The following is a 72,089-nucleotide window of genomic DNA, read 5'->3' as shown; positions in this document are numbered from 1 at the left end:
CTGGCTCCTGTGCCAGTGGCACATAATAAGTACTATTTGAACATGATCGATGCCAGGCCCACCTGACTGGCTCCTGTGCTGTTGGCACATAAACAGCACCCACTACACTCTCAGAGTGGTTGGCATTAGGAAGGGCATCCAGCTGTAGGAACATTGCCAGATCAGATTGGAGTCTGGTGTAGCCACTGACTCTCTAGACCTCAGTCAAACCATCTGACCCATGCTAGCATGGAAAACAGATGTTAAATGATGATGATGATGATGATATATATATATACATACATATACATATATATATCACACACACAAGGCTTTGGTCAGCTCGAAGCTATAGTAGAAGACACTTGCACAAAGTGCAATGCAGTGGGACTGAACCTGGAACCATGTGGTTGGGAGACAAGCTTCTTACCACACAGCCACTACTGCACCTATACCTCAAGTTTTATATATATATATATATATATATATATATATATAAAATAAGGGTGGCTTGTTGGCATAAGAATTGTTTTGACACTTACTTCTAGCAATACTGGTGTTGAATAGCACCCTTGGTCGCTTCAGTAACTGACGTGTGTATGTATATACATACATTTATATATACATATATATATATATGTCAACCCTTGACAATACCAATCAACAATTCCTCTTAACAGATGGTGTCCTAATAAGCTTGTTGAGGCTTTTTATTCTTTCTCACGCCCACCCCCACCTACGTTTATTAATAAAGATTGGAAACAACAGAACTCTTGTCATGTGATTTTTACCACCCATCCACTCACCCAACATTGTTGTGCATAGGAAAGAGGGTGGGAGGAGTGATAGACACACGGACACACGGATACACACACACACACACGATGATACACTGACATGTGGACTACGATCGTCATGTATGTCGCTTCCAAGGTTAAAACCTTTCAACACTCACTATACAGCTTCAAATGTATTTGATGGATGTGTGTGTGTGTTGCATATATGCATACCGAGTGTGTATGTATATGCGTTTATGTATGTGTGTGTGTATGTATGTGTGTGTATGTATGTGCATGAACGTGTGTGTGTATGCATGAACGTGTGTGTGTGTATGCATTATGTGTGTGTGTATGTGCATGTGTGAATGTGTATGTATATGCTTGTGTGCAAGCACACGTGCATGTGTGTACATGTACATATGCATGTGAATGTATATGTGTGTATGTGCATGTGTGTGTGTTGCTGCCTCATTGCTTTGACGTTGCGTGATAGGTGCAAACGAGTGTAATTGTCTTGCAAACAGTGTCCTCCTCCTCCTAGAATGCTTCATGGAACCACTCTGGTCATGGGGAAATGCTACATTGCTTGGAAACACATAAGGATTAGTGACAGGAAAGGCATCTGGCCATAGAAAAATCCACCCCAACAAATTCCATCCAACTCATACCAGTATGGAAAAGTGGACATTAAAACGATGATAAAACGAAGATGTATAATATAAGAATATTTTATGTATAAGTGAAATAACTTTGTTGCTATCAAGTTGGTGATTGGAATATAAATCAGCATGACATTTTGATAGGTTTCAATTTTGATCACTTCAAAACTGGAAATTGTCATCATCATTGTTTGACCGTGGTCAAGACAATGGAATTTACTATGTTGCACCAGACTTCACGGTCCATCATAGCATTACGAAGGTCCTGTTGCTGGATGCCTGTATCCCTGAAGATTATGTCAGGGTACAAGAGTATCGCAAGCAGATGGCTTCCAGAGGAGAAGAGTAGAAATTACCTCGTTTTCAGCTCTACAACAATGTCCAGCAGACTGGACTCTTCTACCTTTCACAAGAGATGATACAGGTGGTAATTTCCCATATATTTGGGCCTAGGTAGGATGGTATCAAAAGGGATAAAGTACCATGCAAAAAACAAAAAGAAACAAAAAGATTGTTTTTGGAACTCATAAGAGTTTACAAAAGAACTACTATGGAGAGCAAGATGCATTTGGATGATGCAGAAGAATTTTCATCATAGCTTTTTTGATAATCTATGGATTATTACATTTGATGCCATGTACAATGCACCCTGGGCCTTATATGCAAAGTTGGGGTCTATATTACATTCTTTAGTGCACTAAAATCTTTTCTTTTTTCTGAATATGCACTGAAGTTAGGGTGCATCTAATATACCCTTGTGTATTTAATAACATCAAATATGGTAAATATGCTCATATCCATTTATCTGCCAGTAAGTTACTAGAATCAATTTAATCAACAATATATATATATATATATATATATTTCTTTACTGCCCACAAGGGGCTAAACATAGAGGGGACAAACAAGGACAGACAAAGGGATTAAGTCGATTACATCGACCCCAGTGCGAAACTGGTACTTTATCGACCCCGAAAAGATGAAAGTTGACCATGGCGGAATTTGAACTCAGAACGTAACGACAGATGAAATACCGCCAAAGATTTCGCATGGTGCACTAATGTGTCTATATATATAAAGGAGCACTATGTTGGTTACAACGATGAGGGTCCCAGCTGATACGATCAATCGAACAGCTTGCTCATAAAATAAACGTGCAAGTGGTTGAGCACTCCACAGGCACGTGTACCCTTAATGTAGTTCTGAGGGAAATTCAGCATGACACAAAGTGTAACAAGGCCGGCCCTTTGAAATACAGGTACAACTAATTTTTGCTAGCCGAGTGGACTGGAGCAATGTGAAATAAACTGTCTTGCTCAAAGACACAATGCGTCATCATGAATTGAACTCATGACCTTACAATCAAGTGCTGAATGTCTTATCCACTAAGCCACGTGCTTTCACATACATACATACATATATATATATATATATATGTAAAATTAATTCGATGACTGGCATCCATGCTAGCGGGGTGCAAAAAGGACCATACGAGAGTGATCGTTGACAGAGCGGCTAACCGGCTTCCATGCCAGTGGCACATAAAAGGGCACCATTCGAGTGTGATCGTTACCAGGGTTGCCTTACTGGCACTTGTGCCTATGTTAGTAGGGTGCCAAGAGCACCATCTGAGCATGATCGTTGCCAGAGCAGCCAACTGGCTTCCGTACCCGTGGCACGTAAAAGGGCACCATTCGAATGTGATCGTTACCAACATTGCTTCACTGACACCTGTGTTGGTGGCAAGTGTAAAAAGATTCGAGCGAGGTCGTTGCCAGTACCGCCTGACTGGCCCCCATGCCGGTGGCATGTAAAAAGCACCCACTACACTCTCTGAGTGGTTGGTGTTAGGAAGGGCATCCAGCTGTAGAAACTCTGCCAGATAAAGATTGGAGCCTGGTGCAGCCATCTGGTTCACCAGCCCTCAGTCAAAATCGTCCAACCCATGCTAGCATGGAAAGCGGACGTTAAACGATGATGATGATATATATATATATATATATATATATATAGTCTGTTATAATGAATCCATAAACATATATAAAACATCCAAGGGTATATCTTTTTTCCCTCTGAAGATATTATGCTCAGGTTATATACATTTAATATTTACTGAGTATTAATTGAAACAGCTGTAAGGGATGACAATTAATTTGATGTTAATAATAAACAATTATTGACTTCCCAGTCTCTATTTTCTTCTTTTATATATAATTCTAGATCCTCATGCTTCATTACTTCTTTGGAAAAAATTGTTCCCTCCCTGATGAAGAGTCATTCTTGGACCATCAGATCCCTCTCCCCATACATCATGACCAGGTACTTCATTGGTCACGATAAGTATTCCAGTCAATCCAATTAATGGAACAGCCTGCTTGTGAAATTAACATACAGGTGGCTGTGTACACCACAGACACACATATCCTTAATGTTGTTCTCAGAGAGATTAAGCATGAGAAAAGAATGACAAGGCTGGCCCTTTTGAATTACAACTCATTTTTGCCAGCTGAGTGGACTGGTGCAATGTGAAGTGAAGTTTCTTGCTCAAGGTCACAACATGCCACCAGGACTCAAACTCACAACCTTACGATCATGAGCCAAGCTCGCTAACCACTGAGCTACACTCCCTCCTCACTCAAACAGCACAGGAACTTATCTAAGCAAATGAACTTCATAGAATCAGCTTTGATGGTGCAGACCACTCCTACCAATTCCTCAGAATTGTTGTCGTTCAGAGTCACTACCTCTTTGCTCTTTTACTTATCTCAAATCTTACTTCAGTTGTTTGTCATCATTTCTGTTGTTTAACCCTTTCGTTACTGTATTTCTGTTGAGATGTTATGTGTTTCTTTCAGTTTATTTTAAATATAACAAAGAATTTAGTAAAATAACTTAGTTATCATTCAGTAAGTGTTAGCAACATAAATTGTGACTAAGGTTTAGTGGAAGATTTTAATTTAGAACTTATGAAAACAAGACATTTGTACTACAGAGCCAGAAGCAGTTTCAGCCAGGTTGGTATGGAAAGGGTTAAGTCAATATTTCTTCACTAAATTTTACAGCAATTTGTAAAAGATAAAAGACACATTTTTTCTGTTTTAAGCAGCAATCACTTAAAATTAACATCGACATTCATTCTGGTGGCCTTTCCCAAGAATTCCCACATAGGAATGCAATTGCCCCTGCTCCCCAACACACACACACACACACACACACACAAGCAGTCCTTCACTAGCAACAACAAGGGTCTGCAGATAAATCTGCCACTAATAGATGGAGATTTATATTTTTATTTTTTAACTCTTTCATATGCTTCAGTCACCAGACTGCGGCCATGCTGGGGCACTGCCTTGAAGAATTTCAGTTGAACAAATCAACCCCAGGATTTATTTTTTAAGCCTGGTACTTATTCTATCAGTTCCCTTTGCCAAACTGCTAAGTTACAGGGATGTAAACAAACCAACACAAGTTGTCGAGTGGTGGTGGGGGACAAACACAGATGTGTGTGTGTGTGTGTGTGTGTGTGTGCATACACACACAAATATACAATAGGCTTCTTTCAGTTTCCATCTACTAAGTCCACTCACAAGGCTTTGGTCAGCCTGAGACTATAGCAGAAAACATTTGCTCAAGGTACCACACAGTGGGACTGAACCCGGAACCATGTGGCCGGGAAGTAAATTTCTTACCACACTGCTACACCTACAATAATAATCCCCACCCCCTGCCCATGAACTAATGTGATTAGCAGTTGTTTGATGATTGCTAGCCATCGATGGGTAATTACCCTCCACTACTGACTTCAGAAAAGGGACCAATGTGAAGTGTAACATTCAGGTCTTCTGCAAGAACATTAGAATTTCTCTGAAATAGTTACAATTTGAAATTTTTGGATTGTAGAGTCAGTTCACACAGAGCCTATTAAACCTTTCAATACCAACCCAGCTGAATTAAAATCTACCACCAAACCTTAGTCACAATTTATGTTGCTAACACTAGCTTATTGATAACTAAGGTATTTTACTAAATTCTTTTTGTTATATTTAAAATTAATTGAAAGAAACACAGAGCATCTCAACAGAAATACGGTAACAAAAGGGTTAGAATATATAAAAGAGAAACAATTTTTAATCTTTTCAATATCAACCTGGCTGAAACTGTCTCTGGTTCTGTAATACAAATGTTTTGTTTTCAAAAGTTCTGAATAAATTCTTCCACCAAACCTTAGTCACAGTTTATGTTCCTAACACTAGCTGAATGATAAATAAGTTATTTTACTAAATTCTTTGTTATATTTAAAATTAATTGAAACACAGCATCTCAACAGGAAAGGGTTAAACATACTAGAAGCTCTCACAACATTATATCATTATCATTGCTTTGACCCTTTTGGCATTTAAACCAGCCGTATATAATGAACCAAAATATATGGCCCATCTATGGCCCAAAATATTCTTGCTTATTGTTTATACATCAAATATTCTTTTAATGGTTTCAGTCATAGGACCATGACCACACTGGAGCACTGCCTTAATTTATTTTCTATCAGTTTTGTTGTCACTTTAAAGCTGGAAGTTGGTCTATGATTGAATTTCAAGAAGCTGATCTTTCCTGGGGGTATCTTGGAATGGTTGGCTGGTCTGGCATCATTGTAAGTAGTTTACCCAATGTTTTTTTTTGTCTTTTATTTACTTTTTCAGTAAGAGTTCTTTTTATATTTCTGCTTTCTTTAGATTAACCTCTGAATATCAGACTAGTGATTTCAAAGATGGTATATTTGGAAGCTGATCGTGTCTACCAGTTGATGCATTAGAAGTCTCTCTAATACCAAAGTTTGGAACATAACCCTTCAGGATTTTCCATACATATATAACATATCTTAGCATTCAAGAGAGTACCAAAGCTTGAGTATCTCATACAAGATCACCAATTCTCAAATACTGACCAAATTTCCTAAAGTGAACCAGATGCAACCCAGAATAATGTATGAGCAAAGAAAGAAAAGAAAAAATCCTGGGGCCAAAGTCTCCTTGAACTAAGAGAGGAATGAGAAAAAGAAAAGAGATGAAAAAAAGACAAAGCTGAATAGGAATATTAGTGTGAAGTTTAGAAATATCAGTGTCACCTGTTACTTGGTTTTATTTTACCCCCTCAGTCCTTTAATTTCTCACTCCCTCTCTCATGCATACCAACATATATATATATATATATATATATATATATATATAGAGAGAGAGAGAGAGAGAGAGAGAGAGAGAAGACAGAAAGTCTATGAGGAATGTGGTCATTAAAGTTCCATACAGTGGTGGATTGATAGAATTATTAGAGAGTCGGACAAAATTCCTTGCCCTATTTCTTCTAGCTTTTTATCTCCTGAGTTCAAATCCTGCTGAGGTCAACTTTACCTTGTATCACTCTGAGGTCAATGAAATAAAGCACTTGTCAGGACTGGGGCCGATGTAACCAACTGACCTCCTCACCCTGCACCCAAAATAGCTGGCCACATGCTTTAATTAGAAACAATTCCACATTTAAGTCAAATCTTCAAAAACTTGATACATGATTTCAAATTACAGTGGAAAATAATTTATTGTTTCACCATTTTTTGTTTAAATTTGTCCAAATTTCTAAAATATTAAGGTTTTAAACTGTTAAGTAATTTTGAGGGGGATTTTTTTAATGCTTTTACCCTGAGAAGAATTTTATAGTTCAATAAAATTATATAAAAGCATTTTAATCTCATATTGTGAACTGCATGAGAGAAGAGAGAGTTGTGTGTGTGTGTGAAGGGGAGTGACAAGTGTGTCAGAGATGTGTGTATGTGACAGGGAGGTGTGTCTGTGTGTGACAAGGGTGTGTGTGTGTGATGTGTGTGTGCGTGTGTGACGGATGTGTGCATGTGCGACAGTGGGGGGGGTGACGGGTGTATGTGTGTGCACGTGATGGTCTGTGATGTTTACAGGCTGAAACACCAGCTTTTAGATTTAACATAAATATCATACACACACACAGTGGTAAAAAAAGGCTGAGACCACAGGAGCAGTTGATCCAGGTGGGATTTGAACTCTAAAATAAAAATGGATCCGTCAGAATTTCCAAGCATCAAGTTCAATTGATTTATCAGTTAAACTATCAGGTTCATTCAATAAACATGACTGAATATTCCACAGACAAGTGATGTACCATTGTTGTAATTCCCAGAAAGAACCAGCATGACTGGGTGCAGGGCAATTTGGTCAGCCCAAGGCTATAGAAGACCCTTGCCTAAGGTGCCACGCTGGGGGACTGAACCTGGAAACATGCTTAGGAAGGAAGCTTCTTACCACACGGCCACATCTGCACCTATGTATACACATACATATATACACACTTATGTACATACATACATAGATATTCTTTTACTGATTTCAGTCATTTGACTATGGCCATGCTGGAGCAATGCCTTTAGTCAAACAAATTGATCCCAGGACATATTCTTTGTAAGCCTAGTACTTATTATATTGGTCTCTTTTGCTGAACTGCTAAGTTACAGGAATGTAAACACACCAATATTACTAACACAATACACTGCACAAGATTCTACATAGCCTCATTCACAAGTTATGGGTCGACACACGGTTATACAAAATAAATATACATCCAGGACACCACACAACAGAATCGAAACCAGAGCCTTGTGGCTGCAAAGCAAAATTTTTTTTATTTAACCATTCAGCCATCGAGCGCCTATGAAGTAAAATGTTAAACACAGCGAAACATTTTGTCCTGCCAACCAACCAACCAACCAACCAGCCATCCTGTAAAGCAATTATGTAATTATAGAAAATTATATAAAAAGGAATAAGAAAGTAACATGATGAAGAGTAAGAGAAGAAAAAAGAATGATGCTGAGTGCAGAATAGAAGAGACAGAATGGTGGTGGTGGGGTTCGAATGGGGATAGAGGTGATGTAAGTGAATGACGAATTTACGATTAATATAGAGGGGGGGGGGTATATGGTAAATGAGTGATGTTAAGAGGAGTGTGTGTATATAATATACAAACGTGTATACACACACACACACACACACACACATATATAGATTCTTTTATTTGTGTCAGTCATTTGACTGCGGTCACGCTGTAACACCATCTTTAGTCAAACAAATCGACCCCAGGGCTTATTCTTTGTAAGCCTAGTACTTATTCTATCGGTCTCTTTTGCTGAACCGCTAAGTTACATAAACACACTAACATTAGTTGTCAAGCAAATTATATATACACATACACACGATGGGTTTCTTTAAGTTTCCATCTACCAAATTCACTCACAAGGCTTTGGTTGACCCGAGGCTGTAGTAGAAGACACCTACTCAAGGTGCCACGTAGTGGGACTGAACCGAGAACCATGTGGTTGGGAAGCAAGCTGGTTACCACACAGCCACTCATGTGCCTATATATATACATATACAACAGGCTTCTTTCAGTTTTCATCTATCAAATCCACTCACAAGGATTTGGTCGGCCCGAGGCTATAGTAGAAGACACTTGCCCAAGGTGCCACGGAGTTGGACTGAACCCAGAACCATGTGGTTGGGAAGCAGGCTGCTTACCACACAACCACTCCTGTGTTATATATATATATATAACACAAATAAGAGAGAGAGAGAGAGAGAGAGAGAGACAGGCTTCTTTCAGTTTTCGTTTACCAAATCCACTCACAAGGGTTTGGCTGGCTCAAGGCTATAGCAGAAGACACTTGCCCGAGGCGTCACCATGTGGTTGGTAAGCAAATTTATATGTATTTCGGGGTGAGGTTGAGTGGTAATAAGTTTGCTTTCCAACTACATGGTTCCTGGTTCAGTCCCACTGCGTGGCACCATGGGCAAGTGTCTGCTACTATAGCCTCAGGCCGACCAAATCCTTGTGAGTGGATTTGATACATGGAAACTGAAAGAAGCCTGTCAATATATATACACACACACACAGGTTGATTCAAAAGTCACCATACATAGGAAAAATAAATTTTTTTATAAGAAACGGTTAAATAAAAAAAACTGTTTCTTATAAAAAAAAAAATTATGTATGGTGACTTTTTAATCACCTTGTGTGTGTGTGTGTGTGTGTGTGTGTGTGTGTGTGTGTGTGTGCGTGCGTGCATATATATATATATATATATATATAAATATATATATAAAATCAATGGTCCACCACGAATCATAGGCGTATAATGCCGGTCTTTGCAGATTCGGTGGCGTATACCTCTTCATTAGGACTTAGCAGCTGAGTGGAATCAAGCAAACTAAGATAAAGTATTTTGCTCAAAAACACAACACATCGTCCAGCCCGAGAATCGAAACCACAACCTTACGATCATGAGAGCAACATCCTTACCATAAAATCACGTGCCTTCACACAAACTTTTATTTTTGTGATGTATCATTTTTCACACACAAAATTGTCGAAGCAAGGAATAAACTACCAGCTTCAGTTGTTAGAGGTCAGGACACTGCATCCTTCAAAAATTTTGGCTACTTAAAATCCTCCAACACTATTCCTGGCTTGTCAATGCATCCTTTCCTCTTTATCACCATTTTCTGTGCGTTTTTGTTTTAATCTGTGTCGCGTGCATGTACATGTAGCTTTCATTGCCGTGTTTCTTTACTTGGCTTATGGCTGCTTTTTTTTGCTCCCTCTTTTCCAGGGTGTTTTAGTGCCCCTGAACACTGTATACAATAAGCTCATTATTATTAAAAATTCTGGCCGTAGGTGCACAATAACGAAGTGTTTCAATATGGAGACTGAATCAGTAATGCCTGTCTCGTCTCCACAATTGTTTAAACGTTGGCTTCTCTGCGAGTTCTCTGGTCTTTTGACAGGTTTTATTTTAAATTCTCATTTATCCTCACACACCCTCCTCATCCAGTAAAGTAAGAGATGGGCAGCTTAATCACTGAACCCCTGACCACGAAACAGAATTTCTGGGTTCCAGGTACCATTAACAGGTGCAACATGACCTGGCCAAATTACTTTTTAATAAATATACTCATAACAAAAGAGGAAACTTTGATGAAAACACTTTTTGTTGGTTTCCAGCCTGGTTAGGTTTCAAATTGCAACCCTCGGCCAAGTAAATCTACTCCAGCATATAACCAGGCAAGAATTTCCAAGAATACCATATATGTTAAAACATTTAACTGAAAGATATTGTAATAAATTTGTCAGACAAGAGAAAACTTTCAAACAATCTCCAAACATGAACAAAATAAGCGCGAAGTACTAATACATGTATAAAACATAGGAATTTAGTTATAAACTTTCGCCATCAAAAACTTCTTCCAAAAGTGTCATGCAATTAATTAGAAAAGCAACTAAGTTCGATAAATATATTTTCATTAAGATACAAGTGAGTATTTGTAATGACATTGTAATTCATTTAGAAACATTCAGCTTTGGAACGGAATGTATTTGTGCAGGATATATATATTGCGTTTCAATTTCTTCGTAACATGCTGGCGGGGATAGAACTCACTCACCTGTTGCAACATCCAGCAAGTAAATGATGGCAGACAGAACAACAATTGCCACATCTTGGCTGTGAAAATCTCTTCCAGTTGACATATTCTGCGGTACATTATCCTGAATTCCCTTCCTGAGACCAGGTACACATTAAAACCATCGCCATCAAATAAATTCCATGAAAAATCCACAGAATTTTAATTTCTTTTATCTTATCTCATTCTCCCGTAAAAACAATAAAATTGTAACTCTTTCCTGGATCCACTCTGTCGTGTACACCTCTTACTTTTTCTTCGTTTCATTCATTCATTCATTCTATATAAGTAAGAATATCAGATTGCGTCCGCGCTTGGCTGTCGTCCGCTAAACAAACTGGTCGCATCTCTAATGAGGGTTTGTTTGAATTTGGCGGATAGATAAAATGTTATCATGTGACAATAGTTTTATCTAATTACAGGGATTTGCCTGTCTTCAAGCCTTACTGCTCACTTGTTGCATGTGTCAACTAATCATCGCCAGGACGGATTGCTTTTAAGCCGTGAACGGGGCTCATTGTTGCAGTAATTATATTAATACTTATGTTTATGGAAGAGCTTTGGGGACATAATAACACAGCAGGGTTTCTTTCTTTCTTTTCGATGAATGCTGTGAAGAAGAAGCAACTATAATATAATTGCTGCCAAAAACACATTCATTTACATAACGTAACACAACACGATGGAAGCATGTTGTGGAAAATATTCATGCTAGACATAGTCAACTCCCCCTCGAATTACATTACACGTTGGATAACGGAATATTGGGTTCTCTGCATGGAAGAAAATCATGGCATAGACAGGGCTGGAATATTTTAGATAATAGGTCTGCTATATAAACAACAACACCTTTAACCAGTTTATATAATTCTTTTACTCTCGCGATGAAATGAAAATCATAAAAAATACTTATACATTACGTTTGCTTCTTCTTGTCTCTACTCTTTTTGTCACATAGTTTGATCTAACGATGTTTCCTTTACTTCAAATAATAAAATCTGTTTGTTGTCATGTTATTTAACACGTATTATCCACAGGCAAAACCGAGTTACAGTGTTTTCAAACGTAAATTAATGGCAGATTTGCTGATGAAATTTAAATAAAGAATTTAGGACGACAAAGAATTAAAAAAAAACAAAAAAAACTCAATTTAAATCGAAGAAACACGGCAACTGACTATCAACAACTGAAATTCAAACTTGCCGGTACCTTGTTCACGTGATTGTTGATTCAATCAATATTTTCCCCTCACCGGCAATTAACCGTTTCTTCAGTGACTGCCTGCAGTTGCAGGTGAGTCATTCGTGAACAGGTAACGTTGATTATTAGAAAACTTTATACAACACCTGGCGCTTTAACTTTTATCAGCCAAGTGGGTAACGGCGAATTAGGACAGGGTAAGATATTGGTGAGATAAAAAGGAAAGAAAGGAGACGAAGATCAGATAAAAAAAAAAACACTTAATACTTTTAAAACATATTAAATTAAAGGAGAAACACAGAGAAAAGTGGGTGGCTTGTGTGAGTGTGAGGGGGTAATACCATGTGGGGAGGAAGAAAGACGTTAAGTACAATATTTGTTTCTAATTTAGGCATATGGCTAACAATTTCGAAGAGATGCGTCGGGGTCAGCCGATTACATCGACACCAGTACTTGACTGGTATTTTATATTTATCAACCCAGGAGGGATGAAAAGCAAAGTTAACTTCGAAAGGATTTAAATTCATAACTTAAAATAATCGGGACAAATAAATAGTGTGACGTAATTTTTTCTTCGTCGACCCTCAACCCATTTTGCAAGAATTGCGTGTTCATCTTTTTACCTTTCTGTCTTTTGGAGACAACGAGGAAAGAATTAAAAAAACTAAAGAGAAACAGAAAAGCGGATAGACATAAAGAGAGGAGTGCGATCAAATGTATAATGTGTTAATTCTTTTATTCTCTAGGCACAAGGCCCGAAAATTTGTGGGGAGTGGGGAAGTCGATTAGATCGATGCCAGTACGCAACTAGTGCTTAATATATCGACCCTGAAAAAATGAAAAGCAAATTCGAACTCGGCGGAATTTGAGCTCAGAACATAAAGGCAGACAAAGTACCTATTTCTTTACTACCCACAAGGGGCTAAACACAGAGAGGACAAACAAGGACAGACAAACGGATTAAGTCGATTACATCGACCCCAGTGCGTAACTGGTACTTAATTTATTGACCCCGAAAGGATGAAAGGCAAAGCCGACCTCGGCGGAATTTGAGCTCAGAAGGTAACGGCGGACGAAATACCTATTTCTTTTTACTACCCACAAGGGGCTAAACACAGAGGGGACAAACAAGGACAGATTAAGTCGATTACATCGACTCCAGTGCGTAACTGGTACTTAATTTATCGACCCCAAAAGGATGAATGGCAAAGTCGACCTCGGCGGAATTTGAACTCAGAACATAACGGCAGACAAAATACCACAAAGCATTTCGCCCGGCGTGCTAACGTTTCTGCCAGCTCGCAGCCTTAAAACAATGTTTTAATTCGACAGAGCGCAAAGCGAGCTTTTGTAGAGAGAAGTTTATAAGTTACGAATAATAAACATTTTACAAACTTGTAACGAACTTAGTGTGAATATATCTTCTCTTGTACTTTCGGGGTACAAGAGGCAATCACTAGCCGTTGCTTTAATAATCCAGAATTCTACCAGTCAGAAACAACAAGACGCAGACGTAAAAGATATATATACTACTTTATTCTCTAATGTGGTAACAGTAACAATAAGTGGTTATCTGGTATCCCTTTGGTATAAATGTGTCGTGCTGAACCTTATCTCTGTAAAATAAGAAAGTGTTCAAATGCAAAACGACACTGGTCAAAGATGGCGGCGAACAATGGAGACGATGTTGGTCTGCAACAATTTGGTTAAAGGCCTTTTGGTAAGGTGCTGCTAGAATCAAGTTCAGACGGAGAGAAAATATACGTGACCGTCGCCTTCAGTCGCTGCTGTCTCAAGTCGCTGCTTGCTGGACGCTGGTGGTCAACGTCTTACGATCCCCTTGCCTCGGCTAACTGCTACGTAGGCAAAAGGGTTCTTCTTCCGGTGGTGAAAGCACCAACCCCGCACGCGCGAAATACAAATGGACGGTGCGCGAGCGCGCGCCGTTGTATAGGATCACTACAAACTCTTTTCGGAAAGTATATTACTGGTACTTACTTTATGGACATTTGAGAGAAAAACATCAAAGAGACACTGTAAACACTACTTCAAATGAGGGACCTCACCTACTGACGATCTCTCCTGGTAAAAGCACGTCTTAACATAGCTAGAACCACATTCCAGAAACTAGCCTTTCTCTTTAAGACCCCAAGGTATTTGAACTGCCAACAGTTATTGACATTCTACTCCACAATGGAGTACTACTCTCTCACCTAAGATGGTGTTGCTGCTACTAAGTACAAAGACATCCTGAATTAGCCATTAAACAAAATAAGCACAGGTTTTTTTTGGGGGGGGGGCGCATCAGGGGAAGTGGGGCACCTAAAAAATGGTAAATAGTTTACGGCACAAAAGAAATCACCTTAAACTTACTAAAATAATATCCGGGACGCCGCATCTCTACTAAGTATAGAAACAAATGTATCACGTAAGATTAACTTTGAGGATCTGTTCAAAGACTTTGCAATTAAAAATAGTAGAAAATTTTTCAAACATAAATAAAGTGGAAATATACAAAAATAAACATTATTTTTCATGTTACCGTTAATTTTAATTTTGTTTATATATATTTAAGTGCTTAGGGCTTCTGCGGGTCTTAATCCTGCTCTGAGTACACAGATATCCTGAATCGCATTCAGAGAAGGACCACCCAGCTGATTGGCAATCCATCACTAAAAGGTATGCTCAAGCCCACGAGTAGCTTAGCTAGGATGGATGGGTGGAGATGGGAGGGAGAAGCAGGCCATCCCAGGGACGCTTTTATAAAGGTGACACTTTTGGGTCAACTATATAAGCTTGTATAGCGGCGGCCAATTCGCAGACTACCACGGGCGGCACACACTCTAGCCCAGTCACTGTGACCCACAAGCGTACTATCTCCTCACCCTGTCTTTTCTATTATTACTATCATGGCCTTTGCTCCTTGTAGCTAACTGGTCTCATAGAATCACTACTCAGGCAACTCTGATCTACTTGCGGAGATCATGCATCATGACCAAACTACAATAGTTTCACATGATCGGCCCATTAAGCAACCAATCAGCGTCAAGCTATCACGTGATTCAATTTTTTAGAATCTTCTGATCGTACCCTTTATAAGCCGCTTTTGGTACCTGAACTCTTTGCAGAGCTTTGAGAGAGGCTGACTCATTCACACGTCTCACCTCTTGCTAGGAAGAATGTTGATGCAGCTGGGCAACGTGTCTCCATTCTTGTCACCGCCAGACGATCCAGGAAGACGGTTAAAACAAAAAGCAAATAGATGACAGGAATGTCCGTCACCACGAATATAGCACAATTGTTTCCAGTTATGCTGGGCCAGCCACATATTACTATATCAAGAAACCCGTCCAAAACTCCAAGCGTCATGTCTCTCCCAGTATGTAATTATTGCTGTTGTTATCTGTAAAAGACCAACACAGTTAAAACTCTATGTGCAATAATAAAATCTTTTGTTAATTGTTCGCGGATGTTGTTGGGTTACTTCTTCGCGCAGCCCAAGAAACACATTTTCATTCCCCAACTCAGCCAGTGACCACATCAGATCAGCCGACAACACCCCTCACGACACACTCGTCACTCCACTTATTGTCACCCTTGCATCAAACACCCACCTTTCTTTCTCTCTCTCTTTCTCCTTCCCCCCTCCCCTCTCCATCTCTCTCTCCCTCTCTCCACTATACCAATCCTTCTTTATCCAGCCCTTTCTCCCCCTGGAATCTCTTCTTTGCTAATGTCTCTCCCAGATGTTGATCTGTAACAGTTTAAATAGAATATTAACAGCATCCATCTCCCCAGTCTCAGAGGACCTGTAAGGGTTATCAGCTCGGTTATTTCCTTCAAACCCCTAAAGAAAAAAGAAAAAAAAAATACAATTTGAGTCTCATCTAACTCTGCCAAACAAAGAAGAATTCATGTCAATAGATATTTCGGTAACATTTGTAAATGAATTAACCGAAATATCTTGGAATAAACAAAATGTCTTTTGCGTAGTTTTGAAAAGCTGGCGAGAAATAATTGTATGGGAAAGAGAGAAAAAAAATATCAGTCAATAATTGAGATTAGAGGAATTTGTGTGTGTGTGTGGGGGTGTTTTGATAACATGGGAGTCAACTTCAGACATATTTCGATATTATTCTGATCATATTAGCGAATAGATTTCACCGTAATTAATCAAGTAAGATACAGAAGAATCATTCTTATCTGAATGTACATGACGTAGGAACTGTGACGAGGCGTGAGGTTTGGCCGTTCTTTGAGGTTAACCAAACTGTCTGTCCTGCTTTCTTAAAGATAACATTCTTTCGATCCTCTTTTTTAACTTTACCCAATGAGTTAAATGCACCTGGGTACTGCATTGTTGTTGTCACTATTGACGGCCGAGTGATGGCAGAACCGTTAGCACACCGGGCAAAATGCTTAGCAGTATTTCGTCCGTCTTCATGCTCTGAGTTCAGATTCCGTCGAAGTCGACTTTACCGTTCATCCTTTCGAGGTCGATAAATTAAGTACAAGTTTAGTACTACTGGGGTCGATGTAATCGACTATCCACCTCCCCACAAATTTCAGGCCCATGTGCCTATAGTAGAAAGGATTATCATTATTATTTTTTTTTTCCTTCTTTCTTTAAATTTTCTTCCGTTTCTCGCCGAGTGTTTTCCATACATCTAGGGCAGAGAAGCTCATTGTATGCATTCCCAGATTATACGCGCAAAATTATAATTAGTATTATTAGTAGTAGTATTAGTATTATTATTATTGGTGCCACTTTGGCCTGTGATCTACAAGGGAGATTACTGTTGGGCATACTTAGCATTGTAAATGTATTTTGCAAACTTCATACTATTTTAATTATAAGAAAACCATGTTTCATCTATGTCTTAGTAAATAATAACAAGAAGAAACCAAAAATAAACAATATAATAATTAAAACAAGCTCATAGATCACCCACCAAAGAAAATTTGCTCACGTAGATCACACGGAAAGTAGCACTAACACAAACTAACCTAAAGTAATCTCCCTTTAAATTGTAGATCACACGCCAAAGTGGCCCCATTATTATCGTTATTAAGGCAGAGAGCTGGTAGAATCGTTAGCACGCTGGACGAAATGCTAAACTGTATTTCGTCTGCCGCTACGTTCTGAGTTCAAATTCCGCTGTGGACGACTTTGCTTTTCATCCTTTCGGATTCGATAAAATAAGTACCAGTTGAATATTGGGGAGTCGATGTAATCGACTCATCCCCTCCCCACAAATTGCTGCCCTTGTGGAAAAATTCGAAACCATTATTATTATTATTATTATTATTATTATTATTATTATTATTATTAGTAGTAGTAGTAGTAGTAGTAGTAGTAGTAGTAGTAGTATTGTGAGGATGCATGGCCTAGTGGCTAGAATGTTGCACTCACGATCGCGGTTTCAATTCCTAGACCGGGTGGTGCGTTGTTTTTGAGCGAAACGGTTCATCTCACGATGTTTTGTGATCACTCCAACACCTGGTGCGTAGTATACCGTTCACCTGTTCAGACAGCGTCGATTTGATGGAGAGAATGAGCTAATATTGTGCAAGATTTGATCACTAGAAACAAACCATTTGTGCAGGTCGTTCGGCAAAACGGCTGAACACTCATACGTCACGTTCGACAGGAAAGTCCTCCACCCCACCCACCACCGTCATTAAGTGGAGGTGCAATGGCCCAGTGGTTAGGGCAGCGGACTCGCGGTCGGAGGATCGCAGTTTCGATTCCCAGACCGGGCGTTGTGTGTGTTTATTGAGCGAAAACACCTAAAGTTCCACGATGCTCCGGCAGGGGCTGGTGGCGACCCCTGTTGTACTCTTTCACCACAACTTTCTCTCACTCTTTCTTCCTGTTTCTAGTCCCCGACTTCCTACGCAACCGCTGAGCCTGGATGCGCATTCATCCATCCGTCGATGCTCTCGGTGTCGGGGGTTTGACCTGCTTTCTCTTCTGCGGGTCTTACGAATAGCAAAGGACCACGTTTCGGACTTCTCCTATCTTGCGAGCTCTGGGACGAAGACCGTTCGCTCAACAGCAACAACATCATCCAAACTACATGTTACAACAGACAACCTCCTCTGTGTCCGTTTATTCTCATTGGCAAACTTAACACTGTAGTGGTCAACAGCAGAGTTTCTCATGAGAAAGGGCTGTATGGATTGCCAAAAACGGAGAGATAAATATAGCAATCACTGAGCATGGCTGGGGAGAAGTCTATGGCTTTAGCTCTTTGCTGCAAGAGGTTTGAAAATGTTACATCCAATTTTGGGTAAAACACCGGAACGAAAATCATTGATGAACGAATGCAACTTAAGGAGACAAACTAACAAAATAAAAGCAAGGGATTGAGCTGTCTTAAGCCCATCGGAGTTATGTCCCTTAGATTGGTCTCTTTCTAATTAGTGAGTTGCTTGCCAGAATTGAGATGGCAAACGTCGGTCCATTTTTGTGTGATAGATGACTGTAAGGTGAAGAGGAAGTAAGGGTGGAGAGGAAGTAAGGAGGAAGATGAAGTAAGGGTGAAGTGGGGCTAGAGAGACAGGGGTGCAGGCAGAGGTGGAGGAGCGTAAAGGAACAAAAGAGGGTATTTTAAAAAACGTCTGCTCGTGTATATGCATGTGTGTGCGTATAAGTATATAAGTGCCGTGTTGGTGCTTACTGGTTAAGGGCGTTGCACTCATGATCGTAAAAATGTGGTTTCGATTCCTGGACCGGGCAATACATTGTGTTCTTGAGCAAAACCCTTCATTTCAATTTGTTCCAGACCACTTAGTTGGCAAACATGAGTAATCCTGCGATGGACCAGTGTCCCGTCCAGGAAGTAGGAGGGTGAAGAATATATGTCACAGAATCTAGGAAACGACCTTATGAGCCTAAGGCTCAAGAAAGACTCCTTCTCTCTCTCTCTCATCTATCTATCTATCTATCTATCTATCTATCTATCTATCTATCTATCTATCTATCTATCTATCTATCTATCTATCTATCTATCTATCTATTTGATATAAAGGTTGGAGGAGGGAAAATATTAACTTCTCATTTATTGTGTAAGATGCAACAATGTGGAAGGAACCAACCATTATAAAGGGTGGCGCATGAAAAAGTAAGCCGGGTGCCGTAGCATAGTCCTTATCCCTGTAATAAATTTGCAAGTGCTGGAATGGTTGTAGCTCGCCATTAGCAACGCTATTCAGAAGCCCTGTATGGTTATTGCCTCTTTTGCTTTTGCCATCCATTCTTAATTGCTGTACATATGTGAAATGATATGAATTCAACTTTGGACTTTTCAACACCCACTGGCATGAATTCTTGCTTAAGTGAGACTGCAGCGCCAATTTACATGTTGACTTCTTTGGACTTCGAGTAATCCTTCGGCAAATGTCCTGAATAACATTCAGGGTTCGAACTGTAGAATCTCTGGATCTTTTCGGTTTGACCGGCAGTTTTTTAAAATAAGTTCCACGTAACTAAACACTTTTAAACTTCGTATACTGGTAGAATGTGCTTATAAAACATCTTTTTCTCTTGGCTTTATTGAGAAAATTCTATAGTTTGTAAGATATTTGTTATTTTTTTTCTTCAGCATATTAGTTGATTGCAAGATTGAATTAAGTGAACGTTTCTAACCTTTTTCTGCAAGATGGCGTTCTCATTGGCGGAAAGAGTGCAGGTTGTGGAAGTATGGGAGAAGGTGTTCTGCTAAGAAAATGCATAAAATTTTTGAAGCTGAGTTTCCAAGTAAAGGCTTAGCAGCAAAAGAATACTACAAATGTTGCTTAAGAAATGATACATATTCAAACGGCACAGAATGTTTTCACCTCAATAGACGTCATTGATTGGTTGAAATTGCAGAAATTGAAGAAGAAAAAACAACAACAAATATCTTACAAACTATAGAATTTTCTCAATAAAGCCAAGAGAAAAAGATGTTTTATAAATACATTCTACCAGTATACGAAGTTTAAAAGTGTTTAGTTACGTGGAACCTATTTTTAAAAACTGCCGGTCAAACCGAAAATATCCCCAAAACGAAGTCAAATTATATGTTCTATATAAAAGTACATCGAAAAATCTGTTGAGCTAAGTTTATTGTTCACTGCATACTTCTGCAACTTCTTTCTTTTGCTGCTGGTTCTGGAACCATGGCCATATCCATTGTTGTTCCTTTAACTTTGGGGAGTTTAATGCTGTTAATGTTCTGTTTGAATAGTTTCAGGTTTCTTCTAATTAGAACCTGACAACGCCTCTGCATTGACAACAGGGTGTCAGTCCTCCCTCCCCAGAACGTCATAATCTTCACCAACCCCTAAACATTACAGTCTCAAGTCCTACGACTCATAGGGCCAGTTATTCGGTTTCCATGGTGCGTAAGAGGATAAAGAATACGCACACCATCCGTTTTCGGCGTAACAAAAACCCTAACCCTAAACACCGGGTGTGCGTATTCTTTACTTTCGCCGCGTAAGTGACCGAGATCGCATCATCGTCCCTAAACAAGTCGCCAGTCTGTTGCAGAATTACTCATGTACAGCTGAGTGAAACCGACTAACGTGAAATGAAGTATTTTGCTCAAGAATACACCACACCGCCCGGTCCAGGAACCGAAATCGCGATCTTGAGATTGTAAGTACAACAGCCTAACCACTAGGCCACGCGCCTTCACTCTTAGAATCTCCCTGGAATTTACTCCCAGCTGATGTCTTTCGCATAGATGTTAACCTGAAACAGTGGAGGCGCAATGGCCCAGTGGTTAGGGCAGCGGACTCGCGGTTTCGATTCCCAGACCGGGCGTTGTGAGTGTTTATTGAGCGAAAACACCTAAAAAACTCCACGAGGCTCCGGCAGGGGGTGGGGGTAGTGATCCCTGCTGTACTCTTCTGCCGCAACTTTCTCTCACTCTTACTTCCTGTTTCTGTTGTACCTGTATTTTAAGGGGCCGGCCTTGTCACTCTCTGTGTCATGCTGAATATCCCCGAGAACTACGTTAAGGGTACACGTGTCTGTGGAGTGCTCAGCCACTTACACGTTAATTTCACGAGCAGGCTGTTCCGTTGATTCGGATCAACCGGAACCCTCATCGCCGTAACCGACGGAGTGCTTCCCCCAACCTGAAACTATTCAAACAGAACATTAACAGCATTAAACTCCCCAAAGTTAAAGGAACAACAATGGGCATGGCCATGGTTCCAGAACCAGCAGCAAAAGAAAGAAGTCGTCCATTCCTCCAGACCAATCCTATAGAATATCAACTGCAACGACAACGCAAGCAAATTAAGTCATCTAAAGATCAATAGTCGTCGGTTTTCTGATTTTCTAAGAAAGAAATTATTAAGCGGAGCCGAACTTCTTTTACTCAGAAAATGACCGACAGAAAATACTGGGTTGTCACATAAATTCATTCTATTTTTTTTTTTTTTTACCATTTTAATCCTTTCCAATACTACTTGAATTAACACGAAAATTACTTTTATGGGAATGTTTATGGCTTCTTGTAGTTCTATTCTTCCTCTACAACTTTTGTTTATCATTTTTGAAATTTGTATAAATTTAAGCCCCCCCCCCAACAAATAATAGTACTAAGCAAAAAGTCACGATAAAACAAGACAAAAACGAACGAATTTATCTGACAACCCAATGTCTGTATTGGATCCCACCGTTTCTTGATGCAAGGGAAGTAACCTTCTTACCTTAAGTACATCTTTCACTATTTCTTGAGCACTTACATTAAATGTTGGTCTAATCAGTAATAATTAGATAATTAATTATATTAATTACAATTAAATTTAAATATATCATGATATAATGATTATAGGTAGGTGAAGTAGCATAATGTTCTTTATAAATATTTCGAATTTTATTTCGTTAACAAGACACCGGTTTCCATTCCGAGTTTTATAGAAACTGTTTTTAAGATGGCGAACAAATCTGAATCAGATTGGAAACCGATCGAGATCGACCCACAATTTTTTTCTGACAAGGAATTTAGGAACCTTGTCTGCATAGAAGAAGTTACTGACTATAAAATTGTGAATGGACAGATTATTTTAGGCTCTGTAAGTATATATATGTTGCTTGTTATGTGTGAATGTCCTGTCTATATCCACCAACCCACGTGTGCGTCATGTCCACGTCCGTCCTGCTTGCTGTGTTTTCTTTAATTTCTCGCCTGTTTCAACTCTTTTCGGTATTATTTTAGGATAACACCAGCTCATGAGATGAGTGTAAGAGTAAATATTTACGCGGAAGGGGCATGAAATGGAGAGTCGGGGTACAAAATTTAAAAAAGAATTATATTTGTGTATGTAACCAGTGCTATATTCGATTGTAATCGTTCGTCCTAAAAACCTAACGCTGCAATGATAAATCCTGGGAGAAAATTCTCCACCTAGACTTGTGTCAAACACATTTTGTTTGGGGCCCTGATTAACGTCATTTGGACAAAACCTTTTCTTCCTTGTTTTTTTTCTTCACCATGAGGTAATGATTGCTATTCTGAAAGTTCGCTGTTCTTTCGTTGTCTGATCGCTTAGTAATTAACTAATTAATGATTAAGGTGCCACTGTACTCCATCACCATAAAAACAAATTGTCGCGTAATACAGAATTTATTTAAATATTGACGTGTGATTTACATGTGATACTTTATTTTCTCATATCTCGATCAAGTGACAGATCGAACTGCCATTGGAATTAATGGTTTCATATGGCACAAGGCCAGCAATTTGGTGGGGAGGGTAATTAGATTACATCAACCCCTATACTCAACTGATATTTATTTATCGAACCTGAAAGGCTGAAAAGCAAAGTCAACCCCGACGGAATTTGAACTCGTAAAGTCTAGCGAAATGCTGCTAAGCATTTTTGTCCGGCGTGCTCACAATTCTGCCACCTTTGCCAATGGAATTTACAACCATTTGAAATATATTTAATCAGGGGCAAACACTCAAAAAGCATGAACTGTTATTTACATATTAAAGACATATTCATCATCATCATCGTTTAACGTCCGGTTTCCATGCTAGCATGGGTTGGAAGATTTGACTGAGGTCTGGCGAACCAGATGGCGGCACCAGACTCCAATCTGATCTGGCAGAGTTTCTACAGCTGGATGCCTTTCCTAACGCCAACTGCTCCGAGAGTGTAGTGGGTGCTCTTAATTGCCATCGGCACGAGGGCCAGTCAGGTGGTACTGGCAACGGCCACACTCAAGTGGTGCTGTTTATGTGCCACCTGCACAAGAGCCAGTCCAGCGGCACTGGCAACGACCTCGCTCGAATTTTTTTTCATGTGCCAATAAGTGCCAGTAAGGCGATACAGGTAACAATCATGCTTGAATGGTGTTTTTTACGTGCCACCGGCACGGAGGCCAGCTTCTTGCTCTGGCAATGATCATGCTTGTATAGAACTCTTAGCACTCCACTAGCACGGATGCCAGTCATCGAATTTGATTTCAATTTCACTTGCCTCAACAGGTCTTTGCAAGCAGAGTTTAGTGTCAAATGAAAGAAAGGTACACATAAGTGGGCTGGTTACACCCCTGGCATAGGCCACAAGGTTATATAAAATATTCACAAAATACTAAACTCATAGTACAGTTTCACTTCTCACTGAAACACTCGACATTTCCACGTCTTGAAATATTATTAGGACTTCATAACTGAAGTCAGCCTAGTACTCGTCTTAAAGATTTCTTGTTTTCTTTGTTGAGCCATGTCATCATGACAAGTGCTTTTTATACCACTGCTCAAGCCAAAATCACATTCATTATAAAGGTAGCAGTGTTATTTCCTGCTTGCATCATTGTTTACCATTCTGGTGTTGAATCATTATTCTTTTTATGCAACACCTGTGAAAGTGGATATACTTGAAGTGCAACAGGAAAGGCAATTGGCCATAGAAAATTCTGATCCATGCAACCATGGAACAGTGACCATTAAAATGATTTGATGTGTGTATATTCTGCCTATATGTCTGTGCACACCTTTGAATGCAATGTATGCCAGGTTTGCAAATCCAACAGAGGCCTCAAAACACATTTTAAGATCCACAAAAATCAGAACTTATCTGCAGCTCTTGGTGGTCCAAATCGGATATGCAATCTATGTGGGGGTCTTTTGAAAACATTGCCTGGTTTAAAAAGCCACATCAGATGCCATAAGGTGTAGGTACAGGAGGTGGTCAAACTCTGCATAAGGTTGAAAACAACCACTATATATGTATATGTGTATGTGTGTGTATTTTTATGACAGGCTTCTTTCAGTTTCTGTCTAGCAGTTCCACTTACAAGGCTTTGGTCAGGCCAGGACTATAGTAGAAGACACTTGACAAGGTGCCAAGCTGGGGGACTGAATCCAAAACGATGTGGTTGGGAAGCAAACTTCTTACCATACTTCTGGTGCCATGTAAAATATTTTCCACTGATATACTACCAACTGAATTGTAGTTATTATAAATATTTTCTCATTGTAGGAATCAATAGAACAAGCACCAAAGAGAAAATTGACTCAAAATTCTTCACAGAAGAAAAAAAGGAAAAGGGCCAAACTTCGTAAGTTTTAAAATTTTAAAAATTCTATTTGTTTATTTCATGATATTTGTTAAACTGTTGACTGTAATCAAGTATGTAGAAGTTGGGACGCTGCGGTCCTGGGTAACATGTTTAATGCAACAGGAGCTCAAATTCAGGTGTAGGCTATCCAAGAAGGGAGCTTCCTTGAGGTCACTCAGTCTGTTAGAAATAGTGGCTAAATTTTCTTCAAATTGACATCCTAGAAAAAGAGGAAGGACACTGTAGATATTATAGTAGTTGATGGAATGGTCGTGACTGGAATGTCAGGTCTGTTGGTCTGAGGTTAAGCAACAGTAACAACTCTGTTGCAGATATTGTGACTTTATTTCAGACATTCGAGCTAGGTCGCTGCCAGTACTGCCTGACTGGCCCCCGTGCTGGTGGCACATACAAAGCACCCACTACACTCTCGGAGTGGTTGGCATTAGGAAGGGCATCCAGCTGTCGAAACTCTGCCAAATCAAGATTGGAGCCTGGTGCAGCCATCTGGTTCGCCAGCCCTCAGTCAAATCGTCCAACCCATGCTAGCATGGAAAACAGACGTTAAACGATGATGAACGACGAGGTTCTTTTATTGTTTTTGAAAAAAAGTAATAGAATTCTTAACCCTTTCAAAGCGTGTGTCTGCTTTTAACAAATTTCATTTGTCTCTATTATTCCTGGAAGATGCAAGAATGGACAGCCACATGGGTTCGTGTTTACAACTGAAAATATCAATGTTTCTTTCAATTAGCAAACCATAAGCACAAAACAATGTGGCTGCCTGTTTTTGTGTCCCCCAGGAGCAGAGTGAAGCATAATCACACCTGCTGGTACTTACTTGTGAAGTCAAAGAGTTAAGAGATGTTCTGTGAGAAGCATTTCATTAAAATGTCTGTTTCAAACACTTAAGTGCTGAAAAAATTGTTAAACATGATCAGCTTTATCATTTTACATCTGTTTTCCTTGCTGATATGAGTCAGAGAGACCACCGCAGTCCAAGTTGGTTCTTATTTAGCGATACAGACTTTCTAGACAGATGGGAAAACCAAACTTCATTTGTCTTCTTCAATTTTGCTTAGGTTTCTACAGCTGGATGCCCTTCTTAATGCACTTGGTGCAGTTTGTTGTAGCACCAGCATTAGAGAAGTTGCCATTCTTGGGACGTAACAATCTCTTGTTGCTTTCCCAGCTCTAACCACTTTATGATTAAATGCTTTTTTATCATTGCACCAGCACTAGTGAGGTTTACATGTTTTGGAATTAAATAAGATATACATTCAGACTGTATTAGGTATTAATATTTTTCCATTTTCTTTTTATTTTCAGGTAAAAATGCGGATGTTTCTGAAAAGAAGCTATTGTCTGGTAGGTTGATCTTTTACACATTTGTACCTATAAACCTTGAAATGGCCTTCTCGTTTAGTATTTCTTCTATCTTTTCTTTAAAAGCAGAAAGTTGGCTGAGTTGTTAGTGTCAGATAGAATTCATTGTGCTGGTTCTTTCAGCTCTACATTCTGATTTCAAATCCTGCTGAGGTCAACTTTGTCTTTTGGGTGGAGACGCAGTAAAAAATGATGCACCAGTCCAGAGTAGTGAATTGTTGATGTTTTGTAAACCAGTGCAGTACCCTTTATGTAACCAAATCACTGCTGTCTTAAAAAAGGATGGACTCTTTGGATAATGTAGTCCAGGATGCATTATTTCTAAATGAGAGGGTGGCCATGGCTAGAACGTCCTTGGTCATAGAACTGCTTGATCAGGATTGACTTACCAAAAAACCACATCTGATTTATTCAGAGCTTTTATAAGTTACTAAAGTCCACACCTCATCAAATTCACTGCTGAAAGCACCTGTTTGAAATGGAGCTTTCTAATTAGTCATATGACCTTGTTTAACCCATTTTCATTATGTTTCTCTTCAAATACAATGCTTTTGTCTCACCAAATTTTGAAACCAATGGATGATTCAGTAAAATAATGTTGTCGTTAATAAGTTAGGTATTTAGAACATTAATTAACATTCAACTTTGATGGAAGGTTTTAATTAGTTAACCCTTTGTTGCCATATTTCTGTTGAAATACATTTCCTTGGTTTCAATCAATTTTGAAACTAATAAAGAATTTAGTGAAATAATTTTGGCATTATTAGGTGGGCGTTTTGTATATAAGGCGTGAAGGCACATGGCTTAGTGGTTAGAGCGTCAAACTCACAATCATGAGTTAGTGAGTTCGATTCTCAGACCGGGCTCTGTATTGTGTTCTTGAGCAAAACACTTTATTTCACGCTGCCCTAGTTCACTCAGCTGTAGAATTGAGTTGCTGCATCACTGGTGCCAAGCTTTGTCTTTCCCTTGGATAACATTGGTGGCGTGGAGAGAAGAGGCTGGTATGCATAGGCAATTAATAGTTTTCCACAAAAACAACCTTACTTGGACTTGTGCTTTGGAGGGGAACTTTCTAGGTGCAATCCCATGGTCATTCATGACTGAAGTGGTGGGGGTGGATCTTTTTAGTATATAAAATGGTATGAAATTTTAATGGAAAGTTTTAATTTAGACCATAACCGTGGCCTTTACCAGCCCACTTATGCATACCTTTCCGTCTTTGGACACTAAACTCTGCTTGCGAAGACCTGTTGTGGCAAGTGAAATCAAAATTGAATCAAATTCGATGACTGGCTCCCGTGCCAGTGAAGCGCTAACAGCTCCATCCGAGCGGGATCACTGCCTCAGCAGCTGTCTGGCTTCCGTACCAGTGGGACGTAAAAAGCACCATTTGAGCATGATTGTTACCAGCGTCGCTTTACAGGCACTTGTGCCGGTGGCATGTGAACTAAACATTCGAGCGAGGTCGTTGCCAGACTGACTCCTGTGCAGGTGGCAAGTAAAGAAACACCATTTTGAGTGTGGTCGTAGCCAGTACTGCCAGACTGGCCCTCGAGTGGTTGGCATTAGGAAAGGCATCTGGCTGTGAAAGCTCTGCCAGATCAAATTGGAGCCTGACGCAGCCATCTGGTTTGCCAGTCCTCAGTCAAAAAAGCACCAACCGATCATGGCCATTGCCAGCCTTACCTGGCACCTGTGCTGGTAACATGTAAAAAGCACCCACTACACTACGGAGTGGTCGGCGTTAGGAAGGGCATCCAGCTGTAGAAACACTGCCAGATCAGACTGGGCCTGGTGCAGCCTTCTGGCTTCCCAGACCCCGGTCGAACCGTCCAACCCATGCTAGCATGGAAAGTGAACGTTAAATGACAATGATGATGATGATGATCAATTTAAAACAGTTTATATCATAGAACTGTGGGTGGTTTACCAAAAGAGTTAACAGGTACAAATATTTCTGTCATTAATGAAATTTACAATATAGAAACGTTGGAAAGCATTTATTTCAGTTTCATGTCTTTTTGTTACCCTCACCAGATAAAAACAGCACAGAACCATCAAAGACAAAAGGCCAAGCACATTCCACTACAGCATCTTTACCAGGTAAGGATTAAATTGTTTTGCAATTGTTATTTTTATAAATATTTTGGCTCATTATTCTTCATGTGAAGATTTAGGACTTATTAGATGGCTCGTAAAAGGCACCATTCGAGCATGATCTTTGCCAATGCTGGCTACGTAAAAAGCACCATTTGAGCGTGGCTGATGCCAGTATCACCTTTCTGGCCCTCATGCCAGTGGCATGTAAAAAGCACTCACTACATTCATGGCACAGGTGCCAGGCGAGGCTGGCAATGGCCACGATTGGTTGGTGCTTTTTATGTGCCACCGGCACGGAGGCCAGTCGAGGTGGCGCTGGCAACGGCCACATTCGGATGGTTCTTTTACATGCCACCGGCACTGGTATCACAACTACAATTTCCATTGATTTTTGAAAAGCACCATTCAAGCGTTGGGCCTCATGGAGGCAAAGTGGTTGATGCCAGTGGCAAGTGAAAAGCTCCTTTCAAGTGTTGGGCCTCATAGAGGCAATGACCAAGACCTTTGGTATTATGTTGTACTTGAGAAGACCCATCAAACCAAGCAAAATCACAGTCATGGCAGATACTGGTGTCATGCAAATGGTACTTATGCCGGTGGCACATAAAAGCACCCATGACACTACACTCTCAAAGTGGTTGGCATTAAGAAGGGCATCCAGCTGTAGAAAACCATGCCAAATCAGACTGGAGTTTGATGCAGCCTTCCAGTGTGCCAGCCCTGGTCAAACCCTCCAACCCATGCCAACATGGACAATGGATGATAAATGATGATATATATATACTCACTTTTGCGTTTCAGTCATTTGACTGGCCATGCTGGAGCACCACCTTTAGTCAAAGAAATCGACCCCAGGACTTATTCTTTATAAGCCTAGTACTTATTCTGTCAGTTTCTTTTGCCAAACTGCTAAGTTTCAGGGACCTAAACACACCAAGATCAGTTGTCAAGCAATGGTGGGTGGACAAACACAGAAACAAACACACCCATAAATATATATATATATATATGACGGGCTTCTTTCAGTTTCCATCTACCAAATCCACTCACAAGGTTTTGGTCAGCCTGGGTCTATGGTAAAAGACACTTGTTCAAGGTGCCATGCAGTGGAACTGAACCCAGAACCTTGTGGTTGGGAAGAAAGCTTCTTACCACACAGCCATGCAGCAGGTTTCTTTCAGTTTCCATCTATCAAATCCACTCACAAGGCTTTGGTCAGCCTGAGGTTATAGTAGAAAACATTCAAGATGCCATGCAGTGGGACTGAACCCAGAATCACATGGTTGGGAAACAAGCTTCTTACTGCATAGCCACCATAACCAAAAGTAATACAAAGAATACAGTAACGGTTGTTGTTCTTTGAAGCTGTTTATATTTTTGTCTTTTTCTTCCTTAGATATGGGTGCTTGGGCTCATCTCCCGGTGCCTGAACCTGTCCTCCAAGCAATTGCTGAGCAAGGTTTTACTCAACCAACTCCAATACAGAACGAATGTCTGATTCCTGCTATTGAGTACAAGCAAGACATCGTTGGTGCTGCTGCAACTGTAAGAGACCTGCATATCTTATCTATTTATTAACTAAATGTTTTAGCATTAGTTGCGTTTGGGGTTTTTGTTACAGTCTCTCTTGAGAATAAAAACATGTAAACTATTTTTTTTAATAATGTAATTACACTTAATCAAGATATGGACTTTATAAGACTTGTTTTAATATTTTTCTTATGTAAAGTGGCAAGCTGGCCGAATCATTAGCACACTGGGCAAGATGCTGAGCAGCACTTCATCCAACTTTATGTTCTGAGTTCAAATTACACTGAGGTTACCTTTCGTCCTTCAGGATCCGTAAAATAATTACCAGTTGAACTTTGGGGGTTCCATGTAAATAGACTTACCTGCTCCTCTAAAATTGCTGGTCTTGTGCCAAAATTTGAATCTAATATTTTCCTATGTCTTTGTTGTAGGGAAGTGGTAAAACTTTAGCCTTTGGAATCCCTATTTTATACAATATCATGGAAGATGAAAAGATTAAGGCATCTAAAAGCAAAAAGCTTGAAACCGATAATGAGAACAATGAAAGCAGCCTGGCTCCAGAGAATGAAAATGAAGGAAAGTCTAATGATGAGAACGAGACACTGAAAAAAGACAATGATAGTCAAAATGTTGAAATTAATGTCATGGCTACAGATCGTGAACTTTTAGAAGATGAAGTTGAAGATGAAGATGATGAAGATGGTGTATTTAAAAATTTTGAAGATTCTCAGATTTCAGATGAGGATGGTTTAAAAGCTTTAATTCTCACTCCAACACGTGAACTGGCAGTACAAGTGAAAAACCATTTAGTTGCTGTAGCTAAATACACAAAAATTAAGGTCAGTTACTTTTGTGTTTGTTTTTGTTGTGTTTAATAGCACAAGTTATTCTTTGTTGTTATCAGTTTCTAGATTGTTCTCTTATCGGAATTGAAATTACTCAAAAATCAATGGAAATTGTAGTTGTGACACCAGTGCTGGTGGCACGTAAAAGAACCATCCAAACGTGGCCATTGCCAGCCCGCCCTAACTGGCCTCCGTGCCAGTGGCACGTAAAAAGCACCAACCGATCGTGGCCATTACCAGCCTCGCCTGGCACATAAAAAGCACCCACTACACTCACAGAGTGGTTGGCGTTAGGAAGGGCATCCAGCTGTAGAAACACTGCCAGATCAGACTGGGCCTGGTGCAGCCTCCTGGCTTCCCAGAACCCAGTTGAACTGTCCAACCCATGCTAGCATGGAAAGCAGACGTTAAACGATGATGATGATACTTCCTGGAATTCTTATTATTTTCATATTGTTTGATTCTTCTAAAGTTAATTGCAATTTTCATATTTCCACGGTGATTGTGTTGTGTGTTGAATGAATAATGTATAGTTAGCAAATGCTTTGAGCAATCTAATCTATGAAACAAAATCAAAGATGCTCTATTATCATCATTATTGTCTTAACATCTACTTTTCCATGCTTGCATGGGTCATATAGAATCTATTGAGGCAGATTTTCTCTGCAGATGCCCTTCCTGTCATCAACCTTCACCTGATTTAGAGTTAGGAACTTAAAATCACAACCATTCTAAAACAAGGTTCTGACATTCTCTTTTTGAATATTTCAATAAATCTTGAGTCTGCGTTGTTACACTCTGTTTTGTATTTTGTTTTCCAGGTGGTTGCTATTATTGGTGGGATGTCAGAACAGAGACAAGAACGCATCTTGAAGAGACGACCACATATTATTGTTGCCACACCAGGACGGCTTTGGGAACTCTATAATAAAGTATGTATAATATATGTATGTGTGTGTGTGTGAGTATGTATATATTTATGTGTTTGCATGTTTGTTTACATATACTCTTAATATCAAAAGTTGCAAACAGTGAAGCTGTTTTCATTTCTGCAGTCAACAAATCAAAAACAAGTAAAGGTTAGTGACAGAAACAATGCCTTCAATCATATATATTTGTCTAACCCTTGTTGGTATGGAAAACAGATCTAAAAGCAAAGAGAGCATTCACTTAAAAAATGTTAAAACTAAAAAAAGTCTATTTGGTTTAATAACAATTTCCCTATTGACTAAATGCAACATATTAAGCATTGGTGTGGGTGCTGGTGCCACATGAAAAAACTCTGTTAAGTGATTGGCATTATGAAGGGCATCCAGCTGTAGAAACCAAGCCACCTGGTGTGGCCCCTGGCCTTGCCAGTTCCTGCCAAGCTGTCCAACACATGTCAGCATGGAAAACGGACATTAAATCATCATCATTTAACATTCGTTGTCCATGCTGGCACGGGTTGGACGGTTTGACTGAGCTGGCACACTGGAAGGCTGCACCAGGCTCCAGCCTAATTTGGCATGGTTTTTCTATAGCTGGGTGCCCTTCCTAACACCAACCACTCCAAGAGTGTAATGGGTGCTTTTACTTGCCACAAACATAGGTGCCATTTGCATGACACCAGTATCTGTCACAACTGAAATTTTGCTCAACTTGATGGGTCTTCTTCTCAAGCACAACATAATGCCAAAGATCTCAGTCATTGCCTCTGTGAGGCCCAACACTCGAAAGGAACTCAGTCACTTTGCCTCCCTGAGGCTCAATGCTCAAGATGATGATTAAAACTATGAGATTATGGTTACAGTATAGTCTTCAGAGCAACCAGACTTTGCTTGTTTTAAATGCCAAATGATAAAAATACAATAGAAGTCTATTTCCTTTTATATTTACACATTTCTGCTTTCTTCTTTCATCAGAGAAATCCTTACATCTTAACTGTGAAAAGCATCCAATATCTTGTCATTGATGAAGCTGATCGTATGGTAGAGAAAGGACATTTTGAGGAACTCCAGAAACTGCTCAGCATATTACGCCAGTTAGTACGGTTTTTATTTTAATAATCAACAAAATGTTTAGAGATGGGCTTAAATAAGTTGCAAAATTTTAAAACATTACCCATGCTGGTGCCGCATAAACACCCACTACACTCTGGAAAGTGGTTGGTGTTAAGAAGCCATAGAAACCATACAAAACTGACAATGCAACCTAGTATAGCTCTCCGGTTCATCATCTCTTATCGAACCTTCCAACCCATGCCAGCATGGAAAATGGCTGTTAAATGATGATGATGATGATCAGCAATTCGTTGCTTTTGTATTTTGCTCTTTCTCTTTTCTTTTTCCTTTGCATTTTTCTTGCATCTTTAAATACCATTTTTTAATTGTTAAGACTGAAGAAAATCAATATAAGTCACAAAAGCAATAAGCTAGTAGTCTAGATTGTAAACATGTGAAAAGACATAGATACAATGGCAGTGCCCCAGCATGGCCACAGCTCGTGAGCTGAAACTAGATAAAATGATTAAAAAATGATAAAATGATACACACATATACATATGCGTACTATACATTTCTGACTCCTACAACTCCACTGATTGCCAAGCACCTATCGGACATCTGCCTCCAAAACCAAACCCTTGTTTCTTGGCATTTCTGCTCAACAGACCACTCTTCTCAACACCTTGCCAAGTGTAAGTCCAAGTGTTTGTCTTGGCCTTACACAATGGATCCTCAAACTCTGGACTCCACAGAAAACAATAATTCTTTTTTTTCCCTCCCAACTTCCACTCTCTTTGGTCTCAACTCATCACCCACCTTCCTTCAACTTCTCCCTCACCCTACATGCACAAACACACAAACTGCCACACTCTCACCAACCAAACCGATATACACATACGCACTGCTCATACCTTCCAGATACACACATACTTATTGCCTCAGAGCTGAAGCCATGTGAGTGAATTTGATAGATGGAAACCGAAAAATGTTCATCATGTATTGTGTGTGTGTATATAGATATGCATGTATAAAAATATTTGCCTAGCATTCATTAAGATTTGTTATTTCTCAGTTTTAATCCAATGCTATTTTCCTTTGCAGTTTCACTAAAATGACTCAGAAGAGGCGTCAGACATTTTTATTCTCTGCCACTTTGACATTAGCCCACATGGGTCCTCAGCGAAAATTGTCGAGAAAGTTTCAAGCTAACCTGTTGACAACTGAAGGAAAAATCCGTAAGTTCTTTTCAACCATGTCTTGTTTTTGTCCAACTCCTCATCAACATCATCATTTATTATCCATCTTCCATGTTTGCATGAGCTGGACAGTTTCAACAGAATTCAATTGGCCCAGTAAATACATCAAGCTCCCTTGCTTGCTTTGGCATGGTTTCTACAGCTGCATGTCCTTCCTGATGCCCACCACTTTACAGAGTGTACTGGATGCACCTTCCATGGCACCAGCACTAATGAGGTCACTGTGTGGCTAACATGATGAAGTGCCCCTTCAACTGAGTGAAGCTACATTTGAAGGGAAGCAGGCTTTTACTTGATAATAAGGAATCAAAACTTGTTGTGGAGGAGATACATGGCTGCTCATGAGTTGGTGAGAGTAATCAGGGTGGAACCGGAAAAAGTGACAAAGGTGGTGTTTATAAATGGTTAATGCTTTGAGAGGTGATAAGCACCATGAAAATGAATCTGTGACCCACCTGTGTTTTGCATACACTGTAGCAGTGTTTTTCAGAAAGACTTCTCAAATCTCATTTATTCTTCATCCATGAATTACTTAACTTCATGTCTAACAAGAGGAAATAATAGAGAATCTACCAATGGACAGGGTGACAAAAAAAAAAAAAAACGAACCCCAAATCTTTGAATAAAACGATGCAGAGGGATAGATTGAGATGAACAGTGGTTCCAGCAAGACAGCACTAACCCCCCCCCCCAACACACACACACACATCAAATGACTCCCTAAACTGGGGTTGAGAGAGTGATTTCAGGAGAGACTGATCAGGAAGTGTGACGTTGAGTGGGCACCACATTCACCAGACTTGAACCCCTCAGATTTTTATATGTGGGGGTTATCTCAAGGATGATGTTTACCAGAACAACACTCAAACGATTGGTGAACTGAAGGCAGCAATCACAACAGAAATCAGGGAAATCCCCAAAGAGGAATGTGTTCGAGTAATTGACAATTTTGTGCAACGTATGCCATTTGGAGCATATTTTGAAAAGAACATGACTTTTATGCAATGGGAATGATTTTACACAGACCATAGTTTAAGTCCAGCAAATTTCAAGAAATCTGCTGGACCTTTGTAGGATTTAATAAAATTTTTATGGGTTGTTTTTTTTCTGGGTCACCCTGTACTTTCATTAATCGTAATGATGATATTTTCCAGATTTACCATTCTATCAGGTGAAGATCACATTAACTTTATGAAATAAGTCAATTTCTTGTGTGGTATGAGGAGGGGGTGGGATCTGGTGTTTAAGTTAAGGTCTTCTTTGGTAAAATGTAATTGATGGAATTTTACCAATGTTTATCCTCACTAGTTTCTTTAGATTGTAGTTTTTTGTTTGATTATTAACTTTAAATGGTGAAGGTCTTTTCAACCAGGTTTTCATGTCTTTACATTTTGTATATACAGGTATGTTGATGTCATCAATATACCTGTATCTCCATCCTCATCATTTAACATTTGTTTTCCATGCTGGCATGGTTGGTTCAACAGGATCCAGCAAGTTCCAGGGCCATATTGAACTCCAGCATCAGCTTTGGCATAGTTTCTATGGCTAGATGCCCTTTCAAATGCCAACTATTTTTAAGAAAGGGGTAATATTTGAAGAGGGCAGTGGTTTTATGTTGGGTTTTGGAGGTTAAAGTATGATAGAGGGACAAATACAGATGGCTTGATGTATAGGAGATTTATAGCTAAGATGTCTATGCTGCATATAGATATGTTGATGTATATGTTGTTTATATATATATATATATATATATATATATACATATAGGTATGATGATGTATAAGATGGGTCTGAAAAAAGGAGCCAAAATGGTTGATTTGACTGAAAAAACAAGAACGGCAGAGAAACTGTCTGAAGCCAAAGTTCTTTGTGAACGTGAAAAAAAGGTATGTTCATTTAGCCCTTTAATTGCTTTATTTCTAACCAAAATGTTTCAATTGAATTCTAAAACAATTATAACTTTTTTTATTTATTAGAATATTAGTGTTTCAAACCCAACTTAAAAGGTTCTTCCATAGATGTGCTTGATGATTTTTGTCTCAAAACTGTTCTAATTAGAAGAATAGGTTAAACCTGAAATATGATGTTATTTAAATTTCAATTAAATATCACTTTATAAAATAAGATCAGCCAATTATCAACATCATCGTTTTTATATTCTCTTCTCCATGTTTGGGTGAGTTAGAAGGAATTCATTGAGGCAGACTTTCTATAGCTGGATGCCCTTCTTGTCACCAACCCTCACCTGTTTCCAAGCAAGGTTTTTACCTCTCCATGGCTGGATAGGTTTTCAGGGAAGACTAGATACAAGGGATATATCACTTGTATGATGGTGACGCTTATTTACGACTATCACATGATGTCATGACAAGGAAACAAGAACATTTACTCACATGCACGTACACACACACATGAGTATGTGATGGGTTTCTTTCAGTTTTTGTCTACTAAATCCATTTACAAATCTTTGGTCTGCCAAGTGCTATAAACAGGAGACACTTGCCCAAGGTGTCACACATCAGGATTGAACCGAAAACTATGTGGATGGAAAAGAAACTTCTTAATCACACAGCCTTGCCTGCACCTTTATTGCATTCTATGAGGGTGAATCAAAAAGTAATGCCATTTTCTTTAGGACAGGTATATTTACCAACACAGGAACATCTATCATACATCAAAATAAAGCTGGTCCGCTGTGGATCACATCCCTACTTCTCAACATAGTCACCGTTTCTCTCAATAACAATGTTGCACCTTTGAATGAGAGCATGTATTCCTACCCCGCAAAATTCTGTTGACTGTTCTTTGAGCCACTTCTTCACTACAGTTTTCACTTCCTCATCACTGGAATAATGTTTGCCTCTCAAACCCTCTTTTGTGGTGCCGAAGAGATGATAGTCTAAAGGCGCTAAATCTGGTTAGTGTGGAGGTAGTGAAGAAGTGGCTCAAAGAACAGTCAACAGAATTTTACGGGTTAGGGATACATGCTCTTATTCGAAGGTGGAACATTACTATTGAGAGAAACGGTGACTATGTTGAGAAGTAGGGATGTGATCCACCGAGGACCAGCTTCATTTTGATGTATGATACATGTTCCTATTTCTTTACTACCCACATGGGGCTAAACACAGAGGGGACAAACAAGGACAGACACACGGATTAAGTCAATTATATCGACCTCAGTGCGTAACTGGTACTTAATTTATCGACCCTGAAAGGATGAAAAGCAAAGTCGACCTCGGTGGAAATTTGAACTCAGAACGTAACGGCAGATGAAATACTGCAAAGCATTTCACCTGGCGTGCTAACATTTCTGCCAGCTCGCCGCCTTTTGATGTATGATACATGTTCCTGTGCTGGTAATTATACCTGTCCTAAACAAAATGGCATTACTTTTTGACTCACGCTCATATCTACTCCTGACTGGACATCTGGTTTGCGATCTTCAGTTCTGCATTGATATATCTTGTGTCTCAACATTGTTTGTTTTCATTGATTCTTTTTCCAGACAAAGCAAATACTTCTACTTTGATTTTATTTTCCCCAAATTGTAAGAATTTTTTTTACATTTTTGTCTTTGCAGGATGTTTATTTATATTACTTTTTAAAACAGCATCCTGGCCGAACGTTAGTATTTTGCAACAGCAAAGACTCTATTCGACGTTTAGTGTCCATTTTCACATTGCTCGAGTGCCACCCATTACCTTTACACTCTGACATGCATCAAAAACAGAGACTAAGAAACTTGGAGCGGTTTTCCTGTAAGTAAATCTGGTGCCAATCCTTTGATTTGGTTTGATTATTTTTCAGACTTCTGATTAATTTTTTTTATCCTTTTGATACCAACTAATCAGAGACAGCCTCTTGTTCTGTAAAAACTTCCTGGTTTAAAATGATCTACTTTAAAACCTTCCATCAAAATTTCTTGTTAATTTGTTCTAGACACCAGCTTCTCAATGGCAGAGCTCTTTTACTAAATTGCTCATTATTTTCCAAATTAATTGAAACAATGTCATCATCATCATCATTTAACGTCCATGTTCTAAGGCAATATATTTCAACAGAAATATGGTAACAAAAGGGTTAATTTTAGCAGAAACTCAACATAGTTTCTGTAGAGGCCTTTTGATAAATTATTCCTCTTGTTTTTTCCACACGAGTGGCTGTGTGATAAGCTTGCTTCCCAACTACATGGCTCCGGGTTCAGTCCCACTGCATGGCATCTTGAGCAAGTGTCTTTTACCATAGCCTCCGGCTGGTGAAAGCCTTGTGAGTGGATTTGGTAGACGAATACTGAAAGAAGCCCGTCATATATATATATATATATATGTATGTGTGTATCTGAGTTTGTCCCCACACCATCACTTGACAACCACTATTGGTGTGTTCACGTCCCTGTAACTTAGCAGTTCGGCAAAAGAGACTGATAAGTACTAGGCTTACAAAGAATAAGTCCTGGGGTCGATTTGTTCGACTAAAGACAGTGCACCAGCATGGCCGCAGTGAAATGGCTTTCAAAGTTATTTCAGTCCATTGTATCAATCTCAATACTTTGCTGCTTATTTTTACCAATCTTGCAAACCAGTAATTACTTCCGTCTCTGATTCCATCTGACTGATTCCAGCAGCACAATAGTTGCTTCTGATTCCATGACTTTGAACTTCTGACACTACAACTCTACAAGGGACACAATGCAATTACTATAACAACAAAGTTTTAAAGTCAAGACAAAACCTGAATCCTACCACTACTTTGTTTATTCTATATGTTTCTATAATAATAATAATCATCATCATCATCATCATAATAATCTGTGTTGTGATTATTTCACTTTTAGCCAGTCCTAATGCCTTGCTACTGGCTACAGACATTGCTGCTCGAGGTTTGGATATTCCCAAAATAGATCATGTTATTCACTTCCAAGTGCCCCATACAATGGAGGTTAGTATTGTTTTAATAACCGAATAAGCTTTACAATTAACTGTGAACTAGTTACTAAATAAAGTTTATAGTATGTATCTGCACCAAGATTTAATTTCTGCTTTAACATTGATCTGTGTTCTGTGTCTTGCTCAGGAGCACAGTGGCTCAAGTAAAGTTTGAACTGATCACGGTGTGGCTAGTATTTTAGCTTTGCAACCAGTCTCCCTCTTTGTACAAATACTTAAAATATATTTCATTGTGATGTGTTATTTTATGTTGTTGTATATTATTTTGTGCTATTAATAAAATACCAGTCAAATACTGGGGTCAGATTATGTCTAATACTAGTATTACACAAGGTTCTTTCACTGAAAATATTGAGCAATATGTGGTGTGTCTGTCATTGTACCTGACAAAGCAGCTATTGGTATTTAATTACTATTAACTTTAACGAGCTTAGACATGCTATAACCTATTCCAAAGACTGCCAGAGTTTTTACTGTGCTGGTCTGTTATATATGCCTCTATATATATTGCTTGGTCGATGCCAGTACCACATGACTGGTCCTGTGCAAGTGGCATGTAAAAAGCACCATTCAAGCATGGTTGATGCCAGTACCGCCTGACTGACCCTCATGCCAATAGCACAGAAAAAGCACCCACTACACTCTTGGAGTGGTTGCATTAGGAAGAGCATCCAGATATTGAAACACTGCCAGATCAGACTGGAACCTGGTACAACCTTCTGTCTTGTTAATCCTCAGTCAAATCGTCCAACTCATGCCAGCATGGAAAGTGGACGTTAAACGACGACAATGATGATTATATATATATATGTATCTTTAGGGCAGTGGTGGTTCATCCTTAGGAAGGTCTTGTGCATGTGAACCTTCTCTAGTACTCCCTATGTGACCTGGGAGGCCCTGTACTCTCCCCTGTGGCTGTTGGGTAGTTTACTGGAACTTTGGCTACAATGACTAGACTTGGAATGAATACTGGTGTGGTTGTCTGTTGCTGTCTCCTGGTAGGGTGGGGGTCAGTGGGGTTGGGGTTGGAAGTTAAAACTCAGAATGGAGAGAGCTGCAAGATATATGGTAAAACATCTCTACAGATGCACCAATGATTCTGCTGCTCTGCCAGCCACAGGGCAAAACATGAAATGAAGTGTTTTGCTGAAGAACCCAACATTGCCACCTGATTCAGGAATGGAACCCATGATCTAGGGATGGTGAGGCTATGTGCCTTCATTATATACTATGTATACTTCTGTATAAGTTCCATCCCTGATTTAGGGTTAAGTCAGAGTACAAAGTTTTTCCCTTTACAGTTTTAGCTTTGCCCATGTTTAAATCACACCCTAGTTTTTTTTTTTTTCTTTTTTAAAATTATCATCATTAAACATTCATCGTCCATGCTGGCATAGGTTGGATGGTTTGATCATGGCTGGCAAGCTGGAAGGCTGCACCAGACTCCAGTCTGATTTGGAATGGTTTCCACAGCTGGATGCCCTTCCTTACGTCAACCACTCCAAGAGTGCAATGTTTGCTTTTGCGTGACACCAGTATCTGCCATGACTGTGATTTTGATTGGTTTGATGGCTCTTCTTCTCAAGCACAACATAATGCTAAAGGTCTCGGCTGTTAACTCCGTGAGGCCCAATGCTCAAAAGAGTCTCAGCCACTTTGCTTCCATGAGGCCCAACACTCAGAAGGAAATCCAGTGCAAAACAGTGTGCTTTATATGCAAGTAAATTCAGTAGATTCTGACATAAAAGGCTTATTTAGTTTCCAGTGTTTTATTTCAAACTTCCTTCTTTTTATTGCAACTCTTCAGAGAAAATTATTTCTTACTTTAAACTGTTGTCCTTTTTCGTCTTCTCTTCCTCCTCCTCCTTAGAACTACATACACCGTAGTGGTCGTACAGCTCGAGCCTCCGAAGAAGGTTTAACAGTGTTGCTTATCTCCCCAGAAGAACAGAAAGGTTACAGAAAGATTCTTTTTAGTTTGGACAGAAGTAAGTGAATTTAACAATTTTTACTTGTGAGTTATTGTGCCTGGCATGTCTTAAAAGTAAGGAAAAATTCAAACGGGTTTTATATTAAAGAACCTGATAAGTATATCAGAAACAATATTGGTTTCTCATATACACAGAAGGTCACAACTTCTAGAGATGGATGCAGTTGATTATTTTTTCATTTGTTTTTTTCCATCAATCCTGGGAGGCTGAAGGCCAAAGTTCATTGAATGGAAAGCAGTGCTGCTGGTGCCATGTGTAAAGCACCTTGTGTGCTCTGTAAAGTGGTTGACATGAGAAAGTGCATCCTGCTGTAGAAGTCCTGCCAAAACAGGCAAATAGAGGTGCAGCCCCTGGTGATGCCAGCTTCTGTCAAACCATCCAGCCCTTGCCTGCATGGAAAACAGACATATAATGATAATGGTCATTAAGACCAACTTTAGCATCTTTTACTGTCAAACTATCCTCTTCTTGTTTATTGCTGCTACATGGTCTGTGCTCTTCAAGTTGTTCAGACTGTATACCACTTCCACATAAATGTAATCATTTCATTTACTGTCCATTTTCCTATCACATCCTATATTTTAACCCTTAACTGCTAATCTTCAGAAATTCAAACTGATTTTACATAAATGACTTTCTCCAGCAGTGCTGGAGGGCCTTTAAATCAAGGGTTCTTAAACTTTTTAATATCTGGGCCAGATCCAAAACCTGAATATTTTTCAGGGGCTGCACCAAAAAAATTAAACCACAAGTCAATTTTAAAAAATGTATTATATTTATAGAAGAAAGACTGTTGGGGGCTGCTGGAAGGATGCATGAGGGCCGTATGTAGCCCTGGGATCTACAGTTGAGAACTGCTCTTCTAAATTATTTAAAATAAAGAGATAAGAGCCTTAACCTGATCTGGCTCTTGCTTAACCTGATCTGCACTTCTTTCAGAGGTGATTGAAAATTGATCAGTTGGTTGTCTAATTGTGGTTGATCTGACTTCATTGAGGACATAGAATATAGTCCAAATCCCAACAATACATTTTCTTTTAATGGTCTCATGAAAAGAGGAATGGCAACATTTCTGAAACTAATGGGGGACAAGTGAAGAAATGGAATCAGGACTCCAAGGTTATCCTCAGACCAGGGACCTGGTTCCAGTGTTGCCATCAGAGTGAACTCTGCTAAAATTACCCAAAGGACAAGCAATGGTTGTTAAACAGAGTCACACTCAATCACAAATGCAACCAATCCAAGGAGGGGTGGTAGGCTTTGGTATAGTTGCTGTCTGCCCAATTTTATTTACAAACCTTGGGTTGGCCCAAGGAAAAGACTCTTGACAGTTTGCTATGCCATGTAGGAGGATTGAACCCTAGTTAACACAATAATGAAGTGAATTTCTTAACCACTTTACCTCATGGACATCTTCATAACATTTCTGTGCTAAATCAACATTCCAATCCAACCTAATTCAGTCTGTTTCTATTCAATTTTCAGCCAAAGACTTTGACCAGTTTCCTGTTGACAATAGTTACATACCAGCAATAAATGTCAGGATGCAGTTAGCACTGAAAATTGATTCTGAAGAACACAGGTTAGTATGGCAGTGTTGCATAATCCTTTCATATTCCTCATGTTTCTTGAAGTCAATCCTATAACATTTAAACATTTTAGTGTTTATTCATAAAGTTATCGCTTCTGTACCTGCTAATTAACTTCAATTGTCTGTAGATGTCAAATTTAATAATAATAAAAAATAATTGTAAATCATGTGTAGAAAATTGCTGAATAGACTTCAAAGAATAAATCCATGGTAATTAAGAGGCTCAATTAGTAATGGGTCATTAAACTTCAACAAATCATCATCATCATCATTGAAAATGTGTTTTCCAAACTGGCATGGGTTGGACAGGTTGACTAGCTGGCAAGCCTGAGAGTTGCACCAGGTTCCATTATCTCTTTTTGACAAAGTTTCTATGATTGGATTCCCTTCATAATGCCAACCACTTTGCAGAGTGTATTGGCTGCTTTTTGCATGGCACCGGCACAAGTGCTCTATAGGCGGTACCAGCACGAGTGTTCTGTATGCAGTACCAGCACGAGTGTTCTGTACACGGCACCAGCACGAGTGTTCTGTATGCAGTACCAGCACAAGTGCTCTATACGTGGCACCAACACAAGTGCTCTATACGTGGTACCAGCATGGGTTCTTTTTATGTGACACCTGTGCAGGTGATTTTTTATGCAGCACACAAAGTAAATCCAAATGGGACTGACTTGCTAAAGCAATCTTATAAAGCTACATATTTAGCATAGAATTAGAAAAGCATAAATTTCACATATAGTTCATATTTTGTTTTCAACAGCTGTTTCATTAAGATAATCAATATGGAACGTATAATTACATAATTGTGATACATAATTTAAATTAAGTCAAATTAATTTAAAAACAGAATGCCACATTACTGGTTTAATTGGTATTTAAACAGTAATTGACGAAATTTGAGATCTGCATGTAAAAAATTTAACAAAGTTTCAAACAAATATTGTTGATAAATTTCTCTTGAGCATCATTAATTCAAACAATGCATTTGAATTAATGTTGTCTCTTGTCCCTATTTGGGACCATCGATATTAAACTGATTAATTCAAAGAACATGGGCATGTAAAAAGCACCCACTACACTCTCGCATTGAAGGGTGAATATTAAAACAACAATGATAGTGTACGTCTGTCCTTATGTACATCTCCTTGTTTTTGTGCCAGAGTTATAAATGAAAAGATGTCCAGCCATGGGGAAATACATCTTCATCGTTTATCGTCCATTTTCTATGCTAGCATGGGTTGGATGGTTCGACCGGGGTCTGGGAAGCCAGGAGGCTGTGCCAGGCTCCAGTCTGATCTGGCAGTGTTTCTACAGGTAGATGCCCTTCCTAATGCCAACCACTCTGCGGGTGTAGTGGATGCTTTTTACATGCCACTGGCACGGGCCAGAGGAAGCTGGCAATGGCCATGATTGGTTGGTACTTTTTATGTGCCACTGGCACAGAAGCCAGTCAAGTTGGCGCTGGCATCAGCCACGTTCAGATGGTGCTTTCTACATGCCACCGGCAAGGGTATCACAACTACAATTTCCATTTGATTTTTATTTTGATGTTGATGTACTTGACTCAATAGGTCTCCTCAAGCACAGCAGGTTGCCCTACAATCCAAGGTAAGCACAGCAGGTCGTCCTGCGATTCAAGGTACTTTTGAATGGGTTGGGGCTGGTTATGTGAAGCTGGTGTAGGATACGCCATGAACGCACTTTATTTGTCAGGTCTTCGCAGTCACAGCATATCTCCAGAGGTCTCTGTCTTTCATCATTGCCTCTGTGAGGCCCAACATTCGAAGGTCATGCTTGACCACCTCATCCCATGTCTTCCTGGGTCTACCTCTACCCTGGATTCCTTCAACTGTTTGGGAGTGGCACTCTTTCTCACATGTCTCCTCATCCATATGTAGCACATGACCATACACATCCAGTGGATCATGCTAGCTTCATTTCTTTCGAGTCTACACATGTCCTCAGTCTATGTTTCACTGCCGTGTAGCATGGCAGTTTGCACACATGCATCGTACAATCTACCTTTTACTCAGAGCGAGAGACCCTTTGTCACCGGTAGGGGTAGAAGGTTTCTAAACTTTGCCCAGCTATTCTTATTCTAGTGGTAACACTCTCTGAGTATCCAAATGAGGCTGGGTGATTGGAAGGGCATCCAGTTGTGTTGTAAAACAAATCTACTTCGGGAAATTCCATCTGATCCATGCAAGTATGGAAAGCAGGACATTAAAATTATGGTGATGATGATCTTCAAATCTTTTGTTCAAGTGATCTTATCTTGAGCTCGATTTTTTTTTTTTTTTTTCCTATTCTTTATAAAACACTACTTTGTTTCAGTGGCTCAGTGCTTAAGAAGGGCCTCAAGTTCAAGTAATGGTGAGATTGTTACACAAACTAATTTCCCCATACCCAGTTTGATTTCATGTAAATCTTCATTAAATGGTGGCTTTAGCAAATTTCTATTCTAATGTATATTTGTAGGTTTGACAAGAAAAAACATGAAAATAACTGGTTCCGGAAGACAGCAGAAGAGATGGACATCGAACTGGATGAAGATAACCTGTATCCTTTTTGTCTGCAGCTCCACCATCACAACTTTTATTTAGAAAATACTCTGTTCTATCTCCTTGAAAAATATTTCATGGCTGTATGATCTGAGTTTATTTCCCAAACATGTGGTTCCAGGTTCAGTTCCACTGTGTGATAGCTTGGGCATGTGTCTTTTACCACAGCCTTGGCTTGACCAAAGTCTTGCGAGTGGATTTGGTGGGTAAAAACTACAAGCTTTTTGTTGTATGTTTGGTGCTCAGCTCACAAATTATCACAAGACTTTGATGTAAGGTTTTAATTTAGATCACTTTAATCTTTTTGTTACTATATTTCTTTTGAAATAGACTGCTTTTGTCTCAATTAATTTTGAAAATAATGAAGAATTTAGTAAAATAATTTTCTCATTATGAAGATGGTGTTTGGAACAAAACATAAAATTTTGATGGAAAGTTTTAATTTAGGTAACTTTAAACAAGAAATTCATATCACAAAACAAAGGGACAGTCTCAGTTGGGGTGGTACCCAGAGGGTTAATTTTAATAATCTAAAGAGTGAATGACTTGTTAGGTGCAATGTAGAGTGTTTACTGAGATTGTTTTATTGTGTATTATTTACAATGGATGGATAGGTGTCCTCATCTTGTTTGTTATTACCGCAACATTTCAGCTGATGTATTCTCCAGCCTTCATCCGGTGTTCTGGTGGAATTTCAAACCCAACCCTTTATTTCACTGATGGGGTATTCTTTTCTCATTCCTAAGGTATCCTTTTTGCTGATGTTATTTTTTCTGTAGATGTTATTTCCCAAGTCTCTGCCTGGGACTGAACTCAGAATCTGAGGGTTAGTAGCCCATGCTCTTATCCACTACCCTATACGCCCGTAGACCTACCGACATATATCATAGTGGGTAAGAATGTAGGCTATGCTATATGCTTGTAGGCCTACGCGCATATAGCATGGTGGATAAGAGTGCAGGCTACTAACCCTCGGTTTCTGAGTTCAACCCCAGGCAGGGACTTCATCATCATCGTTTAACACCCGTTTTCCGTGCTAGCATGGGTTGGACAGTTCGACTGGGGTCTGGGAAGCCAGGGGGCTGCACCAGGCTCCAGTCTGATCTGGCAGTGTTTCTACAGCTGGATGCCCTTTCTAACGCCAATCATTCCGTGAGTGTAATGGGTGCTTTTTACGTGCCACAGGCACAGGTGCCAGAGGAGGCTGGCAGCAGCCACGATCGGTTGGTGCTTTTTACATGCCACCGGCACAGAAGCCAGTCAAGGCATCGGCCACGGTGCTGGCATAATATCAACAGAAAAAGTAACATCAGCAAAAAAAAAAAAAAAATTAATATCTTAAGAATGAGAACAGAGTACCCCATTAGTGAAATTAAGGGTTGGGTTTGAAATGCCACCAGAACACCTGATGAAGGCTGGAGAGTACATCAGCTGAAACAAGGTGAGGACACATATCTGTCCATTGTAAATAATGTACATAATTCCTCGTCTCAAAAATATAGAATAGTAGTTATTACTTGATTTGCATTGATATTGTTGTAACCTTGACCCAATGTTAACAGATATGACCTTGGGGACTCAAGAGACCAAGCAAACCTACGACATAAAATCGCTTCCATGAAAATGCAGTTACAGACGATGTTGAAAACGAAACTAGTTTCTAAGAAACTAGTCACCAAGTACCCTACCAAAATGGGAAAACTTCGTGATCCCATGGAAATTAGTAAGTTGAAGATTTATGTTTTTTTGAGGGAAGGCTTAAATATTGAAAGCGTTGACTCTCCCTTGTGGTACCTTCAGATTTATTTAATCAACCCTGTGATTATAACTGAACATAGCCACTGATTGTTGCTGTGATGGTTTCACATTGTCCAGTAGACACTTGGAACCCTGTCAGGTCAAAACAACGTAGACATAAGTGTGAAAGGGTGGAGGTTTATGCATTTTAGATTGATGAATTGCCAAAAATGTTTGTTGTTGAGAGAAAAACACAAAAATAGATGCAGATATCTTATTTGAATTTGGACACAGGAATTCTAGATTTGTCTTACTTTGTGGTGTTGGTGATGGCATAGGTAGCAGCTGGTGCTGTGGAGATGGTTATGCATCTTCTATTTGAATTTCTGTGTTTAAAGACCCAACAGTTTCATGAAACTTTCTTTGAGAAAGAATTCTTCAATGGCTTTAGATTTTAATATGTGTTTTTTTTTTATCTTTAGGCAATTCTTCTTCAAGTGCAATTAGTGAATTACAAAATCAGAAGTTGTTGATGAAGGACAAGAAGAAACAGAAAAAGAAGATTGTTATAAAAGATGTGAATGAATTAAAGAAAAATAATTTAATTGAAAAGAAACGTCAGAAGGCAATGAGACGGAAGAAAAGAAAAGAACTGTTGATGAAACAATTCAGTGAATAAATTTCAATAAAAAGATCTGTGGATGTTTGTATATTTGGGTTCATGGCTCTGTTTTGCGTCTGTTTTACTATGTTTGCAAGGTTTGGACAAATATGTTATTTGAAGCATTGTTTTACAGCCAGATGCTCTTTTTGATACTAATCGTTGCCTGGTTTTCTAGTAAGGAATCACAGCTGCAAAGGTATGAAATGCCCCAGGCAGGAGAAACTGACAATACACTGCCTGCTGCACTTCTGAACAAGCGATTGAAGACGTAAACAAACACAGACACACATCTCTCTCTCTCTTTCACACACACACACACCATCATCATCATCATTTTAACGTCCAATTTTCCATGCTTGCATGGGTCAGATGGAATTTTGCCAGGGCAGATTTTCCACAGCTGGATGCCCTTCCTGTCACCATTCCTTACATTTTTCCAACCAAGTTAATATTTTCCTTTGGCCAGAATTGTTTTTCACAGGGAAACTGGAAATGTATGATGGTGATACTTGTCTGTGATCATCATATGATGTCTAAACAAGGGCACAAACATACAAACACCATGTCTACTATCATTTTACTTGTTTCTGTCATTATACTGTGGCCATGTTGGAGCCCCCCCTTGAAGAAGTTTTTGTTGAATAAATTACCCCAGGACTTACTCTTTTAAAGCCAGGTACTTATTCTATCGGTCTTTTTTGCTGTACTACTAAGTTAAGGGAGCTTAAACACACCAGCACCAATTGTTAAGTAGTGATGGAGGTCAAGTACAGACACAAAAACACACACGCACATCGCTATATATATATATACACAATGGCTTTCTTTCAGTTTCCGTCTACCAAATCCATTCACAAGGCCTTGGTCAGCCTGAGGCTATAGTAGAAGACACCCAAGGTGCCATGCAATGGGACTGAACTTGAAACCACATGGCTGGGAAGCCAACATGTTAACCACACAGCCATACTTGTGTCTGTTGTAACTTGATTAAAACAGTGTTGGAAGGTAGAACTTGGAAAACAAGATTAATAGTTCAGTAGTGTTATACAAGTGATATCGTCATCATCATTATTTAATGTCTGCTTTCAATGCTGGCATGGGTTGGACAGATTGACAGGATCTGCACCAGGTTACATTCTCATGTTTGGCATGGTTTCTATGGCTGGATGCCCTTTCCAGTACAGAGTGTACTGGAAGCCTTTTTTGTAGTATGAGCACCAATGCTTTTTATGTGGCACCATCACCAGTGCTTTTTGGACAAGCATTACCATAATGAAATGCTATATGTGACAAACTATCTGATGTGGCATACTGGCTAGTCTTTGTTTTCCAATTTGCCAGGGACCAGTAATATTAATTTATACAGGAAACAATGTATATAATGAATATAATAAAAGTTGACAATTTTTTAAATATTTATTTTGTAAGCAAAAAATACAATATTACATAAGCATTTTATAATATTTCTTTCTTTTCTGGAAACTCGCTGCACACTGGCAGCTGATGGTCCATGGACCATCACTTTGAATAGCACTGATCTACCTAACTGTCATTCTTTATAGGCATCACATCCCCATGCCAGTGCAGTCTTCTCTCTTGCATATTATTTCTGATTGCTGTTATATCCAGTTTTCCTCTCTGCTTATTTGTGTGCCACTGTTGATGTATATTAGTATTAGACATCCTGTGAGGCATGTTTGCCTCATTATTTTACAACTTTCACACAATGTACACATTCAGTGCCCATGTTTCACCACTATATAATATATCTGAGGAGCAATCAATAAACTGTAAAGCTGTCTGTCCGGTGACTACCTCTTCATTTTTTTATTTTTTCCCGACACATCAGTAGTATAGAAATAATATATTTACATTCTTATTTAACCTACAATGAGGTTTTGTAATATTTAAATATATTCCAGTTCTGATTAATTCTATGTTTTGCATAAAATAGATATTGTCTAATTGATAACAAAATTGTCTCAGACAAAATTATCGAAATTTAATAATAAATGAAAATAGAAGATAGGACTGTTAAGAGCAATGACACCTTAGTTTAGGCCTAAATAAAATAGGCCAGATTGATAATGGCAAGATACATTCACTTTAGAGATATCAAACTGCAAATATTGCAAATTTTTGTAAGTATTAAAAATGCATTCGTGATAAGTTCAAGATTATTTGATTCTTAACTGAACTGAGATAGGCCATATGGTAGCATGTGAGGAGTTATTTTCAGGGCTTAAGACGCAGTGGCCTCAAACAGATAAGTATATGGTTAATTCTTATCAACTATAGCATGTTCATGCTGGTTCCACAGGAAAAGCACTCATACTGGTGCCACTTGAAAAGCACCTAGCTCACACTGCAAAGTGGTTAGCATTAGGAATGGCATCCAGCTGTAGAAACCAAGCTCTCTGGTTTGCCAGCTCTGGTCAAACTGTCCAACCCATGGTAAATGGACATTAAAGGATAATGAATGAATGATAAGCCATTCAAAAGCATGAATATGCAGATTAGGCTATCCACCACAGTGCTAGCCTAATTTATGACTATTTAACATCTGGTTTATGGTGTTGTTTGGGGAAAAGATGTGGGGTATGTTTTCTCTGGAGTGGTCAGCAAAGCATGAAATCATTCATCAGGAGACTCCCACTCATCTTTCTCTGTCCATCAATACTATAGGAAGAATGTATTTGCTTTTGAATATTTAAATTTATTTCTGGTCTTCTGATTCACCCTGTGTTGTGCATTTTACATATAGAAGGTGGCCCAAAAGTCAGGCACAAAATAGGTCCAATATGCTCCAGAATTGCCTAAGACATACTTCAGTTTTTCTAGAATTGCCAAAACTAAATAACGGTGAATACACATGTACATGAACAAAATGAATTATAGCATAATATAAATAAAATGTCAAATGTTTTGATAGATGTTTGGCCCATCCTGCATTTATGTGTGTGCATATATATATATAAAGTAATAATTTTAAATTTGGGTATACACCTTGTAGTACATCGTTTAAAGCCTGTTTACCGTGTTTGGCTACCTGGTGCTATCAACATTATGCCACTAGATTTACTTCAGGAATTCCTTCATATCTACAGAGTATATATAATTGTCTACTTGTTTCAGTCATTAGACTGCGACCATGCTAGAGCACTGCCTTGAAGAAATTTTTACTCAAATGAATTGACCTCAGTACTTCCATATTTTTTCGCGGCTGGTACTTTTTGTCAGACCGCTAATTACAGGGACATAAACAAACCAACATTGGTGGTGAGAGGTAAAGCCATGCACTCATAGATATATTTACATCAAGCTTCTTCCAGATTCTGTCTACCAAATCTACTCACAAAACTTTGTTCAGACTGAAGCTATAGTAGAAAGCACATACCCAAGGTGCCATGCAGTGGGACTGAAACTGGAACCATGTGGTTGGGAAGCAAGCTTCTTATCACACAGCCATGTCTGCACCTATACACACACACACACACATATATATATATGAACTTAAGATATATTTATATATGTATATATATATACATATATATATATATATATGTATGTAGTGTGCACACACGACAGAGTGTAAGTGCCCTGAGAGAAATGCTGGACATAAGAAGCATCAGATGTGGTATGCAAGAGAGACGTTTGCGCTGGTATGGTCATGTACTATGGATGGATGAGGAGAGATGTGTGAAGAAATGCCACTCCCAAGCAGTTGAAGGTATCCGGGGAGAGAGGTAGACCCAGGAAGACATGGGATGAGGTAGTCAAGCATGACCTTCGAACGTTGGGCATTACAGGCAATGACGAAAGACTGAGATCTGTGAAGATATGCTGTGACTGCAAAGACCCGACAAATAATGTGAGTTCATGGCTGCTTCCTGCACCAGTTTTGCATAGCCCCAGCCCATCCAGAACTGGATTGCAGAACGACCTGCTGTGCTTACCTTGGATCATAGGGTGACCTACTGTGCTTGAGGAGACCTATTGAGTCAAGTACATCAACATCAAAACAAAAATCAAATGGAAATTGTAGTTGAGATACCTGTGCCGGCAGCACATAAAAAGCACCATCCAAACGTGACCGATGCCAGTGCCGCCTTGACCGGCTTCTGTGCCGGTGGCACATGAACTGCTGTGCTTGAGGAGACCTATTGAGTCAAGTACATCAACATCAAAAAAAAAAATCAAATGGAAATTGTAGTTGAGATACCTGTGCCGGTGGCACATAGAAAGCACCATCTGAACGTGGCCGATGCCAGCGCCGCCTTGACTGGCTTCTGTGCCGGTGACACGTAAAAAGCACCCACTACACTCATGGAGTGGTTGGTGTTAGGAAAGGCATTCAGCTGTAGAAACACTGCCAGATCAGATTGGAGCCTAGTACAGCCTCCTGGCTTCCCAGACCCCGGTTGAACTGTCCAACCCATACTAGTATGGAAATGGACATTAAACGATGATGATGATGATATATATATATATATAATAAATCTTAGGGTAGCAAAAAAAATTATAAAAATGTCTTTGCTACCAGTGCTCTAGCGAGAAGGAAAAAATTAGTCAATGGACTATATATTATTCATATAAAAATACATTGTACAAGCCACTAATAGTTGCAATTCTGAAAGGGAATGAAAAGTTTTTGTTTTTCACTCCCTTTCAGAATTGCAACTATTAGTGGGTTGGAGTTTAACTGCTCTTTCTAGTGAGTCAGATGTCCTATTATGGTCATCTCTTATGTGTTTAAATGTACAATGTATTTTTCTATGAATAATATATATATATATATATATATATATGAACTTAAGATATATTTTGAATGCAAGTAACTGGGACTGCAATGAGCACATTTATTAAACCTCAATTTTGTACTTTGCCAATTAAAATTGTCCCAACATTATGAGTCGCCCTGTATTTGTAATTAATTGATGTTACCCCTTGGTATGGAACTCTTAGAAAAACTATATAAATTAATCCACTGAAAACACTTCAATTCCATGCAGAAAAACGTTTGAAAATTCAGAACATTTGCATTTTTAGCAAACCGACTTACTTAATAAAAAGATGAAATGGTAGGATTTCTATTTTGTTAAGTAATAACAAACCAATGGCATTGAAATTGTGTAAATGTTCTTGTAATCATTAGAGAAGGATTTATTCATATGCATTCAGGAGTTGAATTCAGAAATAGAGGTAATCCATTCTAAAGGGTTTAGAATAACAGACCAAGAAACACCTAGGCGCTGGCATGGCTGTATAGTAGGATGTAAAGTAGGGTTCAGTCCCACTGCCTGGAACCTTGAGCAAGTGTCTTCTACTATAGCCTTGGGACAACCAAAGGCTTGTGAGTAGATTTGGTAGATGGAAACTGAAGGAAGCCCGTCGTATATGTGTGTATACATATACATATATATATGTTACAATTGATGGCTACGTGTTAATTCATTACAGCTGTTTCAAATGAATTTTTTAGTTGATCAATGAGTACATTAAAAGGTTTGTTAGAAATGGCTGTAATGAATTGACACCTATCCTTAAGCGTCTACTTGATAATAATATTAGATTGAGCAACCCCTACTATGTGAGATAAAGGTACATTTAGTAAGAGAGTACTATATACCTAAGATTTTAGATGTGCCCCCTTTAGCTTTGTTGCAGTAAAAGCTGGTTAAAGAGAACCTCTAATAAGGGCCGAAATAAATCTCTTCAATTTGACGTCTATGCATATGAATTGATGGTGTATGGCTTAGTGGTTAGGGTATTTAACTCACAACCTCACGGTTCTTAGTTCAATTCCAGGAAGTGTGTTGTCTTTGAGCAAAATATTTCATTTCATGTTGTTCCAGTCCACTCAGCTGGCAAAAACGAGTAGTACCTGTATTTCAAACGGCCAGCCTTGTTACATTTTATATTACACTGAATCTCCTTAAGGGCTATGTGAAGGGTACACCTCTCTGTAGAGTGCTCAGCCACTTGCATATTAATTTCTCGCACAGGTTGTTCCATTGATCGGATCAACTGGAACGCTTGTCATCAAAACCAACAGAGTGCCAATGTCTATTGATGTATAATCGGTTCTTCCAGACTCAAATATTAATATGGATTATCTAAAGCCTTAAATCAAATGTTCTCAAACTGTTTGTTCAAGTGCATCCTTTCACCAGCTTAGTAAATGTGGAGATACTTCATGTGAAGAATAAAGTGTGAAATGTTTAAATATCATAAAATGAATAATAAGCATGTTTGTTATTAATTAAAATTAATGAGTTTCTAATTGTTCTTATTTTTTGTAAAACAATATCGAAGATTAAAGGTTATCAAAGACATATATGAATATTTATAACTCATTAGCACTAAAAAAATCTGCAGGTGTTCTATATAATTATGAGTGCTGGTGCGAGCGATTCGGCCAAGGTCACTGATCTTACCGGTCTCCTGTTCCAACTTAGGGAAGAACTCACTAATTTAGGATGAAATCTGCACCGAAATAAATGATCATGACTAAGTGCAGGCTTTGATGTATAAATGGGTTTAGAAAAGGATCTAATTATCCTTAGATTTGAACATAAAAATCTTAGTTATATCAATAAATTTTCTAACCATCACAGGCGCAGATGTGCTGGCGTGGTAAGAATTTTGCTTCCAAGCCACGTGTTTCCGAGTTCAGTCCCACTTTGTGGCACCTCAGGCAAGTGTCTTCAGCTGTAGCTTCAAGCCAACCAATGCCTTGTGAATGGATTTGGTAGGAGAAACTGAAAGAAGTCCATTGTATATATAGATAGATAGATAGATAGATAGATAGATAGATATATGTGTGTGTGTATTTGTCCACCTCCACTGCTTGTCAACCGGTATTGGTCCGTTCACATCCTGTGACTTAGCAGTCTGGTAAAAGGGACCAATAGAATAAGTACTAGGCTTAGAAGAAAAGCATATTGGCATTGGTTTGTTCTAATAAAAGTTCTTCGCGGCAGTGCCCCACCATGGCTGCGATCTAATAACTGAAACAAGTAAAAGATAAAAGATCCTATTAATATTTTTAAAAAATGGATTCGAAAAATCTCATTTAGATTATCTCGCTTTTCAGTTAACGAATAAAGATTTTGCTCGAATTATGAGGTATGGATCTAAAGTGGATATAAAGATGAGGTGTATTTTTACCAACAACCAGTATAGAATTAGGAAGAACATTCATAATGAGCATAATTGCATTATAATTGGTATAATCCACCATGTAATACTGGTATGACCCCACCTATTGCTAATGCTTTCATTTCTTTCTTTTTTTCCTTTTTTGTTTGCATTACTTGCGAAACGTCTGCCTTTGAAAATAAGTATTTTAAGATCTTTAACGGAAATATCACTAAATTATATTATTCTGCCACAACTTATCTTCAGCAAAACATAACCACTTCAAATGTAACTGTGTTAACAAGTAATAATAATAATAAAAAAATAATAATAATAATAATAATAATAATAATAATAATAATAATAATAATAATAATATGGCCAATTATAATTATAACAATAATGCAGACTACAATTGTATAAATAGATATAATTGTCCTTTGAATGAGAATTGTCTAATTAACGGTGCTGGATATAAATGTAGAGTTAGAAGCATTGCCACTAGGTAGGCTTATATAGGTTTAACAGTATGTGTGTGTGTGTGTGTAAGTATATATACATACACATACACACATATATATTGTATATAATGTGTGCATATAATTGTTTTTGTATGTATACGTGCAAATATGCATATATATTTGTATGTATATCTGTGTGTATGTGTGTGTGTGTGTGTGTTATTGTTGCACTCACGATCGCAAGATCGTGGTTTCGATTTATGGATGGGGCAGTGTATTGTGTACCGGCAATGCCGATAGGATGGAGGAGGCAAGTTGATGCGCTGCACAAACATATGATCACTGTAAACAAATCATCTTTGCTGGTTGTTCAGCAAAAATTTTCAGAACCCTCGTTTGTTCATAGAAATGTCCACCACATACATACATACACACACATACATACTTACACACACACACATACATACACACACACACATGATGGCTGCCCCTTCGTTATCGAGTATGGCCATTGCACGAAGCTTAACTGCTATTGGTGCTGTGATCGAATGTGACTCTAGCCCAGCTAAAGATCTACAATGTCTTATACAGAATTGGTAGCTAAAAACCTTTACCGGTAATAGCCGGCTGTAGTTGCAACTGGGCTTCATGTACCTTTGCATGCCGTTTAAGTCCTCCCGCCGAATTATACTCTCTTCCACATGCCTGATAGATATGATTAGTATGGTGTGTAACACCACCACTAGTGGCCATGTTGTCACTCATCTGTCTCGCTTTATGACTACGAAGATGACTCTTGAGTCCAGCTTTACTGAGGCAGGGTCTTGCACAGACACTGCATGTCAGCATCATAGGAAGACCCTTCCTACCTGGAAGTGTAACAGCGATGCCCTTCCTGACATCCCTCCTTACTTTCTCAACTCGAGATTTCTCAATAGTAGCTGTCCCCTCGTGTACAATCCTTCTCCACCTGCTACGATCAATAGCTATCCCCCACCCCATGTGTCAGGAGAGATGCAAGCATCTTTTAAGGAAGCCTTCAGCAAGTCCTTATACCTCTTTTTTGGTTTATGTGGAGGTCGTTCTCCTTTAGCTAACTCTCCATAAAAGAGTTGTTTTGGCATCCTTGAATCCTTCATCCTGACCAGATACCACTCCATCTGAGCCTTTGCTTTAACACAAGAGCTTCTATACATTCGCACCGAGAGCCTTCCAATATTTCAAGATCACTGATGCGGTCCTCCCACTTAATGCCATAGATCCGTCTGAGACACATCTGATGGAAATGTTCCAGTTGTTTAAGGTGGTATTGATATGTGACCCACGTCTCGCAGGCATAGAGAAGAGAAGGGAGCACACATGCCTTGTATACCTTTATCTTTGTCTTTCTGCATATGTCTCGCCGACTCCAGAGGCGCCTTTGTAGCCTTCCGAAAGCAACACCTACTGGTGGAATGTACCAGTGAAGACCTTAATAAAATGTAAGTACAACAGATCTGATATAATGATTTGAGATAGAGAAGAGAAACTGTGCACAGTTGTAGAAATTAGCTGCCCAGTGGATGTTAACATAAAGTTGAAGATCAGTGAAAAAGAGAACACCTACGCTTAACTATTGAGAAATCTGCAGTTACTCTATCCGGATAATAAGTTCAGGTTTATACCTGTAATTATGGGGGCTCTGGGATGTGTAACACACTGCCTAAATACTAATCTTGAGAAATTTGACTTCTCAAAACGAGAAAGGAGAAAGTTAATTTTAAGACTACAGATCGAATCCATCACCGGAACTGCAATAATCTGTAAAACTGTCCAGAAGTTTATCATTTAAATATATATGAGCATGTCTAGATAGGCAACTGTATGCATGAGAGAACATACATAAAACATACAAATCTGCACATACATGCATGCATACAAACGTTGATGTTGAAATTCCAATGAAGGAGCCTTGGATCTAGGTTAGAAACCGGTTCTTTCTCTATTGACAAGAAATCTGAAAATAAACTGAATAATGACATACATACATACATACATACATACATACATACATACATACATTCATGCATACATACATACATACATTCATGCATACATACATACATTCATGCATACATACATACATTCATGCATACATACATACATACATACATACATACATACATACATACATACATGCATGCATACATACATACATACATACATTCATGCATACATACATACATACATTCATGCATACATACATTCATGCATACATACATACATACATTCATGCATACATACATACATACATTCATGCATACATACATTCATGCATACATGTATGTAAATATGTGTTTGTGTGTATTTGTGTATGACTGTCTCAGTGTGTCAGTTTGTCCCCACCGCCACCTCTTGACAACCGATGCTGGTTTGTTTACGTCCTCGTAACTTGACAGTTTGGCGAAAGTGACCGATAAAATTAGTACCAAATTAAAGAAAAAAAACATGACTACTGGGGCGATTTATTCTCCTAAACGTTTTAAGGTGGTGCCCCAGCATGGTCGCAGTCCAGTGATTGAAACAAGTAAAATAAGAAATGGTAACTCGAGTTCCAAGATTCAACATTCCAAGCAAAGAAGAAAAGTTGCTGCCTAAATGTTATCTGTGCTGTCGTGAAATTTGTGAAGAAAGCTCTGCCGTAGAAGCAAGGAATTACAGATGCGTTTATAAAGAAATATTATAATGAATCATATATTTCATTTTATTACTCCACTGACACTGGCTCGAGAACGAAATTTGGTTAGGAGATGCAAACTCAGCTCCAAAACTTTTTACAAACTAGGTCTTATTGTATTTTTATTTATTTATTTATTTATTTTTGTTCTTTGTTCTTTGAGAAGAAATCTAACTTCGAGCTACTTTTTACAGTTCACTTTTAATTCACTGTTTTCTAATCCCGAGAAAAGTAAATAGGAGTGAAAACTTTGATTTTATACCCCACATAAATTTCTAGGTGGTGCCCTTTCACCCCCTGTTCCCGGGACCATGTCCATTGGAATCAGTTCTGTAGCAATATCGTTCCCTCATTGCTATCTTCACTGTTTGAGAAGAGTATTAAGAATAATCTCGTTCGAGATTACAAACATCTTCGGCTAGTTTAACATTGTTGTAAACACTAATTCGATTGGCTGACACGTGGTCTCTACTACGTTCGCACCGCTGGTTGTCACGTGACGCGATTTGCCTCCGCTTATTTTCGCGCCATTGTTCCAAGCAGCCAATCACAGCTTTTCATTTCTGAAGTGCGTTTTGAGCCCAATAAACCTTATATAAAGAAGGGTTCTCAGATAAATATTCGTCTTAGGTTTTTAGTCCTTCTCAGGGCGAACCTCTGACCACACAGAGTTCGTCTTTGGTTCTAGTTCTTCTGAGAACGGACCTCTGACCACACAGAGCATACTCGACCATGTTCCAGTTCGAAAGGCAGGCGACCACCATTATATCAAGAGAAAAATAACCAAGCAGAATATATGATGAAGACGCAGCAAAAACCAAGCGACAAACACAACTCATCGCCAAACATCGTCTCTATCTACTAAGATTTAATTTGTACACAAGACAACCACAGATTCAACTCTAGTGGTTAGGTGAACATCTCACCACGGGAAAAAACGGCTACAGTTAACACATCTGGGAGTATATTCATATCAAGAGAAAGATAAACACAACAAGTGATTCAATTAATCTCAACTACGAGACGCAACATCTTGATATGGAACTCTTACACTCCGTGTACCTCATAAACGGTAAATCAATTATCTGTCTTGAGTTCTAGTTCTTCTAAGAACTACCTTAAGCCATCTGCTACTACCTGTTGCTAGGCTGATACCAACAACATGAATTGTGAACCAAATTCCATTGTTATTCCTCTGGTCAGTACCTTTTATGCCTCACGAACACACAGACACAAAAACATGCTAACACTTACAAACTTCCAACCAACAGGATTGTAAAATATGTAAAATAAATAATGTATATATCTCAAAAAGAAATCTTGTTGTCATTGCACTTGTGTTCTATTGCCGCTGCATGTATTGGCTGGTCAGTAATAAATCTTTAAGAATATGACCACGTGCGACCGTGTTTCTTATACTCGACCGCATGAGTTCCTACTTTTATAGTTCTTACAAGTTTGCTCTAAATACTAAGAACAGTTCGGTGATTTAGTCTTCCATATGTCATTATGTTCCTTAAGAAGTTCTTGTTGAGCTTTAATCTTCTGAAAGATCCCTCGGTAGATACTATCATAACGGATAATGTACAGAACACTGGCAATACGTTTGGTAAATGTCATTTGTGCATTGTTATCTTATTGAAAAGCTGATTTCGTCCGATGTCTTTACAAAAATTTGAAGCATGTATTGTCTTGAAGTGTCTCATTTAATCTTGTATAGATTCCGAGAGATTGTCTACGAATTATACAAAGCCGAGTTCATTTGCGTGTGCAAAGCCGAGTTCATTTTTACCTCCGCTAAGGAAGGAGGTTATGTTTTCATCGGCTATGGTTTGTCCGTCTGTGTGAAAAATAACTCAAAAAGTTGTGAACGGTATTTGATGAAATTTGCAGGAAAACTTGGTAATGACACAAGGAACAGATGATGATCCGGGAATTTTAATGGATTCTTGAAGGATTTTTCATTTGTTATATTTACTTTACATGAAACTAGCAGTATCGCCCGGCGTTGCTCGGGTTTGTAAGGGAAATAACTATATAAGCATTTTTAGAGAGTTACTTCCCTTATAGATGCCAATTCGGGCTTTCTTAGCCATTTCTGTTTTAGTGTCTTCAAGCCATGAAGTCGTTGTTCTAAAAGAACGCTGGTCTCCTTGACAACGCTTTACGACGTTGATTTCCTTACACTCCCTTCCCCACAGCTTCACGAGGGAGGGAAGAAGGGGGAGAAGCAAACAGGTGCAGGTGTGACCATGGACGCCAACTCCGCCGCCATCGACACACGAAAAATTATGCATTAAAATGGAATAAAAAATGATGTTAAATTATTTTTAAAATCGTAGACTCATCGTAGACGCGCGCTAATACCCAGACGGGCTCGACATGAATCACGACTATAAGATACCCGAATTTGGTTAAACTGCACCGCAAAATGTGGGAGTAGTTAGGAATCTAAATCGAAGGGGACAGACACTCACACAACTACAGTTTTATATATATAGATATTACAATGTTACGTTCTTTTATTGTCTCCCTTGAAAACACGTTCATTTCCACGTAACCTATGGTGGCGTTGCTGATTCCAAAGTTTATTTTCGTTTCTCTATTAGTAATTTTACTTGCGAATCTAACTTAAAAGGAACTGCTTGGCAGAGGTCAGCGGAGGGTGATATGACAAGCCTTGACTATTGGGATCGACTCAAAAAGCTCAGGCTTTGCTCCCTCCACCGTCGCTGTGAGCTCTATATCATCTGTAAGATGTAGAAAATATTCCAACAACATTGCCCATCCTTAAAATTCGTCCGAGGCTTGGCCCCCCGTGCCATCCATCCACTACAGAAATGTTCGTGTGGTATCACAACACTATGACAAAACTATTTCACCTCAATTGGCCCTGCTCTCTTCAACATCGTGCCAGACACACAAAAAGGAGGAAAATGACTTCACGGCATTCAAACGATCCCTAGATGATTACCCCCAACAAATGCCAGATATGTCTCTGAAAACAATAACCCTCTGCTTGAATGGGCTACGGTTCCCCAGAGCTGACTGTGTATCTCTTCCAGGTGGTGCTATTAAATTAGACATGGCCAGAGTCAACGTCGGCCGAAACTTATCTCAGTAATCTAATCTATGCTGTAACCTTTTTAATCAAAGCGTAACAACGTGGGTAGAGGCTGATATCTTAACATTTCTGATGGTCTTAAGTATAAAAAAATATATAGAACTACATTCAGTGTATGTCTATAAGCTATTGTGTTTAGACCTGGTTTTAATAAAGCAATCCGAAAGTAGAAAAATAAAAAATCTGCAACAATCTCGGTCCCACGAATATCGGATAATGGATTTTCAACTGTGTAAAGAAACTGATTGTGGTGATCGTAGTTTTGACGGTAATTGTGGTGAAAGCAGAGACAGTGTTGATGATGACTATGGTCGAGATAAGTATGGGATAAAATAGGGTCTCTGTTATGTTTTTGCCGGCGTTGGTTTGGGAAATTGGGCAATTTTCAGCATGCGTGTATATGGGTGGAAATGAGCGGCTTGGTGGAGGTCTGTGCTCTCCGAGTGCTTTTATAGTTAATATTGATTTCAAGTTCAGGGGAGGGGCTAAGCCGATTACATCGACTCCCAGTGCTTAACTGATACTTATTTTATCGACTCTGAAAGGATTAAAGGCAAAGTCGACCTCAGCGGAATTATAATTCAGAGCATAACAACGGACGAAATGCCGCTAAGCATTTTGTCCGGCATGCTAACGATTCTGCCAGCTCGCCACCTTTAGTTCATCTTTAATATTGCCACGGAATGCAACAGAATTTATTAATTGTGTTCGAACACTGAAACTGCTTTGGCACTTCTGCAGTCACTTTGAAAATTCTTCAGTATTTTAATTTTTAAAGTTTCCGGGGTTAATTTCTATCAGCTCAACGTTTCCAAACCAAATTGCTCAAAGAAGGTATTAAAAACTTAGTGTATGATAAGAAGCTTGATTCCCAACCACATGATTCCGGGTTCAATCCAACTGCGTGGCACCTCGAGCAAGTGTCTTCTACTATAATCTCGGGTCGACCAAAGCTTTGTGAGTGGATTTGGTAGACGGAAACTGAAAGAAGCGCATCGTATATATGTATGTGTCCATGTATGTATATGTATATGTGTCTGTGTTTGTCCTCCCACGATCACTTGACAACCGATGCTGGTGTGTTTACGTCCCAGTAACTTACCGGTTCGGCATAATAGACCGATAGAATAAGTACTACACTCACAAAGAATAAGTCCTGGGGTCGATTCGTTCGACTAAAGGTGGTGCTCCAGCATGGCCACAGTCAAATGACTGAAACCAATAGAAGAGTATTCATTCGGCGTCACATTTTTATAGGAAAATGACTTTCCTGCTTTAACAAGAATAAAAAACGATTTAGAGGAGTCGTGTGCCGGTAGAAGATGATATGTAAGTTGCCTCGGAAAATATTCGACCCAGGATTGATGAGCTTCTTAATAAACATAATTAACAATGTCTTACATTTTTACTTCTGGTTAATTTATGTATATTGTATTTTCAGCTTTTTAAGCATGTTTACAACCATCGAAATATTGGTATTAAATTTTGGCTCAGGCCAGTAATTTGGGAATGGAGGGTAAATCGATTGCATCGATCCCAGTGCTCAAGTGGAACTTGTTTTATCAACTCCGAAGGATTGAAAGGCGAAGTCGACCTCGGTGGAATTTGAACTCAGAATGTAGCGATAGACGAAATACCAATTTCTTTACTACCCCAAAGGGGCTAAACACAGAGAGGACAAACAAGGACAGACAAACGGATTAAGTCGATTATATCGACCTAGTGCGCAACTGGTACTTATTTTATCGACCCCGAAAGGATGAAAGGCAAAGTCGACCTCGGCCGGAATTTGAACTCAAAGCGTAGCGGCAGACGAAATACCGCTAAGCATTTCGCCCGCCGTGCTAACGTTTCTGGCAGCTCGCCGCCTTGTAAAACAACCGAAGTAATACTAAATGGAGTTAATAAATATTAATAAATGGAGTTTAAAATGATATCAGTACTGAAGGGACAATAAATATTTTAATAAGTTACCGAATTAACTGAAAAATTAAAAATATAATTTTGTTTTACCTTCGGTGGGCCATTGCACCAGTGATAAGCACACTCTATCTCTATTATCATTATTACGGTGTCAGGTGTAATAATAATAACAGGATTTTATGATTCAGTGTGACCATGTCATGAGATAGAGAATAGGAAGCCTGATACAGGCGCAGGAGTGGCCGTGTGGTAAGTAACTTGCTTACCAACACATGGTTCCGGGTTCAGTCCCACTGCGTGGCACCTTGGGCAAGTGTCTTCTACTATAGCCTCGGGCCAACCAAAGCCTTGTGAGTGGATTTGGTAGACAGAAACTGAAAAGAAGCCCGTCGTATATATATATATATATATATATATATATATATATATATATATATATTTGGTAGACAGAAACTGAAAAGAAGCCCGTGTTATATATATATATATATATATATATATATATATATATATATGTGTGTGTGTGTGTGTGTGGTGTGTCTGTGTTTGTCCCCCAACATCGCTTGACAACCGATGCTGGGGTGTTTACGCCCACTTAACTTAGCGGTTCGGCAAAGGAGAATAATAGAATAAGAACTAGGTTTCCAAAGAATAAGTCCTGGGGTCGACTTGCTCGACTAAAGGCGGTGCTCCAGCATGGCCGCTGTCAAATGACTGAAACAGGTAAAAGAGTATATAGTGTTAATTGAGAAAGAAAACAAACTATGTTAGATCATAAGTATAGCATGCCCAGCCGACAACAAGATATGCGATAAGGAAGAAAGAAAAGTTAAGAGATATGACAGGTTAGCTTGGGAAGTTAAGCAGTTGTGGTCGATGAAAAAGGTAGCAGTAGTACCAATAATTGTCGGAGCCCTGGAACAGTGAGTAAAAATCTCGAGAGGTACGTGGAACAAATAGGGCTGCAATAAGGGTGGAACACTTGCAGAAAACAGCACCGCTTGGAACCGCTTGAATACTCCGGATGGTGCTCGAAAAATAAGGGGTGTTACCTTGTTCACTGGTAGTGAACAGCTGACACTGTTGAACATCTCCAGCGTAAGAAGCTGTGGGTAGTAAAGAAATAGGTATTACAACAGACAAATTCTGTGAAATTCATGAAATCTGAGGATTCGATCAGCTATAACTAAGATTTTTCTGGTGAAAATCTTAGATTTTCGCACAGTCTGTACATACATATCTTAAAGGGAGAAGTGCGCATACCAAAAGAGATTTAACTAGCAAAGTGTTGGGGTATGAGATCCTCACATTGTTTTGTGATGAAGGTTTTTCATTTTGTCCACAAGAAACTTTCTCGGCATTTTAATTTATTGTAGTACTTGTTTTCTTGCAGCAGTTACTTTGTTGATATCTTCATCTTTAAAGAAACTTTTCACGTTGATCTCAGTGCATGTATCTGGAATTTCATACCAGATGAAAATGTGGAACATGAAATAAAATCAAGAATTATTCTTGAGAGTTTACGTCAAAATGTACAAGTTGGTAGGGTGTAGAGGTAAACAGTCTCGAGCCATTTCCTTGGGCTGAACACTTCATTTTTGTCATAGTTCCAGTTCACTCAGCTGTAAAATGAGTAACCCTGCGACGGACTGGCGTCTTCTACTACAACTGGGACACGTGTACCAATGTTGCGGTTTCATGGATAATTCGCGAATATTTTTTCAAAAAAATTTACTTGAGATATGTAAGTATGTATGTGTATATATAGACAGTTAAATCAACATTTTTTTTTTCATTCTCTCTCTGATAATTTTCTCTTATTCCTTTCTGTTAAAGAGCGTAAGCTCGAAACGTAAAAGACTTTTTCATTTTCTCGAGAGCAATACACTTTCTTGTTGTACACACACCTGTCTTCATATTTTGGTTTTCTATAAATCTCAATAGATGCGTACTTGTAGTGATAAATTACATGGTTATTGACGTTATGTCTATTTTCGGCATATTTTGGCATTAGAAAAATTTTTCTTCTGCCCTTACTTATAAATTGTTTATATATATATATATATATATGTATGTATGTATGTATGTATTTATAATATGTATATATATGTGTGTATGTGTGTCTGCATATATATATGTATATATGTATGTATATATTTCTTCGAGATATATATATCTGCTGAGACCACCTTCGGTCATGACTTAGCATGATATTGCACCTAGAAAGTTACCCTCCCAGGCACAAGTCCGGACAAGGTTGTTTATGGAAGACCAGCAGTCACCCATGCATACCAGCCTCCCCTCTCCACGCCACCTGTGTTATCCAAGGGAAAGGCAACGGCCGATACAGCTTGGCACCTGTGACGTCGCAACTCATTTATACAGCTGAGTGAGCTGGAGCAACGTGAAATAAAGTGTCTTGCTCAAGAACACAACTCGCAGCCCGGTCCGAGATTCGAACTCACAACCTCACAATCGTAAGCTCGACGCTCTAACCAATGAGCCGTGCGTCTTCACATACATACATACATACATACATACATACATACATACATACATACATACATACATACGTATGTATGGGCGCATCACCTAGTGGTCAGGGTGTTGCGCTCTTGATCGCGAAGCTGAATTCAATTCCTAGGCCGGATGATGCATTCTGTTCTTGAGCCAAAACACTTTATCTCATGTTGCTTCGCTTTCGTTTCGACCCCTGACGCGTGTTATACCGTGCACCTGTTCAGACAACGTCCATTTGATGGCGAGAGTGAGTTAATGTGCGGCACGAACGTTTGATCACTATAAACAAGACATTTGTGCAGGGCGTTCGGCAAAAACTGAACGCTCATATGTTGCCTTCGACGGGAGTATCCATCACACACACACACACACACATAGTGAAAAATCTTCGTTAGAAAGATTTTCCCCCCACGTGGTTAGTTCTAGTGAAAAATATAAAAAGAAGGAAAAGGCACAGAATGTATATATATTTTATGAGATAAAATATTTATACAGTTGCGGCCAAAATGTTCAGAACGGCATTGTTTTCGTCAGAAAAGTAGGTATAAGTTTTTATCAAAGTTGTTTTATATTCTATAATTTTCACAGAAAATAAATAGGATATTAATTGTTATTGTCGGAGATTTTGGTGTAATTTGAGAGGACAATACAAAAGTTATTACCAGCAAGAAATTGAAAATTTAATTTCCTCATGCAGTCGAAGATGTCAAAGTGTGATTGAAGCTAAAGGGCTTCACACTAAATATTAAATAATTCCAGTATTCTCTGTCATTTTTGATTATTTTGTTATTTTTCAACCGTTCTGATAATTTTGGCCGCTATGGGTTTTGTAGTAAATCACTAAATCATCCATAACTTTTGTATTATCCTCTCAAATTACACCAACATCTCAGACAATAACAAATAATATCGTATTTATTGTCTGTGAAATATATAAAATATAAAACAACTTTGATAAAAAATTATACCTACTTTTCTGACGAAAACAATGCCGTTCTGAACATTTTGGCCGCAACTGTATAGTCAACCGGTTTTGCTTTTGCTAATCATGATTAAGAAATTAGTGAAAATATTGCAATTTCATGGTATCATAAGAAGTTTTTAGTCTATATTAGTAGCGGAAAAGTTGTTTCGTAAATGAATAAGTAGCTAAATAAATCTAAGAGGAGGTAATCATTGATTGCTATTATTCGAGGCGGGGGAGGTATTCACTCTTTTTTGGAGGGAAATATATATATATATATATATATATATATATATATATATATATATATATATATATATATATATATAAATTCATATTTGATAAGTTGATTTAGCTGCATACCACATATATGCGTCGTCATCACAGATATGCGTAATCACAGGTATGTACTAAGTCTGGTGATGTAGACGCATATCTACACCTACAAAATACCGACTGACAGACAACTGAATAAACTTATAAAATCTTTTGCTGCGGAAATTGTTTCCGAAGAAAAAATGTTCCTCACAGTCAGCGTATGCGGAATGTCCTTTCATGTCCGAGCCAAGTATAATCGCACACACACACACACACACACACACACACACACACACACACACACACACACACACACACACAACACACACACACACACACACACACTTCCCCACTCTCGCTCTTTCTCACATACACACATACCCTCACACTAAAATACATATTGCAAGTTATATGAAGACCTCACAAGTGCCGGTTCCATTCTTTAAAGTGGTTGGCATTAGGAGTGGCATCCAGCTGTAGAAACACGCCAAAGCAGCCATTGGAGCGTGACGTGGTCCTCTGACCCGTCGGGTCCTGTCAAACCGCCCAACTCATGCCAACATGGAAGATAAGTGATAATGATGATGATGTTGATACATACAGACATACATACATAAATATATATATATATAAACACACACACACACACACACATATATATAAAACACACACACACACATATATATATATATATACACACATATATATATATACATACATACACACACACACACACACACACACACATATATATATATCATCATCATCATCATCAGTCGTCCGTAGACAAAACTATAACCTTTTACTCTCTGCATTGAAGTGTCTTTGTACGTATGTATGTATGTATGTATGTATGTATGTATGTATGTATGTATGTATGTATGTATGTATGTATGTATGTATGCATGTATGTATGTATGTATGTATGTATGTATGTATGTATGGATGTATGGATGCGCGAATGCGTGTGTGTATGTATATATGGAATAAGACTATTATTTTGGATATAAGATTATTAACGACACCTTTGTATGAGCTAATTTGATACGTGTCGTGTTTTTATTGGTTCGTGTGTAATGAACTCAAAGATTACCCAGTTATAAAATGTGTTAAACGGTTAAAGAAATGCTAATCACAGTGAAAAACCTTTTCAAAGTCCACTGTGAGATTTTCTGATTTTCTGCAGCTGTAACCAATATTACAGTCCACCTCTGAGAATTGTGCTGTTTGCTGTAAGTACGTTTGTTATTTGAACGGAATTCATTCCATTTCATTGTTAAGAGAAATTGAATATTTTTGTATGCAAATAAGAAAACTAACACATACGCACACATATACCCATAGACGCATAAAGCACACTCGCATACAGATACACTAACCACACATATATTTACACCCCCCACACATATAAACAAACACATACGCACAAACATACACACATGTACCCATAGACGCACACGGATACACTAATCGCACATATATTTACACCTCCGCTGCACACACAAATATACAGGGACATAAAAGGTCTTTGTCGGAATAATATTGTATTGCCTTTTCTTTGAGATGTATTCAAGTTTTTCGCCAGAATTTAAGCTGTTGACAAGATTTTATTGCTTGAGTAAAGACAATTCTTGAGATCTGTCAATATGTGAATGGCTACATACATGTATGTATGTATATATATTGGGTCATCCCCAAAATAATGCGTCTTTTTATATACTTCTTTTTTTTTTCAAAATTAAGATAAAGTTCTTTTTTTAATCTAAAATATACTCTCCTTCATTTTCTGCAATGCTCTTCCATCTGTCTGGTAGACGTGCAAAGCCTCTCTTCCAAAATTCACTTGTCCGTGACGAAAAATACTCCTCCAGTACTATTCTGGCCTCATCTACAGAATTCATTTTTTCCCCATCCAAATGATTTCAAAGACTGCAGAATAAATGATAATCAGATGGGGCAATGTCCAGCTAATACGGTAGGTGGGGCATCGTTTCCCATTGTAACTGCTCCAGCCTTTGGGATGTCATCCTCGCTGCATGTAGCCGAGCATTATACTGATGAAAGTTTGTGAGAAACCCACGGACCCAGTTTGCTGACTTTTCCGATGGCACGCAAGTGACGATGAATGGTTGAATTATCAAACCCAAGCTTCTCTGCTACTTCCCCAACAGTAACAATGGGATTTTGTTCCACCAAGTTTTGCAGGACATCCTGCTTGAGCTCTACAGATCTTCCAGGATGAGGCTAGTCATCTAGGCTGTAGTTTCCGGCTCGGAATTTCTGGAACCACCGTTGACACTGTCTTACGCTTATTGTCCGATCCCCAAATACTGCATTCCTCACACTTTCCGTTGCGTTTTTACCTTTATTGAACTCATGAAACAAAATATGCCGAATATGCTCCTTTGTCACTTCCCTTATAGCTTTGAAAAAATAACTGTTAAAATCGAACTGCACTCTTCAAAACTTGCACTAAGAATAAGGACAAGTTAAAATTACAGCCTGCTTTTATACCAAGTTGATGCTGGTAGTTTATCTCGTCCACCACTGACTTTTAGTTCATGCAATTGAAAAAAACCGTATTATTTATGGGATGACTCAATATATATATATATATATATATATATATATATATATATATATATATATATATATATATATATATATATATATATATATATATATATATATATATATATATATACACACATACATATATATATATATATATATATATATATATATATATATATGTATGTGTGTATATATATATATATATTATTATTATTATTATTATTATTATTATTATTATTATTATTATTATTATTATTATTATTATTATTATTATTATTATTATTCCTTTGTAACACAGTGTAGGTAAAAATGCACCGAAGTCTTTAATCATCTGTCAAGTCTCAACAAGGACCTCAGACAGATAATACTTTCTTTAAGATGTGCGCTGTGCCCAATAAGGCTGCATTATTATCATTATTATTATTGAGTGAGCGAGCAGAGCATGCCATCAAAGTGACACTGGGGTAAAATATACGAAGCCCAGTATATACCCATCATGACTACCCGTCTGATAAGGGTACACCAGGCACATGCATCACAACCATGTGTGCGCCACATGGTGATCTCATATCAAGATAAGCAGCACATGACCTTGCAGGTGGGGCCCAGTTAGAAATTTCTTCAGGTTGAGTAGCCCATCCCGCTCAAAAGGTCCCTGAATAAGGGTTGTTTAAGGACGTTGAACGAAACACCCATGTTTCCAGAGGTGAATTATTCAAACCCCAAAGAATCCCTCTCAACACATGGCTATGATGCTCCCCCACTACTTCTGCTCGTGATCAGAGATGGACATATCGTCAGCCACTAAGGGACATGCTCAACTGGTTAAGGTCAAACAACTGACAAGCAAATCTGTGGTATTGAGCAGAATATTTGCTGTAGCCCATCTTTTATACCAAGACAAAACAATGTACATGATAACACCTCCAATCAGTTAAGATCAGAAGCCATGAGAGCCACTGTCTGGGACTGCATCAGGGCAATTATTATTATTATTATTATTATTATTATTATTATTATTATTATTATTATTATTAGTAGTAGTAGTAGTAGTAGTAGTAGTAGTAGTAGTAGTAGTAGTAGTAGTAGTAGTAGTAGTAGTAGTAGTAGTAGGCATCTATCGGTCTTCGAGATGCCATGAATCTGCGCCCAGAGAAATCGTATCAGTTTTTGATGGTGGTGCAGCGTCTGCTGTGGCTGAAGAGGTCCAATCGGGAGCGGCAGTCACACACACGGCGACTGCGTTCGAAAGAGCTCTCTACCGGCGCTACTAGTTTTTCCTTCCGTCGAGTGCGCTTTTCTTTGGTGGCGAGTTCCTGTTTTCCTTCCGCTTTCTTCATCCCCTTTCGCAGTATTTGTCTCCAGCACGGGCGATCATTTGCGACGTCCAGATCAAGCGACTTCATATCTATCTTGCAATCGTCCTTGAAACGAAGATGAGGTCGTCCTCGCGTTCTTGTGCCGGTGGCCAATTCCCCATAGAAGCGGTCATTTGGGATCCTCCCGTCCGGCATGCGATGTACATGACCGAGCCAGAGCAGACGATGCTGCTGGAACAGAGTGAATATCCTGGGTACCTTGGTGCAGTTGAGGACGTCGGTGTCGGTGAGGTAGTCGGTCCACTTGATATCCAAGATGCATCTGAAATTACGAAGCTGAAAGACGTTGATGTCTCATCTCTGAAGTAGAGGCTCCACGTCTCACTGTCGTAAAGTAGCGTACTAAGGACGCACGCCTTATAGACAACAATATTGGTGTTTGCAGCCAGTTTTCTGTTTTCCCAGATTCTCTTTTTGAGCCTGGCAAACGTGGAGGATGCTCGTCCAATTTGCCTGCTGATCTCAGGATCCAGGGAGAAGTCATCAGAGATGGTAGAGACGAAGTAAGTGAATTCATGGACTACCTTCAGCTTGTAGTTGTTGATGACGATAGTGGGAGTGGTGGGGGTACTTGACACCTTGGCCCGTACGTTGGTCCTCTTCAGACGGATAGTCAGGCTGAATGCCTGACTGGCCCTTGAGATTTTGTTCACGAGCTGCTGCATTTGCTCCTTGGAGTACGCTGTCAATGCTGCGTCGTCCATGAACAGAATTTCTCTGATGAGCACCTGATGCACCCTAGATTTTGCTTTGAGCCTCGACAGACTAAACAGTTTACCGTTTGATTTGGTGTGAAGGTAGATACCATCAGTTGATGTCCCAAATGCATGTTTCAGCATGACTGTGAAGAAGATGCCAAACAAGGTGGGGGAAGGTACATAGCCCTGGTTCACGCCGCTTCGTATGTTGAATGCCTCCAAAGAGCAATCAGATTGAACGACGCCTTTCATATCCGCGTGAAACGATTGGACAATCCTGAGGAGTCTTGGAGGACAGCCAATATTGGCAAGGATTTTGAACAGGCCATTTCTTGTGAGGTCGATGAAGGTGATGAAGAGTGGTTGCCTTTGCTCTCAGCACTTCTTCTATAGCTGTCGAAGAGAGAAGATCATGTCGATGGTGGAGCATTCTGATCTGAAACCGCACTGACATTCAGGGTTTCTCTAGTCTGTTTAGGATCACGCGGGCAAAGACCTTCCCGACGATGTTTAACAGCGAGATACCTCGGTAATTATTGCAGTCGCGTCTGTCCCCTTTGTTCTTATATGGGGCGACAGTCTATCATGTCTTGCGAGACTCTTCCCTCCTCCCAGGACTGACACAGCAGCTTCAGCAAATGGTTAAGTAGAACTTTCCTTGCACACCTGATGATCTTTGGTGGGATGCCGTCCAAACCCGGTGTTTTTTCCGGTGGCTCTGCTCAGTTCTTCAGCAGTTGGCAGTGTGTCCAGCATCCCCATGACAGGTAGGTATTCTACGGTGTCTAGCGCGCTGTCCGAGATGCTTTCCTTGGCGTAGAGTTCAGAGTAATGTTACCCTCATCTCTCCAGCTGCTCTCTACTGACCTTGATGACTTCCCCTGATGTGGATTTGAGTGGCGCTGGGTTGGGCCGATGATTTTCTTGGTACCCTCATACATTCCGCGAAT

The 72,089-nt window shown here is 39.0% G+C and overlaps 2 protein-coding genes and 1 long non-coding RNA gene across 5 annotated transcripts in view; 1 reads left to right on the top strand and 2 right to left on the bottom strand.

Annotated features, from left to right (window-relative positions):
- Window positions 1-12,014, bottom strand: part of LOC118764597 — a 61,087-nt gene extending 49,073 nt beyond the window's left edge. The window contains exon 1 of one of the 3 annotated variants that reach the window (XM_036505509.1): window positions 11,866-12,014. Coding sequence is in view for 1 of the 3 variants with exons in the window: in XM_036505507.1 (XP_036361400.1) it covers window positions 10,933-11,017 (85 nt within the window). In the remaining 2 variants the exon portion in view is untranslated. Of the gene's footprint in view, window positions 1-10,932; window positions 11,544-11,865 lie in introns of those variants that run through there. The other 2 variants (XM_036505508.1, XM_036505507.1) reach the window with 2 other exon arrangements.
- Window positions 12,015-17,762: 5,748 nt separating this feature from the next.
- LOC118764596 lies at window positions 17,763-34,942 on the bottom strand. The gene is made up of 3 exons (XR_005000413.1): window positions 34,528-34,942; window positions 20,809-20,818; window positions 17,763-17,773 (listed from the first exon to the last, which is right to left on the bottom strand). It is a non-coding gene; the product is annotated as an uncharacterized LOC118764596 (long non-coding RNA).
- Window positions 22,038-47,371, top strand: LOC115214973 (ATP-dependent RNA helicase DDX24). Its single transcript, XM_029784072.2, has 17 exons — window positions 22,038-22,227; window positions 24,643-24,721; window positions 26,051-26,089; window positions 28,148-28,213; window positions 29,607-29,755; window positions 30,172-30,579; window positions 31,407-31,517; window positions 32,490-32,608; window positions 33,672-33,805; window positions 35,597-35,715; window positions 37,413-37,590; window positions 38,667-38,770; window positions 40,649-40,766; window positions 42,255-42,351; window positions 44,842-44,922; window positions 46,487-46,647; window positions 47,144-47,371. The coding sequence occupies exons 1-17, from the start codon at window positions 22,087-22,089 to the stop codon at window positions 47,338-47,340; spliced, it is 2,301 nt and encodes a 766-aa protein (XP_029639932.1). The 5' UTR covers window positions 22,038-22,086; the 3' UTR covers window positions 47,341-47,371.
- Window positions 47,372-72,089: the final 24,718 nt, after the last annotated feature.

The sequence above is a fragment of the Octopus sinensis genome, linkage group LG8, assembly GCF_006345805.1.
Source record: "Octopus sinensis linkage group LG8, ASM634580v1, whole genome shotgun sequence".
In the NCBI taxonomy this organism is placed as follows: Eukaryota; Metazoa; Mollusca; class Cephalopoda; order Octopoda; family Octopodidae; genus Octopus; species Octopus sinensis.
The sequence above is the reverse complement of the archived record's forward strand: the minus strand, read 5'-3'. Positions and strand labels throughout refer to the sequence as shown.

What these genes read in the sequence shown, in the direction of transcription:
- LOC115214973 (XM_029784072.2), top strand. Translation starts at nt 22,087, where the DNA reads ATGGCGAACAAATCTGAATCAGATTGGAAACCGATCGAGATCGACCCA. An exon ending in CACTACAGCATCTTTACCAG is followed by an intron (nt 28,214 to 29,606) that starts GTAAGGATTAAA and finishes TTTCTTCCTTAG; the next exon opens with ATATGGGTGCTTGGGCTCAT. An exon ending in ATTGATTCTGAAGAACACAG is followed by an intron (nt 42,352 to 44,841) that starts GTTAGTATGGCA and finishes GTATATTTGTAG; the next exon opens with GTTTGACAAGAAAAAACATG.